At 45.7% G+C, this 65,664-nt stretch overlaps 1 protein-coding gene across 1 annotated transcript; it reads left to right on the forward strand.

Annotated features, from left to right (window-relative positions):
- Nucleotides 1-4,014: 4,014 nt before the first annotated feature.
- Nucleotides 4,015-42,764, forward strand: LOC114782567 (F-box and leucine-rich protein 22-like). Its single transcript, XM_028968395.1, has 2 exons — nucleotides 4,015-4,022; nucleotides 42,176-42,764. The coding sequence occupies exons 1-2, from the start codon at nucleotides 4,015-4,017 to the stop codon at nucleotides 42,522-42,524; spliced, it is 357 nt and encodes a 118-aa protein (XP_028824228.1). The 3' UTR covers nucleotides 42,525-42,764.
- Nucleotides 42,765-65,664: the final 22,900 nt, after the last annotated feature.

The raw sequence follows: 65,664 nt of genomic DNA on the forward strand, positions 1-65,664 counted from the left end.
CTTTGGAAGGACACAGATAGCAGATCAGAGGAGGCAGGACAGGGCATCTCTCTTCTCCAAAGATCCGCAATCTCGTCCTGGTCAGATAATGCTGCTCATTAGAGCCTCTGGTAAAGCGGTCAAACAGGACGAGCTGGTCAACTAGACCTGTGAAGACCAAGTCAACACCTGAAACTGTTCTGGAAGCATCTGTGCAGTGTGGCAGGGGCATTAACCTGCTGCTTCAGACGTGGTTCAGGCAGGTTGTACGAATGGAGAACCCAAGGCCCTCGAATGACGATCCACTGAGGTGCCACTGAGCAAAGCACCGTCCCCACACACCGATCCCCGGGCGCCTGTCATGGCCGCCCACTGCTCACTCAGGGTGATGGTTAAACACAGAGGACACATTTCACTGTGTCAACATGTGCTGTGCTGTGATCACAATCACTTCACTTTCATCTTATACTTTAGAAACACACCACAGTCGCATTGGGTGTCACCCACTAGTTCTGGGAAATGTCCTTCATTCGTTTGTCCCATGTATCGCGTCCCAGTGCTGTCGGCCCGAACGTTTCCACCTGTGTGTGTGTCTCTCTGTTTTCGTGTGTGTCTGTCGCTTTTAGGTTGCCGTAGTGGGAGGAGCTTCCTGCCTACTGGCTCCGCCTGCTGCTGTATGATTGGCTGCCACAGGATTTAAAAGACGACCTGAGAATGTGCTCAGAAAGTCTGCTAGAGATCTCGCCCTGTGGTTTGGTTGTGCAGTTTGAATAGGTTGCTCGGTGTGTTGTTAGTTGTCCCTTTGTTAGTCCTCCATACTGTCTGTGTGTTTATGTCTTGTGATGAATGTCTGCTTGTATATATCTTCACTGTTAATAAATGCACTTTTGTACAGTTTATTCACCTTTTTTTGTCTCTCTACCCCTTCACCAAACCCACAGGCAGGCGAGCAGGATGGAAAAAAACACACTGACAACACACACAAAGACACAGGCGGAGAAATGGACCAAGACAAGCAGAGGGACAGACACAAAGAGACAGGCAGGTCAAACGGACAAAAAAAAAAAAAAAAGAAAAAAGAAAGCGCCAGATGGATAGAGAGAAAGACAGGCGTTTCCATCTCCAGATGCACATAACCTTCCTGCAGCCAAACTGGAGGTATTTTTAACAGCGGTTATGCCTAATTATTTTCAGACACACACACACACACACACACACCCTGCTATTGTCTGCACACCACGCCCTGCTGTATTTTCTGAACACACAGCGAATGCAGTCAGGCTCTCTCGTGTTTCCGTGAGGGTCTCTTTGGTCTGGGAGTTTGGAGAAAGTTGTGAGGACGTCTCTCCTCCCCAGACAAGACGCTCAGACCGAGGGCCACCTCTTCAAATCACACTGCAGCGCCATTTAAAACCACGTGTGACAGTGAAGAACCGAGGTACAACTCCGCAATCGCCAGCAGAACAGCGACTATTAGCATTAGACATTCTATTTATTATAATATTTAATAGCATGTAATAAGATCCTTCCACAGGTCATGTGACCACCTGCTGCCTGAAAATTCACTCTTACTGCAATAAAACATGAAAATGACGTTTTATTAAAATTTTCTATTCTAAAAAAATGAAGAAATGGTGAAGAAAGGGAGCAAAAATGCCAGACAGCTAATTCGGTTATGGGCGGAGTCAGGCCACACCCACGTCTGCCCCTGGCCTTCAGCCCCATTCATCACATTTGGAAGGAAACATGACGGCCCGTCCTGCAGGTAGAACTGGGGACCTCGGTCCAGCGATTAATTATTCATCCGGCACTTCATCCGTATCTTCAGCTGCCATCGTTTCAGCCAACCACAGTCTTATCGTGCTGGGCGTGGCCTGACCCGCCGGTGACCTGAGATGATGAGGTCATCGTTGCATTGCAGCTCTGCTGTTTTATATAAATCTGTCGACGGTGACTCAAGCTCGGGACGGCGCGGCTCTGCGGAATTATCCGAAACAGATGCTGAGAATTTCAGGAGATCCGGTCCGATCTCAAAATGAAGAGGAAGAGAGAGAGAGAGAGAGAGAGAGAGAGAGGGGGGTGAAGTTCTCCACCAAGCAGCAACCTGGCATCCGGAAAAAGGAATGTTCCAGAGCAGCTCTGCCGGAAGGAGGACTTCAGACCTCGGCAGTTAAATAAACACGAGCTGACATCCATTCATTCATCACTCCCACCGGGAAAACCCTCCTTCCCACTCCTTCCATTCTAATCTCCAGATCTCCAACAGAGCAGGAGAACCTCGGAGGTGTTCCACACCCCAGTCAGGAGACACTGTTCCAGGTTTTATACATTTTACATACGATATTAGAGGATTTACAGAATCTTCTGGAGCTACGTGATCTAGACTCTGTTGAAGGAGAGGAACTAACTTCCCACCCGGCCCTCAACTAGTCCTGTTTAGTATATTACTAGTATGTTTCTTTTTAAGGTTTATTCCTGCAAGGTTACAACTTGGAAGCTCAGCCAGATGCCTGGTTGATGGTGATGTGACTCCGGCTAGAGAGGGAATTTCCACCTAATGAAGATATGTTCGTTTGGGGAATAAGGACTTTATGAAGACATGTTGCATCCATCGGACCTGCCCTCCTACAACAGACGTGCCAGAGAGAGTGTCTGCTCTCCCGGTGATTTATCTGCTCAGGAGGAGCCAGCAAGCAAGACCAGAAACGTCACTCCACAGCGCTCAGAAGACTCCAGGCTGTGCAGGTAAGAAGGAGAAGATTGTCCAATGACATCCAGTAGACAATCTGCTGCGTCCTTCCCAGATGGCTGGTGGGCATCCACGAAGCAGGCCAGCAGCCAAGAATTAAAGGCCAATCATCTCCTCGGCTATGATGAATGTGACCTACACGCCTGGATGGTGTCGTTGTGGTCTCAACTGTCACCCCTCTGACATCACAGTGCTGATCATGTGACCTCAGGGTCGGGTTCTGGGTTTCTATGAGGAGCCCAGGCCGCCCCACTTCCTGAAGAGTGAAGGTTTCACACCATCTCAAGACTGATGTGGCGTGTGGAGACTACTGTCAGACTCTCATCTGGTCTCATCAGACCACTCTGGAGCAAGATCTCCTCATGTCCAGGACCTGAAGCCCTCAGACAGACAGGGCAGGTCCACATAATGCTTATTTACAAAATACAGTGTGTGTGTTTGGAGTGATACAACTCCTTAGGGACACGTCCAAAAATAAAAGCAAGTTGACCTTCCATGTGACCGTCACATGACTGGAAGGACCTTCATTCATTCGTTCAGACACAGCGGCGCAGCCAATCACAGCTGAAGAGAGGCGCTCACAACGTCACCAGGCTGGCGGCGTCTCAGTCCCAGAGAGCAGCTCTGTCAGAGCTTATTACGTAATATTCCCTGAGAGAAACTCCCACAATGCACCAGGAACAACACCAACATTACTCTTCCCGAGTTAACGCCGCGGCACGCATTAAACAAACGTAGAACCCCAACATTTTCACAACATCTACACGTACATTTACATTTACAGCATTTACCAGATGTCCTTATCCAGAGTAGTGACAGGGACAGTCCCCCCTGGAGACGCTCAGGAACATGATGGTAGTAAGTGGGGTTTGAACCTGGGTCTTCTGGTTCATAGGCGAGTGTGTTACCCTTTAGGCTACATACACACCTTGGGGCTTTACTCTCCATGTAAAGCAGCTCTGAAACAAATCATTCAAATGCAGATGGAACCAGCGTCTTCCTGACAAATCGGGCAACAATAAAGACGGAAATTTAGATGGCGCTGGAGGTTCCTGCGTTGGAAGGACAGGGTGGTAGTAGCCTATGAACCAGACGACCCGGGTTCAAATCCCACTTACTACCATTGTGTCCCTGAGCAGGACACTTAACCCTGAGTTGCTCCAGGGATGGACTATCCCTGTAACTACTGATTGTAAGGGCATCTGGTAAATGCTGTAAATGTAATGTAAATGTATCTCGGTGATGTAATACAACATACGAATTACGACTCCAGCTGAAATCCGGAGATGGGGAGGTGAGTGGAATGAACGTCCTCACGCCTGAGAGCGATGATCTCACTTTCTCCACCATGCAGTAGAGCTGCTGAAAAAGCATTATGTGCACAATTCTCCTAGAGAACTTCAGGAACAGAAGCAGAAATAACGTCCGCCCTCTAGAACAATTCATTTGTACATTTCTTTCAATGCTAATTACACATTTTCCCACTTGGCAACATCTAATAAACACTCGGCGTCTAAAGTGCTTATCCGCAACAATCAGTTCTGTTCAATATAAAGGTATCATGCTTAGGGGGTGTGGCGGGGGGGCGAGGTCTGGAGCTGGAGACCTTTCACAGGAAGACAATGGGCTGGACAGATGTGGAATGGTGCTCTCACCTCAGAATCATCACACTCGCCAAATCATTCGGATCAATCGTTGCTGTGATCATCATGTGACCCCTCCGTGACCTCCACTACAGACATACAGGGTAGGCGCATCACGTCTCCGCTCCAGACGAGAAGACGCATCAGATGCTTGTAATGAGCGTCTCGCTCCTCCCTCATGACCTGGGACACAGTACCGTCAGGGTTCTGCCATCAGTAACCCTGCAGCCACATGGGGCACTTTTCAGGTGTGGCGGGTTAAAAGGTCACGATTTCTGTGAATACAGTGGGTACGGAAAGTACCAGGTACTCAATAGTGGTCAGGACCTCAGACTGGGCCTTCGAACAAGATGACCCCAAATACACAGCTAAAATAATGAAGGGGCGGCTTCTCAACACCTCCGTGACTGTTCTTGAATGGCCCAGCCAGAGTCCTGACAAACCCAATTGAGCATCTCTAGGGAGACCTAAAAATGGCCGTCCACCAACGTTTACCATCCAGAACTGGAGAGGATCTGCAAGGAGGAATGGCACAGGATCCCCTCTAATCCAGGCTGTATTAGAAAAAAAGGGGCGCTTCTACTAAATACCGAGCAAAGGGTCTGAATACTGAGGACCGTGTGATCTTTCACTTTTTCTTCGTTAACAAATCTGCAAAAATATGTTTTTCTGTCTGTATGGGGTGCTGTGTGTACATTAAAGAGGAGAAAATCTACTTTATTTTAGCAAATGGCTGCAATATAACAAACGGTGAAAACATTAAAGGGGGTCTGAATACTTTCCGTACCCACTGTGTGTATGAGAGAGAGAGAGAGAGCGAGAGAGATTCGTGGATCATGACAGCAGACCACCCAGCTCCACATGTCCCGGACCGCATCAATGCTCCTTCTCTACTTTTTATTTACTTATATATTTATATATATATATATATATGGATTTTTTTATTCATGCATTTGGTTAAACTGCAGCGGGGCCTGCAGAGAGGCTTTAATGGCAGGATAAACAACGGATCCATTTCCATTAACCTGAAACACGAAACGTCCGCCTGCCTCCCTCCCCCCGCAAAAGGGGGGAAGAGAGGGAGGGGCGGGTCCCTGTGCGTGTTTTTAAGACGCCGTCCACGCCACCGCCGTGGATTTTTACTATCTGAATCGACGGGCGCTTATTAAGTCGGAAAAGGGGCGGGCGCAGAGCAACAGGAAGTGGTGGTCGCACCGCGCCGCCAGCGGAATCCGCAGCATCTGATCTCCATTAAGAGGTCCGAGCCGACGTCGGGCGGGGAGGCGCGCCGGGAGCCCGTGACACTAATGAAGCCATCAGGGGTCTAAGCCAAGACACAGAGGGACTAATTCTGCTTAAGCACTTAAAGGCGGGGTCTGTCTGCAGGAGCCACGCCCACTCGCAGACAGACGGCCTGTTTACCAAAATACATCATGTGACTGACACACACACACATCAGGGGAGTGTCTTCATTAGTCCACACGCCTGGCCTTGTCCAGGGACACCTGGGACGGGTCTGACTACCACTGGCTATACAGAACTGGTCTATTAGAACTTCTTCATTTCCCCGTTTCCACGCTCAGTTGGTTGAGCAGGTTACTAATGACCCGTCCTGGTTAATCTGTTAATCCTGCAGAAGTAAACGATGGCGGTAAAAGAGAAGAAGCTCCAGTTCCACCCCATCTCAACCACGACCTCCAATCTGCCATTAGAACAGCTGGAAAAGAAACCAACATGGACTGGGGGGGAGGAGCCCAGTACCCAACTAGCCAATCACAGCGGAGCACGTCAACATATTAATAATTAAACCGAGTGTTTCATTCTCGGGACAAAAGGAGAGATAATAACAACCCACAACCCACAACCACAGCCATCGAAGAATAACGGACACGCGACGCCACAGAAGGAGGAGTGGAGGAGGAAGGTGGCGACGCCCCCAGCGGGGGGTCTCTGCCCGTCCATCTGCTTCTCCGCCGCTCCGCCCGCCCCGCCCGTCTAATTAGCTGTTTACAAGCAGCCTGGAGAGAAACAGAAGCTCGGCGCTGTTCTACGGTCGGAACCACCCAACATGGCCGCCGCCCAGACACACACACACATCACAATCATCAGAATCAGCTGCGAGGCTCAGAAGATGAAGGTGTCCTCGCTACTCTACTTTACCGCAGTGTAACGGACACAATGGCCGAGGTCACGGAGGTCACAGGTCGCGCTGATGCCTAAACAGCCAGACTGTAGAATGCGGGCGAGAAACAGGGTTCTGTTGTGTATCAACCGTCGCCTTCATCAAGGGAATCAGGAGCTCTTCAGGATTCCATGGTGTTTACACAACCTCAGGAGAACCACGGGAGGATTCTGACGCCGCCACGTCCGCTACGAGCAACTCTTCAAACGAAGCGAATTTGGCAGGTTCTAACAAAACCGTCTGCAGAACGGAAGGAACAAGCGAGAGTGGAACACGCCGATGGGGACTTCCAACAGGGGCGGAGCAGACCTGACGTGTAGCCCCGCCCTCCGTGAGGCTACACACACACAGAGGAGAGAATAGTGAAGAGCATGCAGTAGTGAACATCACATGGAGAGGGTGTGATTTGTAGATGTCCCCCCCCGTGTGAAATATGGTTCCAATATCTGGCGCTTTCTACTCAAGGTCCCCGCAGCGTAATGATGTTTTCCAGCACACACACACACACACACACACGTGTGCACGGTGGTAAGAAGCCAGAAGGTGTGCAGGCCAAGAGACCACGCCCAGGGAGACGTGGAGATGTAAACCGTGACCCGAGGACCAGGCAGCGGGACAGAACACAGAACAAATAAACCCAGCGCTGTATAAATGGAGTTGGTGGAGAACCCCGGACCTACAGAGGAGATGAAGGCCTGGTCACCCGCTGTGCAGAATTCCCGGGAACGCGGTCGGTTGGGAAAAGTCAATAACGCGGCGTGGAGAGGGATGGGCGGGTCCCGTCAGTTTTAGGACCAGGAGAGTGGCTCCGTCATGTCGGGGACATGTGACCGAGCGTGTTCCCTTCACGCTCCGCGGGACCGCAGCAGCTGACCCGCCGCGGGCGGTGGAAGGAGCGCTCGTCGCGGCGGCAGTCGGGGGACATTCTCCACATTACAAAACACGGCCACGCCCGTGTGTACAGAGCGAAGGGGGGCGGGGCCCAGGTCAGGCGATACAGTAGGGCTTTGTTACATGTGATTACATCACGGTTTGGAGACTCGGAGATGGTTTTGTGGCCTGCTCGAGGCCTGGCATGCTGAGGGCCAGAGAAGAAGCGGTGAAGGAGGGGATGAACATCCAGGAACATCTGGGGTCCCGCCTGCATCAAAATACAGATGATTTATGCAGGAGCAGATATACACCATGATGCACCATCACATCCTGATCCATCCTCAGATACTACTCCATACTAAAATGTCCTACTGGTTCAGGTATCAACGAGCACCGGCGTAAATCGGGCCACGAGAGACATTTTAAACCTGGCGGCGGCGTCCCCAGCGCACCGACCTCGCTAGAAAACGTAAAAAGCAGGAGCGCGGTGTGGAGGTCCTTCAGGGATCAACCAGAGGAACCCGTTTGCAAGTGGTGCTTCAAAATGTAGCAAAACATCTGGAACAGCGGCACTCCCAATCATACGTGGAGTTCGGAGAGCGGAGTAAAGTTGTTCCAACGTAATACGAATATTCTGATCGTACTGTTAATTATAAGAACAGCCGTGTCCTCGCTTCGCTCTTCACTTCCGCAGCATGAGAAGCGAGGAGCGCCTTTTTAAATATATATATTTATCATTTTATTCATTTATTCGTTTCCTTATGAAGCGTGTGTGGGTGTGTGTGTGTGTGGGTGTGTGTGTGTGTGTGTGTGTGTGGGGGTGGGTGGGTGTTAGGGGTGCACGATATTGGGAAAATATGCAATATTGTTGTTGAATATTGCAATAACAATATTTCTTGCGATATAACATTTCCCTAGAGAAATGCTTTTTAAATGATTATTTGGGCCTGTCAGCATGACAGACCACTTACTATTGTGCTGGGAGCAGCAAAAAAGGACACGTCTTACGTTCAAGGCTGCCACGCAAAAACCGTTAAACGTACAGAAACAACGGAGTGGTCAGGCCGAAGGCCTGACCACTCCGCACAATATGACGTATTGTTTATTTTGGTAGGTCGTACGGCCCGCCCACAAATCGGGTTCAAAGTGTAAAAAGTACCGTTTACTATCGTGCTATGAACAAGTTTTTGGCTCCCTGTGACCAGCCGTAAAAGCTAGAGACAAGGGAGTCGAGGCGAGGCCGAAGGCCTCGCCGAGACACACAATCTGACATATGGGACGAGTCGGTGCCACCAACGGGGGTTTGGAAAACCCGGATAAATCCGGAACACTGGGAAAAAGGCAATAAAAGGACATGTCTCACGTTCAAGGCTGCCACGCAAAAACCGTGAAACGTACAGAAACAACGGAGTGGTCAGGCCGAAGGCCTGACCACTCCGCACAATATGACGTATTGTTTATTTTGGTAAGTCGTACGGCCCGCCCACAAATCGGGTTCAAAGTGTAAAAAGTGTGGTTTACTATTGCACAGAGGAAGAGGTTTTCAGCTCCCTGTGACCAGCCGTAAAAGCTAGAGACACGGGAGTCGAGGCGAGGCCGAAGGCCTCGCCGAGACACACAATCTGACATATTGGATGTGTTGCTACCACCAACAGTGGTCAGGAAAACATGGGAAATAGGGAAGAAGGGCAAAAATGCCATGTCTCGCATTTGTGGCTGCCACGCTAAGGCCGTGAGACGCACAAAAAAAACGGAGAGGTCAGGCCGAAGGCCTGACCTCTCCGCACAAAATGACATATTGATTGCTTGTTTGGGGACTACAGGAGGGCCACAAATTGTGATCAAAACATTAAAAGTGTGAAAAAATTTGGTTTCTTAAGATTTGCGAACAAACCCTTCACAGCACACACACAAGTCTCATATCAGGTCGTGCGGCTTTTCCTTCCGCACGGTTTGACGTATGGCTCGGCTCGGCCGGATTTACGGTCGGCGCGCAATTCGCCAAAAAGCGTTTTCGGAACGCGTTTATTATCCTAGTCCAAAATTGGACTTTTTTGGACTTTGTGTCCAGATGGTTTGACATACAAAAAAGATTTTGATGTTGTGTCGTAGATCTCTTCAAGACCGACGCTTTGACGTATGGTTTCTCTCTGTCTGATTTACGGATCATTGACAAATTTGAAAAAACAAAAAAGTGTCAATGGGCGAAAAAAAGTTTATTTATTTATTTATTTGGGCCTGTCAGCATGACAGACCACTTACTATTGTGCTGGACCAGCAAAAAAGGACACGTCTTACGTTCAAGGCTGCCACGCAAAAACCGTGAAACGTACAGAAACAACGGAGTGGTCAGGCCGAAGGCCTGACCACTCCGCACAATATGACGTATTGTTTATTTTGGTAGGTCGTACGGCCCGCCCACAAATCGGGTTCAAAGTGTAAAAAGTACCGTTTACTATCGTTCTGGGAACAGGTTTTTGGCTCCCTGTGACCAGCCGTAAAAGCTAGAGACACGGGAGTCGAGGCGAGGCCGAAGGCCTCGCCGAGACACACAATCTGACATATTGGATGTGTTGCTACCAGCAACAGTGGTCAGGAAAACATGGGACATAGGGAAGAAGGGCAAAAATGCCATGTCTCGCATTTGTGGCTGCCACGCTAAGGCCGTCAGACGCACAAAAAAAACGGAGAGGTCAGGCCTTCGGCCTGACCTCTCCGCACAAAATGACGTATTGATTGCTTGTTTGGGGACTACAGGAGGGCCACAAATTGTGATCAAAACATTAAAAGTGTGAAAAAATTTGGTTTCTTAAGATTTGCGAACAAACGCTTCACAGCACACACACAAGTCTCATATCAGGTCGTGCGGCTTTTCCTTCCGCACGGTTTGACGTATGGCTCGGCTCGGCCGGATTTACGGTCCGCGCGCAATTCGCCAAAAAGCGTTTTCGGAACGCGTATCTTATCCTAGTCCAAAATTGGACTTTTTTGGACTTTGTGTCCAGATGGTTTGACATAGAAAAAAGTTTTTAATGGTGTCTCGTAGATCTCATCAAGATCTAATTTTTGACGTATGGTTTGTCTCTGTCTGATTTACGGATTATGCACAAATTTGAAAAAACAAAAAAGTGTCAATGGGAAAAACAAAAATTTATTTATTTGGGCCTGTCAGCATGACAGACCACTTACTATTGTGCTGGACCAGCAAAAAAGGACACGTCTTACGTTCAAGGCTGCCACGCAAAAACCGTGAAACGTACAGAAACAACGGAGTGGTCAGGCCGAAGGCCTGACCACTCCGCACAATATGACGTATTGTTTATTTTGGTAGGTCGTACGGCCCGCCCACAAATCGGGTTCAAAGTGTAAAAAGTACCGTTTACTATCGTTCTGGGAACAGGTTTTTGGCTCCCTGTGACCAGCCGTAAAAGCTAGAGACACGGGAGTCGAGGCGAGGCCGAAGGCCTCGCCGAGACACACAATCTGACATATTGGATGTGTTGCTACCAGCAACAGTGGTCAGGAAAACATGGGACATAGGGAAGAAGGGCAAAAATGCCATGTCTCGCATTTGTGGCTGCCACGCTAAGGCCGTCAGACGCACAAAAAAAACGGAGAGGTCAGGCCGAAGGCCTGACCTCTCCGCACAAAATGACGTATTGATTGCTTGTTTGGGGACTACAGGAGGGCCACAAATTGTGATCAAAACATTAAAAGTGTGAAAAAATTTGGTTTCTTAAGATTTGCGAACAAACGCTTCACAGCACACACACAAGTCTCATATCAGGTCGTGCGGCTTTTCCTTCCGCACGGTTTGACGTATGGCTCGGCTCGGCCGGATTTACGGTCCGCGCGCAATTCGCCAAAAAGCGTTTTCGGAACGCGTATCTTATCCTAGTCCAAAATTGGACTTTTTTGGACTTTGTGTCCAGATGGTTTGACATAGAAAAAAGTTTTTAATGGTGTCTCGTAGATCTCATCAAGATCTAATTTTTGACGTATGGTTTGTCTCTGTCTGATTTACGGATTATGCACAAATTTGAAAAAACAAAAAAGTGTCAATGGGAAAAACAAAAATTTATTTATTATTATTATTTCAGCCTTTTTTCGGCACTTAATGCGGGTCGTACCGAAGCACGCACACCGGCGTGCTACATATCAAAAATTAGTTCTTTATTGTGTGAGGTGTGCTATTACTTTTATAAGCGATCGGAGTGGGCGTGGCCGAGCTATTAACGATCAAACACGGTCATTTCCCATTGAAATGTATTGAATGCTAGTTTTAGCACTGGTAGCATTGGTAAAATGGGGCCCCTTTTAAGTGGTACTGCTACTGTGTCATTGCCAGCAAAGGGGGTCCTACAAGGGGTACTGATACAGCAGCAGCGACAGCACTGTAATTCAATGGCAGATTAAACCAGCAGCTTCATTAGGATGACAATCATCCACATTATTAAGACCCCCTGGTCCTTTGGCTGCTTTATTAGGGACATTGTCCAAACATCACCAAATCTAACATGACTCATCTCGGCCACACCCTGTTAGCGGTTTTGATGTTAGCATTAGCATGCTAACATGCTAATTTTTAAACATGCTCCAAACGTCACCAAATTTACAGTGACGCAACTTGGCCACGCCCTGTTACCGTTTTTGATGTTAGCGTTAGCATGCTAACATGCTAATTGTTAAACATGCTCCAAACATCACCAAATTTAACGTCACGCATCTTGGACACGCCCTGTTAGTGTTTCTGATGTTAGCATGCTAGCATTAGCATGCTAACATGCTAATTTTTAAACATGCTCCAAATGTCACCAAATTTACAGTGACGCATCTCGGCCACGCCCTGTTACCGTTTTTGATGTTAGCGTTAGCATGCTAACATGCTAATTGTTAAACATGCTCCAAACATCACCAAATTTAACGTCACGCATCTTGGACACGCCCTGTTAGCGTTTCTGATGTTAGCATGCTAGCATTAGCATGCTAACATGCTAATTTTTAAACATGCTCCAAACGTCACCAAATTTCATGTGAAGCACCTTGGCCAAGCCCTGTTAGCATTTTTGATGTTAGCATGCCCGCGCTCCTACGAAAAACGCCCGGACAGGCCCATCAAAATTTCCCCTGGAATTTTGGCTTCTAGTTTGGGCCTGTCAGCATGACAGACCACTTACTATTGTGCTGGGACCAGCAAAAAAGGACACGTCTTACGTTCAAGGCTGCCACGCAAAAACCGTGAAACGTACAGAAACAACGGAGTGGTCAGGCCGAAGGCCTGACCACTCCGCACAATATGACGTATTGTTTATTTTGGTAGGTCGTACGGCCCGCCCACAAATCGGGTTCAAAGTTTAAAAAGTACCGTTTACTATCGTGCTGGGAACACGTTTTTGGCTCCCAGTGACCAGCCGTAAAAGCTAGAGACACGGGAGTCGAGGCGAGGCCGAAGGCCTCGCCGAGACACACAATCTGACATATTGGATGTGTTGCTACCAGCAACAGTGGTCAGGAAAACATGGGACATAGGGAAGAAGGGCAAAAATGCCATGTCTCGCATTTGTGGCTGCCACGCTAAGGCCGTCAGACGCACAAAAAAAACCGAGAGGTCAGGCCGAAGGCCTGACCTCTCCGCACAAAATGACGTATTGATTGCTTGTTTGGGGACTACAGGAGGGCCACAAATTGTGATCAAAACATTAAAAGTGTGAAAAAATTTGGTTTCTTAAGATTTGCGAACAAACGCTTCACAGCACACACACAAGTCTCATATCAGGTCGTGCGGCTTTTCCTTCCGCACGGTTTGACGTATGGCTCGGCTCGGCCGGATTTACGGTCCGCGCGCAATTCGCCAAAAAGCGTTTTCGGAACGCGTATCTTATCCTAGTCCAAAATTGGACTTTTTTGGACTTTGTGTCCAGATGGTTTGACATAGAAAAAAGTTTTTAATGGTGTCTCGTAGATCTCATCAAGATCTAATTTTTGACGTATGGTTTGTCTCTGTCTGATTTACGGATTATGCACAAATTTGAAAAAACAAAAAAGTGTCAATGGGAAAAAAAAAAATTTATTTATTATTATTATTATTATTATTATTTCAGCCTTTTTTCGGCACTTAATGCGGGTCGTACCGAAGCACGCACACCGGCGTGCTACATATCAAAAATTAGTTCTTTATTGTGTGAGGTGTGCTATTACTTTTATAAGCGATCGGAGTGGGCGTGGCCGAGCTATTAACGATCAAACACGGTCATTTCCCATTGAAATGTATTGAATGCTAGTTTTAGCACTGGTAGCATTGGTAAAATGGGGCCCCTTTTAAGTGGTACTGCTACTGTGTCATTGCCAGCAAAGGGGGTCCTACAAGGGGTACTGATACAGCAGCAGCGACAGCACTGTAATTCAATGGCAGATTAAACCAGCAGCTTCATTAGGATGACAATCATCCACATTATTAAGACCCCCTGGTCCTTTGGCTGCTTTATTAGGGACATTGTCCAAACATCACCAAATCTAACATGACTCATCTCGGCCACACCCTGTTAGCGGTTTTGATGTTAGCATTAGCATGCTAACATGCTAATTTTTAAACATGCTCCAAACGTCACCAAATTTACAGTGACGCAACTTGGCCACGCCCTGTTACCGTTTTTGATGTTAGCGTTAGCATGCTAACATGCTAATTGTTAAACATGCTCCAAACATCACCAAATTTAACGTCACGCATCTTGGACACGCCCTGTTAGCGTTTCTGATGTTAGCATGCTAGCATTAGCATGCTAACATGCTAATTTTTAAACATGCTCCAAATGTCACCAAATTTACAGTGACGCATCTCGGCCACGCCCTGTTACCGTTTTTGATGTTAGCGTTAGCATGCTAACATGCTAATTGTTAAACATGCTCCAAACATCACCAAATTTAACGTCACGCATCTTGGACACGCCCTGTTAGCGTTTCTGATGTTAGCATGCTAGCATTAGCATGCTAACATGCTAATTTTTAAACATGCTCCAAACGTCACCAAATTTCATGTGAAGCACCTTGGCCAAGCCCTGTTAGCATTTTTGATGTTAGCATGCCCGCGCTCCTACGAAAAACGCCCGGACAGGCCCATCAAAATTTCCCCTGGAATTTTGGCTTCTAGTGTTAACGTTACTATTGTGTTTTTCCACATTTCGGCAATTAATGCGGGTCGTACCGAAGCACGCACACTGGCTTGCTGCATATAAAAAATTAGTACTATATTGTGTGAGGTGTGCTATTACTTTTATAAGCGATCGGACTGGGCGTGGCCGAGTTATTAACGCTCAAACATTCAATGCATTTCTAATGGAAAGAATTAAATCCTACAGAATAAGACTATAACTGTCCTTCAACACAATCAAAAAGCTGCCACTTCATTTTGAATCATGCTCTTATGGCAACATCCTTCTTGGCCACGCCCTGTTAGCATTTTTGACGTTAGCATGCTAGCTTTAGAATGTTAAATTGCTAATTTTTCAACATCATTCAAACATCACGACTGCATGGGTGTGCCTGACCCATCGACCATTTTAATAGGACCGCCCGCTCTTAAAGTTGACACCAGTTCAGGAGGCTACACCCGCGGCTGTGACCAATGCCCGGACAGGCCCATCAAAATTTCCCCTGGAATTTTGGCTTCTAGTTATTATTATTATTATTTCAGCCTTTTTTCGGCACTTAATGCGGGTCGTACCGAAGCACGCACACCGGCGTGCTACATATCAAAAATTAGTTCTTTATTGTGTGAGGTGTGCTATTACTTTTATAAGCGATCGGAGTGGGCGTGGCCGAGCTATTAACGATCAAACACGGTCATTTCCCATTGAAATGTATTGAATGCTAGTTTTAGCACTGGTAGCATTGGTAAAATGGGGCCCCTTTTAAGTGGTACTGCTACTGTGTCATTGCCAGCAAAGGGGGTCCTACAAGGGGTACTGATACAGCAGCAGCGACAGCACTGTGATTCAATGGCAGATTAAACCAGCAGCTTCATTAGGATGACAATCATCCACATTATTAAGACCCCCTGGTCCTTTGGCTGCTTTATTAGGGACATTGTCCAAACATCACCAAATCTAACATGACTCATCTCGGCCACACCCTGTTAGCGGTTTTGATGTTAGCATTAGCATGCTAACATGCTAATTTTTAAACATGCTCCAAACGTCACCAAATTTACAGTGACGCAACTTGGCCACGCCCTGTTACCGTTTTTGATGTTAGCGTTAGCATGCTAACATGCTAATTGTTAAACATGCTCCAAACATCACCAAATTTAACGTCACGCATCTTGGACACGCCCTGTTAGCGTTTCTGATGTTAGCATGCTAGCATTAGCATGCTAACATGCTAATTTTTAAACATGCTCCAAATGTCACCAAATTTACAGTGACGCATCGCGGCCACGCCCTGTTACCGTTTTTGATGTTAGCGTTAGCATGCTAACATGCTAATTGTTAAACATGCTCCAAACATCACCAAATTTAACGTCACGCATCTTGGACACGCCCTGTTAGCGTTTCTGATGTTAGCATGCTAGCATTAGCATGCTAACATGCTAATTTTTAAACATGCTCCAAACGTCACCAAATTTCATGTGAAGCACCTTGGCCAAGCCCTGTTAGCATTTTTGATGTTACCATGCCCGCGCTCCTACGAAAAACGCCCGGACAGGCCCATCAAAATTTCCCCTGGAATTTTGGCTTCTAGTTTGGGCCTGTCAGCATGACAGACCACTTACTATTGTGCTGGACCAGCAAAAAAGGACACGTCTTACGTTCAAGGCTGCCACGCAAAAACCGTGAAACGTACAGAAACAACGGAGTGGTCAGGCCGAAGGCCTGACCACTCCGCACAATATGACGTATTGTTTATTTTGGTAGGTCGTACGGCCCGCCCACAAATCGGGTTCAAAGTGTAAAAAGTACCGTTTACTATCGTTCTGGGAACAGGTTTTTGGCTCCCTGTGACCAGCCGTAAAAGCTAGAGACACGGGAGTCGAGGCGAGGCCGAAGGCCTCGCCGAGACACACAATCTGACATATTGGATGTGTTGCTACCAGCAACAGTGGTCAGGAAAACATGGGACATAGGGAAGAAGGGCAAAAATGCCATGTCTCGCATTTGTGGCTGCCACGCTAAGGCCGTAAGACGCACAAAAAAAACGGAGAGGTCAGGCCGAAGGCCTGACCTCTCCGCACAAAATGACGTATTGATTGCTTGTTTGGGGACTACAGGAGGGCCACAAATTGTGATCAAAACATTAAAAGTGTGAAAAAATTTGGTTTCTTAAGATTTGCGAACAAACGCTTCACAGCACACACACAAGTCTCATATCAGGTCGTGCGGCTTTTCCTTCCGCACGGTTTGACGTATGGCTCGGCTCGGCCGGATTTACGGTCCGCGCGCAATTCGCCAAAAAGCGTTTTCGGAACGCGTATCTTATCCTAGTCCAAAATTGGACTTTTTTGGACTTTGTGTCCAGATGGTTTGACATAGAAAAAAGTTTTTAATGGTGTCTCGTAGATCTCATCAAGATCTAATTTTTGACGTATGGTTTGTCTCTGTCTGATTTACGGATTATGCACAAATTTGAAAAAACAAAAAAGTGTCAATGGGAAAAACAAAAATTTATTTATTATTATTATTTCAGCCTTTTTTCGGCACTTAATGCGGGTCGTACCGAAGCACGCACACCGGCGTGCTACATATCAAAAATTAGTTCTTTATTGTGTGAGGTGTGCTATTACTTTTATAAGCGATCGGAGTGGGCGTGGCCGAGCTATTAACGATCAAACACGGTCATTTCCCATTGAAATGTATTGAATGCTAGTTTTAGCACTGGTAGCATTGGTAAAATGGGGCCCCTTTTAAGTGGTACTGCTACTGTGTCATTGCCAGCAAAGGGGGTCCTACAAGGGGTACTGATACAGCAGCAGCGCCAGCACTGTAATTCAATGGCAGATTAAACCAGCAGCTTCATTAGGATGACAATCATCCACATTATTAAGACCCCCTGGTCCTTTGGCTGCTTTATTAGGGACATTGTCCAAACATCACCAAATCTAACATGACTCATCTCGGCCACACCCTGTTAGCGGTTTTGATGTTAGCATTAGCATGCTAACATGCTAATTTTTAAACATGCTCCAAACGTCACCAAATTTACAGTGACGCAACTTGGCCACGCCCTGTTACCGTTTTTGATGTTAGCGTTAGCATGCTAACATGCTAATTGTTAAACATGCTCCAAACATCACCAAATTTAACGTCACGCATCTTGGACACGCCCTGTTAGTGTTTCTGATGTTAGCATGCTAGCATTAGCATGCTAACATGCTAATTTTTAAACATGCTCCAAATGTCACCAAATTTACAGTGACGCATCTCGGCCACGCCCTGTTACCGTTTTTGATGTTAGCGTTAGCATGCTAACATGCTAATTGTTAAACATGCTCCAAACATCACCAAATTTAACGTCACGCATCTTGGACACGCCCTGTTAGCGTTTCTGATGTTAGCATGCTAGCATTAGCATGCTAACATGCTAATTTTTAAACATGCTCCAAACGTCACCAAATTTCATGTGAAGCACCTTGGCCAAGCCCTGTTAGCATTTTTGATGTTAGCATGCCCGCGCTCCTACGAAAAACGCCCGGACAGGCCCATCAAAATTTCCCCTGGAATTTTGGCTTCTAGTTTGGGCCTGTCAGCATGACAGACCACTTACTATTGTGCTGGACCAGCAAAAAAGGACACGTCTTACGTTCAAGGCTGCCACGCAAAAACCGTGAAACGTACAGAAACAACGGAGTGGTCAGGCCGAAGGCCTGACCACTCCGCACAATATGACGTATTGTTTATTTTGGTAGGTCGTACGGCCCGCCCACAAATCGGGTTCAAAGTGTAAAAAGTACCGTTTACTATCGTTCTGGGAACAGGTTTTTGGCTCCCTGTGACCAGCCGTAAAAGCTAGAGACACGGGAGTCGAGGCGAGGCCGAAGGCCTCGCCGAGACACACAATCTGACATATTGGATGTGTTGCTACCAGCAACAGTGGTCAGGAAAACATGGGACATAGGGAAGAAGGGCAAAAATGCCATGTCTCGCATTTGTGGCTGCCACGCTAAGGCCGTCAGACGCACAAAAAAAACGGAGAGGTCAGGCCGAAGGCCTGACCTCTCCGCACAAAATGACGTATTGATTGCTTGTTTGGGGACTACAGGAGGGCCACAAATTGTGATCAAAACATTAAAAGTGTGAAAAAATTTGGTTTCTTAAGATTTGCGAACAAACGCTTCACAGCACACACACAAGTCTCATATCAGGTCGTGCGGCTTTTCCTTCCGCACGGTTTGACGTATGGCTCGGCTCGGCCGGATTTACGGTCCGCGCGCAATTCGCCAAAAAGCGTTTTCGGAACGCGTATCTTATCCTAGTCCAAAATTGGACTTTTTTGGACTTTGTGTCCAGATGGTTTGACATAGAAAAAAGTTTTTAATGGTGTCTCGTAGATCTCATCAAGATCTAATTTTTGACGTATGGTTTGTCTCTGTCTGATTTACGGATTATGCACAAATTTGAAAAAACAAAAAAGTGTCAATGGGAAAAACAAAAATTTATTTATTTGGGCCTGTCAGCATGACAGACCACTTACTATTGTGCTGGACCAGCAAAAAAGGACACGTCTTACGTTCAAGGCTGCCACGCAAAAAACCGTGAAACGTACAGAAACAACGGAGTGGTCAGGCCGAAGGCCTGACCACTCCGCACAATATGACGTATTGTTTATTTTGGTAGGTCGTACGGCCCGCCCACAAATCGGGTTCAAAGTGTAAAAAGTACCGTTTACTATCGTTCTGGGAAGAGGTTTTTGGCTCCCTGTGACCAGCCGTAAAAGCTAGAGACACGGGAGTCGAGGCGAGGCCGAAGGCCTCGCCGAGACACACAATCTGACATATTGGATGTGTTGCTACCAGCAACAGTGGTCAGGAAAACATGGGACATAGGGAAGAAGGGCAAAAATGCCATGTCTCGCATTTGTGGCTGCCACGCTAAGGCCGTCAGACGCACAAAAAAAACGGAGAGGTCAGGCCGAAGGCCTGACCTCTCCGCACAAAATGACGTATTGATTGCTTGTTTGGGGACTACAGGAGGGCCACAAATTGTGATCAAAACATTAAAAGTGTGAAAAAATTTGGTTTCTTAAGATTTGCGAACAAACGCTTCACAGCACACACACAAGTCTCATATCAGGTCGTGCGGCTTTTCCTTCCGCACGGTTTGACGTATGGCTCGGCTCGGCCGGATTTACGGTCCGCGCGCAATTCGCCAAAAAGCGTTTTCGGAACGCGTATCTTATCCTAGTCCAAAATTGGACTTTTTTGGACTTTGTGTCCAGATGGTTTGACATAGAAAAAAGTTTTTAATGGTGTCTCATAGATCTCATCAAGATCTAATTTTTGACGTATGGTTTGTCTCTGTCTGATTTACGGATTATGCACAAATTTGAAAAAACAAAAAAGTGTCAATGGGAAAAAAAAAAATTTATTTATTTGGGCCTGTCAGCATGACAGACCACTTACTATTGTGCTGGACCAGCAAAAAAGGACACGTCTTACGTTCAAGGCTGCCACGCAAAAACCGTGAAACGTACAGAAACAACGGAGTGGTCAGGCCGAAGGCCTGACCACTCCGCACAATATGACGTATTGTTTATTTTGGTAGGTCGTACGGCCCGCCCACAAATCGGGTTCAAAGTGTAAAAAGTACCGTTTACTATCGTGCTATGAACAAGTTTTTGGCTCCCTGTGACCAGCCGTAAAAGCTAGAGACAAGGGAGTCGAGGCGAGGCCGAAGGCCTCGCCGAGACACACAATCTGACATATGGGACGAGTCGGTGCCACCAACGGGGGTTTGGAAAACCCGGATAAATCCGGAACACTGGGAAAAAGGCAATAAAAGGACATGTCTCACGTTCAAGGCTGCCACGCAAAAACCGTGAAACGCACAGAAACAACGGAGTGGTCAGGCCGAAGGCCTGACCACTCCGCACAATATGACGTATTGTTTATTTTGGTAAGTCGTACGGCCCGCCCACAAATCGGGTTCAAAGTGTAAAAAGTGTGGTTTACTAATGCACAGAGGAAGAGGTTTTCAGCTCCCTGTGACCATCCGTAAAAGCTAGAGACACGGGAGTCGAGGCGAGGCCGAAGGCCTCGCCGAGACACACAATCTGACATATTGGATGTGTTGCTACCAGCAACAGTGGTCAGGAAAACATGGGACATAGGGAAGAAGGGCAAAAATGCCATGTCTCGCATTTGTGGCTGCCACGCTAAGGCCGTCAGACGCACAAAAAAAACGGAGAGGTCAGGCCGAAGGCCTGACCTCTCCGCACAAAATGACGTATTGATTGCTTGTTTGGGGACTACAGGAGGGCCACAAATTGTGATCAAAACATTAAAAGTGTGAAAAAATTTGGTTTCTTAAGATTTGCGAACAAACGCTTCACAGCACACACACAAGTCTCATATCAGGTCGTGCGGCTTTTCCTTCCGCACGGTTTGACGTATGGCTCGGCTCGGCCGGATTTACGGTCCGCGCGCAATTCGCCAAAAAGCGTTTTCGGAACGCGTATCTTATCCTAGTCCAAAATTGGACTTTTTTGGACTTTGTGTCCAGATGGTTTGACATAGAAAAAAGTTTTTAATGGTGTCTCGTAGATCTCATCAAGATCTAATTTTTGACGTATGGTTTGTCTCTGTCTGATTTACGGATTATGCACAAATTTGAAAAAACAAAAAAGTGTCAATGGGAAAAAAAAAAATTTATTTATTATTTGGGCCTGTCAGCATGACAGACCACTTACTATTGTGCTGGGACCAGCAAAAAAGGACACGTCTTACGTTCAAGGCTGCCACGCAAAAACCGTGAAACGTACAGAAACAACGGAGTGGTCAGGCCGAAGGCCTGACCACTCCGCACAATATGACGTATTGTTTATTTTGGTAGGTCGTACGGCCCGCCCACAAATCGGGTTCAAAGTTTAAAAAGTACCGTTTACTATCGTGCTGGGAACACGTTTTTGGCTCCCAGTGACCAGCCGTAAAAGCTAGAGACACGGGAGTCGAGGCGAGGCCGAAGGCCTCGCCGAGACACACAATCTGACATATTGGATGTGTTGCTACCAGCAACAGTGGTCAGGAAAACATGGGACATAGGGAAGAAGGGCAAAAATGCCATGTCTCGCATTTGTGGCTGCCACGCTAAGGCCGTCAGACGCACAAAAAAAACCGAGAGGTCAGGCCGAAGGCCTGACCTCTCCGCACAAAATGACGTATTGATTGCTTGTTTGGGGACTACAGGAGGGCCACAAATTGTGATCAAAACATTAAAAGTGTGAAAAAATTTGGTTTCTTAAGATTTGCGAACAAACGCTTCACAGCACACACACAAGTCTCATATCAGGTCGTGCGGCTTTTCCTTCCGCACGGTTTGACGTATGGCTCGGCTCGGCCGGATTTACGGTCCGCGCGCAATTCGCCAAAAAGCGTTTTCGGAACGCGTATCTTATCCTAGTCCAAAATTGGACTTTTTTGGACTTTGTGTCCAGATGGTTTGACATAGAAAAAAGTTTTTAATGGTGTCTCGTAGATCTCATCAAGATCTAATTTTTGACGTATGGTTTGTCTCTGTCTGATTTACGGATTATGCACAAATTTGAAAAAACAAAAAAGTGTCAATGGGAAAAAAAAAAATTTATTTGGGCCTGTCAGCATGACAGACCACTTACTATTGTGCTGGACCAGCAAAAAAGGACACGTCTTACGTTCAAGGCTGCCACGCAAAAACCGTGAAACGTACAGAAACAACGGAGTGGTCAGGCCGAAGGCCTGACCACTCCGCACAATATGACGTATTGTTTATTTTGGTAGGTCGTACGGCCCGCCCACAAATCGGGTTCAAAGTGTAAAAAGTACCGTTTACTATCGTTCTGGGAACAGGTTTTTGGCTCCCTGTGACCAGCCGTAAAAGCTAGAGACACGGGAGTCGAGGCGAGGCCGAAGGCCTCGCCGAGACACACAATCTGACATATTGGATGTGTTGCTACCAGCAACAGTGGTCAGGAAAACATGGGACATAGGGAAGAAGGGCAAAAATGCCATGTCTCGCATTTGTGGCTGCCACGCTAAGGCCGTCAGACGCACAAAAAAAACGGAGAGGTCAGGCCGAAGGCCTGACCTCTCCGCACAAAATGACGTATTGATTGCTTGTTTGGGGACTACAGGAGGGCCACAAATTGTGATCAAAACATTAAAAGTGTGAAAAAATTTGGTTTCTTAAGATTTGCGAACAAACGCTTCACAGCACACACACAAGTCTCATATCAGGTCGTGCGGCTTTTCCTTCCGCACGGTTTGACGTATGGCTCGGCTCGGCCGGATTTACGGTCCGCGCGCAATTCGCCAAAAAGCGTTTTCGGAACGCGTATCTTATCCTAGTCCAAAATTGGACTTTTTTGGACTTTGTGTCCAGATGGTTTGACATAGAAAAAAGTTTTTAATGGTGTCTCGTAGATCTCATCAAGATCTAATTTTTGACGTATGGTTTGTCTCTGTCTGATTTACGGATTATGCACAAATTTGAAAAAACAAAAAAGTGTCAATGGGAAAAACAAAAATTTATTTATTATTATTATTTCAGCCTTTTTTCGGCACTTAATGCGGGTCGTACCGAAGCACGCACACCGGCGTGCTACATATCAAAAATTAGTTCTTTATTGTGTGAGGTGTGCTATTACTTTTATAAGCGATCGGAGTGGGCGTGGCCGAGCTATTAACGATCAAACACGGTCATTTCCCATTGAAATGTATTGAATGCTAGTTTTAGCACTGGTAGCATTGGTAAAATGGGGCCCCTTTTAAGTGGTACTGCTACTGTGTCATTGCCAGCAAAGGGGGTCCTACAAGGGGTACTGATACAGCAGCAGCGCCAGCACTGTAATTCAATGGCAGATTAAACCAGCAGCTTCATTAGGATGACAATCATCCACATTATTAAGACCCCCTGGTCCTTTGGCTGCTTTATTAGGGACATTGTCCAAACATCACCAAATCTAACATGACTCATCTCGGCCACACCCTGTTAGCGGTTTTGATGTTAGCATTAGCATGCTAACATGCTAATTTTTAAACATGCTCCAAACGTCACCAAATTTACAGTGACGCAACTTGGCCACGCCCTGTTACCGTTTTTGATGTTAGCGTTAGCATGCTAACATGCTAATTGTTAAACATGCTCCAAACATCACCAAATTTAACGTCACGCATCTTGGACACGCCCTGTTAGTGTTTCTGATGTTAGCATGCTAGCATTAGCATGCTAACATGCTAATTTTTAAACATGCTCCAAATGTCACCAAATTTACAGTGACGCATCTCGGCCACGCCCTGTTACCGTTTTTGATGTTAGCGTTAGCATGCTAACATGCTAATTGTTAAACATGCTCCAAACATCACCAAATTTAACGTCACGCATCTTGGACACGCCCTGTTAGCGTTTCTGATGTTAGCATGCTAGCATTAGCATGCTAACATGCTAATTTTTAAACATGCTCCAAACGTCACCAAATTTCATGTGAAGCACCTTGGCCAAGCCCTGTTAGCATTTTTGATGTTAGCATGCCCGCGCTCCTACGAAAAACGCCCGGACAGGCCCATCAAAATTTCCCCTGGAATTTGGCTTCTAGTTTATTATTATTATTATTATTATTTCAGCCTTTTTTCGGCACTTAATGCGGGTCGTACCGAAGCACGCACACCGGCGTGCTACATATCAAAAATTAGTTCTTTATTGTGTGAGGTGTGCTATTACTTTTATAAGCGATCGGAGTGGGCGTGGCCGAGCTATTAACGATCAAACACGGTCATTTCCCATTGAAATGTATTGAATGCTAGTTTTAGCACTGGTAGCATTGGTAAAATGGGGCCCCTTTTAAGTGGTACTGCTACTGTGTCATTGCCAGCAAAGGGGGGTCCTACAAGGGGTACTGATACAGCAGCAGCGACAGCACTGTAATTCAATGGCAGATTAAACCAGCAGCTTCATTAGGATGACAATCATCCACATTATTAAGACCCCCTGGTCCTTTGGCTGCTTTATTAGGGACATTGTCCAAACATCACCAAATCTAACATGACTCATCTCGGCCACACCCTGTTAGCGGTTTTGATGTTAGCATTAGCATGCTAACATGCTAATTTTTAAACATGCTCCAAACGTCACCAAATTTACAGTGACGCAACTTGGCCACGCCCTGTTACCGTTTTTGATGTTAGCGTTAGCATGCTAACATGCTAATTGTTAAACATGCTCCAAACATCACCAAATTTAACGTCACGCATCTTGGACACGCCCTGTTAGCGTTTCTGATGTTAGCATGCTAGCATTAGCATGCTAACATGCTAATTTTTAAACATGCTCCAAATGTCACCAAATTTACAGTGACGCATCTCGGCCACGCCCTGTTACCGTTTTTGATGTTAGCGTTAGCATGCTAACATGCTAATTGTTAAACATGCTCCAAACATCACCAAATTTAACGTCACGCATCTTGGACACGCCCTGTTAGCGTTTCTGATGTTAGCATGCTAGCATTAGCATGCTAACATGCTAATTTTTAAACATGCTCCAAACGTCACCAAATTTCATGTGAAGCACCTTGGCCAAGCCCTGTTAGCATTTTTGATGTTAGCATGCCCGCGCTCCTACGAAAAACGCCCGGACAGGCCCATCAAAATTTCCCCTGGAATTTTGGCTTCTAGTGTTAACGTTACTATTGTGTTTTTCCACATTTCGGCAATTAATGCGGGTCGTACCGAAGCACGCACACTGGCTTGCTTCATATAAAAAATTAGTACTATATTGTGTGAGGTGTGCTATTACTTTTATAAGCGATCGGACTGGGCGTGGCCGAGTTATTAACGCTCAAACATTCAATGCATTTCTAATGGAAAGAATTAAATCCTACAGAATAAGACTATAACTGTCCTTCAACACAATCAAAAAGCTGCCACTTCATTTTGAATCATGCTCTTATGGCAACATCCTTCTTGGCCACGCCCTGTTAGCATTTTTGACGTTAGCATGCTAGCTTTAGAATGTTAAATTGCTAATTTTTCAACATCATTCAAACATCACGACTGCATGGGTGTGCCTGACCCATCGACCATTTTAATAGGACCGCCCGCTCTTAAAGTTGACACCAGTTCAGGAGGCTACACCCGCGGCTGTGACCAATGCCCGGACAGGCCCATCAAAATTTCCCCTGGAATTTTGGCTTCTAGTTTGGGCCTGTCAGCATGACAGACCACTTACTATTGTGCTGGGAGCAGCAAAAAAGGACACGTCTTACGTTCAAGGCTGCCACGCAAAAACCGTTAAACGTACAGAAACAACGGAGTGGTCAGGCCGAAGGCCTGACCACTCCGCACAATATGACGTATTGTTTATTTTGGTAGGTCGTACGGCCCGCCCACAAATCGGGTTCAAAGTGTAAAAAGTACCATTTACTATCGTGCTATGAACAAGTTTTTGGCTCCCTGTGACCAGCCGTAAAAGCTAGAGACAAGGGAGTCGAGGCGAGGCCGAAGGCCTCGCCGAGACACACAATCTGACATATGGGACGAGTCGGTGCCATCAACGGGGGTTTGGAAAACCCGGATAAATCCGGAACACTGGGAAAAAGGCAATAAAAGGACATGTCTCACGTTCAAGGCTGCCACGCAAAAACCGTGAAACGTACAGAAACAACGGAGTGGTCAGGCCGAAGGCCTGACCACTCCGCACAATATGACGTATTGTTTATTTTGGTAAGTCGTACGGCCCGCCCACAAATCGGGTTCAAAGTGTAAAAAGTGTGGTTTACTAATGCACAGAGGAAGAGGTTTTTCAGCTCCCTGTGACCAGCCGTAAAAGCTAGAGACACGGGAGTCGAGGCGAGGCCGAAGGCCTCGCCGAGACACACAATCTGACATATTGGATGTGTTGCTACCAGCAACAGTGGTCAGGAAAACATGGGACATAGGGAAGAAGGGCAAAAATGCCATGTCTCGCATTTGTGGCTGCCACGCTAAGGCCGTCAGACGCACAAAAAAAACGGAGAGGTCAGGCCGAAGGCCTGACCTCTCCGCACAAAATGACGTATTGATTGCTTGTTTGGGGACTACAGGAGGGCCACAAATTGTGATCAAAACATTAAAAGTGTGAAAAAATTTGGTTTCTTAAGATTTGCGAACAAACCCTTCACAGCACACACACAAGTCTCATATCAGGTCGTGCGGCTTTTCCTTCCGCACGGTTTGACGTATGGCTCGGCTCGGCCGGATTTACGGTCCGCGCGCAATTCGCCAAAAAGCGTTTTCGGAACGCGTTTATTATCCTAGTCCAAAATTGGACTTTTTTGGACTTTGTGTCCAGATGGTTTGACATAGAAAAAAGATTTTGATGTTGTATCGTAGATCTCTCCAAGACCGACGCTTTGACGTATGGTTTCTCTCTGTCTGATTTACGGATCATTGACAAATTTGAAAAAACAAAAAAGTGTCAATGGGCGAAAAAAAGTTTATTTATTTATTTATTTATTATTATTATTATTTCAGCCTCGCTCTTCGGCAATTAATGCGGGTCGTACCGAACCACGCACACCGGCGTGCTATATATCAAAAATTAGTACTATATTGTGTGAGGTGTGCTATTACTTTTATAAGCGATCGGAGTGGGCGTGGCCGAGCTATTAACGCTCAAACAGGGTCATTTTCCCATTAGAATGCATTGAATGCTAATTTTAGCATTGGTAGCATTGGTAAAATGGGGCCCCTTTTAAGTGGTACTGCTACTGTGTCATTGCCAGCAAAGGGGGTCCTACAAGGGGTACTGATACAGCAGCAGCGACAGCACTGTTTTCAATGGCAGATTAAACCAGCAGCTTCATTAGGATGACAATCATCCACATTATTAAGACCCCCTGGTCCTTTGGCTGCTTTATTAGGGACATTGTCCAAACATCACCAAATCTAACATGACTCATCTCGGCCACACCCTGTTAGCGGTTTTGATGTTAGCATTAGCATGCTAACATGCTAATTTTTAAACATGCTCCAAACGTCACCAAATTTACAGTGACGCATCTTGGCCACGCCCTGTTACCGTTTTTGATGTTAGCATTAGCATGCTAACATGCTAATTGTTAAACATGCTCCAAACATCACCAAATTTAACGTCACGCATCTTGGACACGCCCTGTTAGCGTTTCTGATGTTAGCATGCTAGCATTAGCATGCTAACATGCTAATTTTTAAACATGCTCCAAAGTCACCAAATTTACAGTGACGCATCTCGGACACGCCCTGTTACCGTTTCTGATGTTATGCTAGCTTAGCATGCTAACATGCTAATTGTTAAACATGCTCCAAACATCACCAAATTTAACGTGACGCATCTTGGACACGCCCTGTTAGCGTTTCTGATGTTAGCATGCTAGCATTAGCATGCTAACATGCTAATTTTTAAACATGCTCCAAACGTACACCAAATTTCATGTGAAGCACCTTGGCCAAGCCCTGTTAGCATTTTTGATGTTAGCATGCCCGCGCTCCTACGAAAAACGCCCGGACAGGCCCATCAAAATTTCCCCTGGAATTTTGGCTTCTAGTGTTAACGTTACTATTGTGTTTTTTCCACATTTCGGCAATTAATGCGGGTCGTACCGAAGCACGCACACTGGCTTGCTGCATATAAAAAATTAGTACTATATTGTGTGAGGTGTGCTATTACTTTTATAAGCGATCAGACTGGGCGTGGCCGAGTTATTAACGCTCAAACATTCAATGCATTTCTAATGGAAAGAATTAAATCCTACAGAATAAGACTATAACTGTCCTTCAACACAATCAAAAAGCTGCCACTTCATTTTGAATCATGCTCTTATGGCAACATCCTTCTTGGCCACGCCCTGTTAGCATTTTTGACGTTAGCATGCTAGCTTTAGAATGTTAAAATGCTCATTTTTCAACATCTTTCAAACATCACGACTGCATGGGTGTGCCTGACCCATCGGCCATTTTAATAGGACCGCCCGCTCTTAAAGTTGACACCAGTTCAGGAGGCTACACCCGCGGCTGTGACCAATGCCCGGACAGGCCCATCAAAATTTCTCTTGGAATTTTGGCTTCTAGTTATTATTATTATTATTTCAGCCTTTTTTTCGGCACTTAATGCGGGTCGTACCGAAGCACGCACACCGGCGTGCTACATATCAAAAATTAGTTCTTTATTGTGTGAGGTGTGCTATTACTTTTATAAGCGATCGGAGTGGGCGTGGCCGAGCTATTAACGATCAAACACGGTCATTTCCCATTGAAATGTATTGAATGCTAGTTTTAGCACTGGTAGCATTGGTAAAATGGGGCCCCTTTTAAGTGGTACTGCTACTGTGTCATTGCCAGCAAAGGGGGTCCTACAAGGGGTACTGATACAGCAGCAGCGACAGCACTGTAATTCAATGGCAGATTAAACCAGCAGCTTCATTAGGATGACAATCATCCACATTATTAAGACCCCCTGGTCCTTTGGCTGCTTTATTAGGGACATTGTCCAAACATCACCAAATCTAACATGACTCATCTCGGCCACACCCTGTTAGCGGTTTTGATGTTAGCATTAGCATGCTAACATGCTAATTTTTAAACATGCTCCAAACGTCACCAAATTTACAGTGACGCATACTTCGGCCACGCCCTGTTCCAGTTTTTGATGTTAGCGTTAGCATGCTAACATGCTAATTGTTAAACATGCTCCAAACATCACCAAATTTAACGTCACGCATCTTGGACACGCCCTGTTAGCGTTTCTGATGTTAGCATGCTAGCATTAGCATGCTAACATGCTAATTTTTAAACATGCTCCAAATGTCACCAAATTTACAGTGACGCATCTCGGCCACGCCCTGTTACCGTTTTTGATGTTAGCGTTAGCATGCTAACATGCTAATTGTTAAACATGCTCCAAACATCACCAAATTTAACGTCACGCATCTTGGACACGCCCTGTTAGCGTTTCTGATGTTAGCATGCTAGCATTAGCATGCTAACATGCTAATTTTTAAACATGCTCCAAACGTCACCAAATTTCATGTGAAGCACCTTGGCCAAGCCCTGTTAGCATTTTTGATGTTAGCATGCCCGCGCTCCTACGAAAAAACGCCCGGACAGGCCCATCAAAATTTCCCCTGGAATTTTGGCTTCTAGTTTGGGCCTGTCAGCATGACAGACCACTTACTATTGTGCTGGGAGCAGCAAAAAAGGACACGTCTTACGTTCAAGGCTGCCACGCAAAAACCGTTAAACGTACAGAAACAACGGAGTGGTCAGGCCGAAGGCCTGACCACTCCGCACAATATGACGTATTGTTTATTTTGGTAGGTCGTACGGCCCGCCCACAAATCGGGTTCAAAGTGTAAAAAGTACCGTTTACTATCGTGCTATGAACAAGTTTTTGGCTCCCTGTGACCAGCCGTAAAAGCTAGAGACAAGGGAGTCGAGGCGAGGCCGAAGGCCTCGCCGAGACACACAATCTGACATATGGGACGAGTCGGTGCCACCAACGGGGGTTTGGAAAACCCGGATAAATCCGGAACACTGGGAAAAAGGCAATAAAAGGACATGTCTCACGTTCAAGGCTGCCACGCAAAAACCGTGAAACGTACAGAAACAACGGAGTGGTCAGGCCGAAGGCCTGACCACTCCGCACAATATGACGTATTGTTTATTTTGGTAAGTCGTACGGCCCGCCCACAAATCGGGTTCAAAGTGTAAAAAGTGTGGTTTACTAATGCACAGAGGAAGAGGTTTTCAGCTCCCTGTGACCAGCCGTAAAAGCTAGAGACACGGGAGTCGAGGCGAGGCCGAAGGCCTCGCCGAGACACACAATCTGACATATTGGATGTGTTGCTACCAGCAACAGTGGTCAGGAAAACATGGGACATAGGGAAGAAGGGCAAAAATGCCATGTCTCGCATTTGTGGCTGCCACGCTAAGGCCGTCAGACGCACAAAAAAAACGGAGAGGTCAGGCCGAAGGCCTGACCTCTCCGCACAAAATGACGTATTGATTGCTTGTTTGGGGACTACAGGAGGGCCACAAATTGTGATCAAAACATTAAAAGTGTGAAAAAATTTGGTTTCTTAAGATTTGCGAACAAACGCTTCACAGCACACACACAAGTCTCATATCAGGTCGTGCGGCTTTTCCTTCCGCACGGTTTGACGTATGGCTCGGCTCGGCCGGATTTACGGTCCGCGCGCAATTCGCCAAAAAGCGTTTTCGGAACGCGTATCTTATCCTAGTCCAAAATTGGACTTTTTTGGACTTTGTGTCCAGATGGTTTGACATAGAAAAAAGTTTTTAATGGTGTCTCGTAGATCTCATCAAGATCTAATTTTTTGACGTATGGTTTGTCTCTGTCTGATTTACGGATTATGCACAAATTTGAAAAAACAAAAAAGTGTCAATGGGAAAAAAAAAATTTATTTATTATTTGGGCCTGTCAGCATGACAGACCACTTACTATTGTGCTGGACCAGCAAAAAAGGACACGTCTTACGTTCAAGGCTGCCACGCAAAAACCGTGAAACGTACAGAAACAACGGAGTGGTCAGGCCGAAGGCCTGACCACTCCGCACAATATGACGTATTGTTTATTTTGGTAGGTCGTACGGCCCGCCCACAAATCGGGTTCAAAGTGTAAAAAGTACCGTTTACTATCGTGCTGGGAACACGTTTTTGGCTCCCAGTGACCAGCCGTAAAAGCTAGAGACACGGGAGTCGAGGCGAGGCCGAAGGCCTCGCCGAGACACACAATCTGACATATGGGACGAGTCGGTGCCACCAACGCGGGTTTGGAAAACCCGGAAAAACCCGGAACACTGGGAAAAAGGCAATAAAAGGACATGTCTTACGTTCAAGGCTGCCACGCAAAAACCGTGAAACGTACAGAAACAACGGAGTGGTCAGGCCGAAGGCCTGACCACTCCGCACAATATGACGTATTGTTTATTTTGGTAAGTCGTACGGCCCGCCCACAAATCGGGTTCAAAGTGTAAAAAGTGTGGTTTACTAATGCACAGAGGAAGAGGTTTTCAGCTCCCTGTGACCAGCCGTAAAAGCTAGAGACACGGGAGTCGAGGCGAGGCCGAAGGCCTCGCCGAGACACACAATCTGACATATTGGATGTGTTGCTACCAGCAACAGTGGTCAGGAAAACATGGGACATAGGGAAGAAGGCCAAAAAGGCCATGTCTCGCATTTGTGGCTGCCACGCTAAGGCCGTCAGACGCACAAAAAAAACGGAGAGGTCAGACCGAAGGCCTGACCTCTCCGCACAAAATGACGTATTGATTGCTTGTTTGGGGACTACAGGAGGGCCACAAATTGTGATCAAAACATTAAAAGTGTGAAAAAATTTGGTTTCTTAAGATTTGCGAACAAACGCTTCACAGCACACACACAAGTCTCATATCAGGTCGTGCGGCTTTTCCTTCCGCACGGTTTGACGTATGGCTCGGCTCGGCCGGATTTACGGTCCGCGCGCAATTCGCCAAAAAGCGTTTTCGGAACGCGTATCTTATCCTAGTCCAAAATTGGACTTTTTTGGACTTTGTGTCCAGATGGTTTGACATAGAAAAAAGTTTTTAATGGTGTCTCGTAGATCTCATCAAGATCTAATTTTTGACGTATGGTTTGTCTCTGTCTGATTTACGGATTATGCACAAATTTGAAAAAACAAAAAGTGTCAATGGGAAAAAAAAAATTTATTTATTATTATTATTATTATTATTATTTCAGCCTTTTTTCGGCACTTAATGCGGGTCGTACCGAAGCACGCACACCGGCGTGCTACATATCAAAAATTAGTTCTTTATTGTGTGAGGTGTGCTATTACTTTTATAAGCGATCGGAGTGGGCGTGGCCGAGCTATTAACGATCAAACACGGTCATTTCCCATTGAAATGTATTGAATGCTAGTTTTAGCACTGGTAGCATTGGTAAAATGGGGCCCCTTTTAAGTGGTACTGCTACTGTGTCATTGCCAGCAAAGGGGGTCCTACAAGGGGTACTGATACAGCAGCAGCGACAGCACTGTAATTCAATGGCAGATTAAACCAGCAGCTTCATTAGGATGACAATCATCCACATTATTAAGACCCCCTGGTCCTTTGGCTGCTTTATTAGGGACATTGTCCAAACATCACCAAATCTAACATGACTCATCTCGGCCACACCCTGTTAGCGGTTTTGATGTTAGCATTAGCATGCTAACATGCTAATTTTTAAACATGCTCCAAACGTCACCAAATTTACAGTGACGCAACTCGGCCACGCCCTGTTACCGTTTTTGATGTTAGCGTTAGCATGCTAACATGCTAATTGTTAAACATGCTCCAAACATCACCAAATTTAACGTCACGCATCTTGGACACGCCCTGTTAGCGTTTCTGATGTTAGCATGCTAGCATTAGCATGCTAACATGCTAATTTTTAAACATGCTCCAAATGTCACCAAATTTACAGTGACGCATCTCGGCCACGCCCTGTTACCGTTTTTGATGTTAGCGTTAGCATGCTAACATGCTAATTGTTAAACATGCTCCAAACATCACCAAATTTAACGTCACGCATCTTGGACACGCCCTGTTAGCGTTTCTGATGTTAGCATGCTAGCATTAGCATGCTAACATGCTAATTTTTAAACATGCTCCAAACGTCACCAAATTTCATGTGAAGCACCTTGGCCAAGCCCTGTTAGCATTTTTGATGTTACCATGCCCGCGCTCCTACGAAAAACGCCCGGACAGGCCCATCAAAATTTCCCCTGGAATTTTGGCTTCTAGTTATTATTATTATTATTATTTCAGCCTTTTTTCGGCACTTAATGCGGGTCGTACCGAAGCACGCACACCGGCGTGCTACATATCAAAAATTAGTTCTTTATTGTGTGAGGTGTGCTATTACTTTTATAAGCGATCGGAGTGGGCGTGGCCGAGCTATTAACGATCAAACACGGTCATTTCCCATTGAAATGTATTGAATGCTAGTTTTAGCACTGGTAGCATTGGTAAAATGGGGCCCCTTTTAAGTGGTACTGCTACTGTGTCATTGCCAGCAAAGGGGGTCCTACAAGGGGTACTGATACAGCAGCAGCGACAGCACTGTAATTCAATGGCAGATTAAACCAGCAGCTTCATTAGGATGACAATCATCCACATTATTAAGACCCCCTGGTCCTTTGGCTGCTTTATTAGGGACATTGTCCAAACATCACCAAATCTAACATGACTCATCTCGGCCACACCCTGTTAGCGGTTTTGATGTTAGCATTAGCATGCTAACATGCTAATTTTTAAACATGCTCCAAACGTCACCAAATTTACAGTGACGCAACTTGGCCACGCCCTGTTACCGTTTTTGATGTTAGCGTTAGCATGCTAACATGCTAATTGTTAAACATGCTCCAAACATCACCAAATTTAACGTCACGCATCTTGGACACGCCCTGTTAGCGTTTCTGATGTTAGCATGCTAGCATTAGCATGCTAACATGCTAATTTTTAAACATGCTCCAAACGTCACCAAATTTACAGTGACGCATCTCGGCCACGCCCTGTTACCGTTTTTGATGTTAGCGTTAGCATGCTAACATGCTAATTGTTAAACATGCTCCAAACATCACCAAATTTAACGTCACGCATCTTGGACACGCCCTGTTAGCGTTTCTGATGTTAGCATGCTAGCATTAGCATGCTAACATGCTAATTTTTAAACATGCTCCAAACGTCACCAAATTTCATGTGAAGCACCTTGGCCAAGCCCTGTTAGCATTTTTGATGTTACCATGCCCGCGCTCCTACGAAAAACGCCCGGACAGGCCCATCAAAATTTCCCCTGGAATTTTGGCTTCTAGTTTGGGCCTGTCAGCATGACAGACCACTTACTATTGTGCTGGACCAGCAAAAAAGGACACGTCTTACGTTCAAGGCTGCCACGCAAAAACCGTGAAACGTACAGAAACAACGGAGTGGTCAGGCCGAAGGCCTGACCACTCCGCACAATATGACGTATTGTTTATTTTGGTAGGTCGTACGGCCCGCCCACAAATCGGGTTCAAAGTGTAAAAAGTACCGTTTACTATCGTGCTATGAACACGTTTTTGGCTCCCTGTGACCAGCCGTAAAAGCTAGAGACAAGGGAGTCGAGGCGAGGCCGAAGGCCTCGCCGAGACACACAATCTGACATATGGGACGAGTCGGTGCCACCAACGGGGGTTTGGAAAACCCGGATAAATCCGGAACACTGGGAAAAAGGCAATAAAAGGACATGTCTCACGTTCAAGGCTGCCACGCAAAAACCGTGAAACGTACAGAAACAACGGAGTGGTCAGGCCGAAGGCCTGACCACTCCGCACAATATGACGTATTGTTTATTTTGGTAAGTCGTACGGCCCGCCCACAAATCGGGTTCAAAGTGTAAAAAGTGTGGTTTACTAATGCACAGAGGAAGAGGTTTTCAGCTCCCTGCTAACATGCTAATTTTTAAACATGCTCCAAACGTCACCAAATTTCATGTGAAGCACCTTGGCCAAGCCCTGTTAGCATTTTTGATGTTAGCATGCCCGCGCTCCTACGAAAAACGCCCGGACAGGCCCATCAAAATTTCCCCTGGAATTTTGGCTTCTAGTTTATTATTATTATTATTATTATTATTTCAGCCTTTTTTCGGCACTTAATGCGGGTCGTACCGAAGCACGCACACCGGCGTGCTACATATCAAAAATTAGTTCTTTATTGTGTGAGGTGTGCTATTACTTTTATAAGCGATCGGAGTGGGCGTGGCCGAGCTATTAACGATCAAACACGGTCATTTCCCATTGAAATGTATTGAATGCTAGTTTTAGCACTGGTAGCATTGGTAAAATGGGGCCCCTTTTTAAGTGGTACTGCTACTGTGTCATTGCCAGCAAAGGGGGTCCTACAAGGGGTACTGATACAGCAGCAGCGACAGCACTGTAATTCAATGGCAGATTAAACCAGCAGCTTCATTAGGATGACAATCATCCACATTATTAAGACCCCCTGGTCCTTTGGCTGCTTTATTAGGGACATTGTCCAAACATCACCAAATCTAACATGACTCATCTCGGCCACACCCTGTTAGCGGTTTTGATGTTAGCATTAGCATGCTAACATGCTAATTTTTAAACATGCTCCAAACGTCACCAAATTTACAGTGACGCAACTTGGCCACGCCCTGTTACCGTTTTTTGATGTTAGCGTTAGCATGCTAACATGCTAATTGTTAAACATGCTCCAAACATCACCAAATTTAACGTCACGCATCTTGGACACGCCCTGTTAGCGTTTCTGATGTTAGCATGCTAGCATTAGCATGCTAACATGCTAATTTTTAAACATGCTCCAAACGTCACCAAATTTACAGTGACGCATCTCGGCCACGCCCTGTTAACATTTTTGATGTTAGCATTAGCATGCTAACATGCTAATTGTTAAACATGCTCCAAACATCACCAAATTTAACGTCACGCATCTTGGACACGCCCTGTTAGCGTTTCTGATGTTGGCATGCTAGCATTAGCATGCTAACATGCTAATTTTTTTAACATGCTCCAAACGTGACCAAATTTACAGTGACGCATCTTGGCCACACCCGGTTAGCGTTTTCGATGTTAGCATGCTAGCTTTAGCATGTTAACATGCTAATTTTTAAACATGCTCCAAACAACACCAAATTTCATGTCAAGCACCTTGGCCAAGCCCTGTTAGCTTTTTTGATGTTAGCATGCCCGCGCTCCTACGAAAAACGCCCGGACAGGCCCATCAAAATTTCCCCTGGAATTTTGGCTTCTAGTTTGGGCCTGTCAGCATGACAGACCACTTACTATTGTGCTGGACCAGCAAAAAAGGACACGTCTTACGTTCAAGGCTGCCACGCAAAAACCGTGAAACGTACAGAAACAACGGAGTGGTCAGGCCGAAGGCCTGACCACTCCGCACAATATGACGTATTGTTTATTTTGGTAGGTCGTACGGCCCGCCCACAAATCGGGTTCAAAGTGTAAAAAGTACCGTTTACTATCGTTCTGGGAACAGGTTTTTGGCTCCCTGCGACCAGCCGTAAAAGCTAGAGACACGGGAGTCGAGGCGAGGCCGAAGGCCTCGCCGAGACACACAATCTGACATATTGGATGTGTTGCTACCAGCAACAGTGGTCAGGAAAACATGGGACATAGGGAAGAAGGGCAAAAATGCCATGTCTCGCATTTGTGGCTGCCACGCTAAGGCCGTCAGACGCACAAAAAAAACGGAGAGGTCAGGCCGAAGGCCTGACCTCTCCGCACAAAATGACGTATTGATTGCTTGTTTGGGGACTACAGGAGGGCCACAAATTGTGATCAAAACATTAAAAGTGTGAAAAAATTTGGTTTCTTAAGATTTGCGAACAAACGCTTCACAGCACACACACAAGTCTCATATCAGGTCGTGCGGCTTTTCCTTCCGCACGGTTTGACGTATGGCTCGGCTCGGCCGGATTTACGGTCCGCGCGCAATTCGCCAAAAAGCGTTTTCGGAACGCGTATCTTATCCTAGTCCAAAATTGGACTTTTTTGGACTTTGTGTCCAGATGGTTTGACATAGAAAAAAGTTTTTAATGGTGTCTCGTAGATCTCATCAAGATCTAATTTTTGACGTATGGTTTGTCTCTGTCTGATTTACGGATTATGCACAAATTTGAAAAAACAAAAAAGTGTCAATGGGAAAAACAAAAATTTATTTATTATTATTATTATTATTTCAGCCTTTTTTCGGCACTTAATGCGGGTCGTACCGAAGCACGCACACCGGCGTGCTACATATCAAAAATTAGTTCTTTATTGTGTGAGGTGTGCTATTACTTTTATAAGCGATCGGAGTGGGCGTGGCCGAGCTATTAACGATCAAACACGGTCATTTCCCATTGAAATGTATTGAATGCTAGTTTTAGCACTGGTAGCATTGGTAAAATGGGGCCCCTTTTAAGTGGTACTGCTACTGTGTCATTGCCAGCAAAGGGGGTCCTACAAGGGGTACTGATACAGCAGCAGCGACAGCACTGTAATTCAATGGCAGATTAAACCAGCAGCTTCATTAGGATGACAATCATCCACATTATTAAGACCCCCTGGTCCTTTGGCTGCTTTATTAGGGACATTGTCCAAACATCACCAAATCTAACATGACTCATCTCGGCCACACCCTGTTAGCGGTTTTGATGTTAGCATTAGCATGCTAACATGCTAATTTTTAAACATGCTCCAAACGTCACCAAATTTACAGTGACGCATCTTGGCCACGCCCTGTTACCGTTTTTGATGTTAGCATTAGCATGCTAACATGCTAATTTTTAAACATGCTCCAAACGTCACCAAATTTACAGTGACGCATCTTGGCCACGCCCTGTTACCGTTTTTGATGTTAGCGTTAGCATGCTAACATGCTAATTGTTAAACATGCTCCAAACATCACCAAATTTAACGTCACGCATCTTGGACACGCCCTGTTAGCGTTTCTGATGTTAGCATGCTAGCATTAGCATGCTAACATGCTAATTTTTAAACATGCTCCAAACGTCACCAAATTTACAGTGACGCATCTTGGCCACGCCCTGTTACCGTTTTTGATGTTAGCGTTAGCATGCTAACATGCTAATTGTTAAACATGCTCCAAACATCACCAAATTTAACGTCACGCATCTTGGACACGCCCTGTTAGCGTTTCTGATGTTAGCATGCTAGCATTAGCATGCTAACATGCTAATTTTTAAACATGCTCCAAACGTCACCAAATTTCATGTGAAGCACCTTGGCCAAGCCCTGTTAGCATTTTTGATGTTAGCATGCCCGCGTTCCTACGAAAAACGCCCGGACAGGCCCATCAAAATTTCCCCTGGAATTTTGGCTTCTAGTGTTAACGTTACTATTGTGTTTTTCCACATTTCGGCAATTAATGCGGGTCGTACCGAAGCACGCACACTGGCTTGCTGCATATAAAAAATTAGTACTATATTGTGTGAGGTGTGCTATTACTTTTATAAGCGATCGGACTGGGCGTGGCCGAGTTATTAACGCTCAAACATTCAATGCATTTCTAATGGAAAGAATTAAATCCTACAGAATAAGACTATAACTGTCCTTCAACACAATCAAAAAGCTGCCACTTCATTTTGAATCATGCTCTTATGGCAACATCCTTCTTGGCCACGCCCTGTTAGCATTTTTGACGTTAGCATGCTAGCTTTAGAATGTTAAATTGCTAATTTTTCAACATCATTCAAACATCATGACTGCATGGGTGTGCCTGACCCATCGACCATTCTAATAGGACCGCCCGCTCTTAAAGTTGACACCAGTTCAGGAGGCTACACCCGCGGCTGTGACCAATGCCCGGACAGGCCCATCAAAATTTCCCCTGGAATTTTGGCTTCTAGTGTTAACGTTACTATTGTGTTTTTCCACATTTCGGCAATTAATGCGGGTCGTACCGAAGCACGCACACTGGCTTGCTGCATATAAAAAATTAGTACTATATTGTGTGAGGTGTGCTATTACTTTTATAAGCGATCGGACTGGGCGTGGCCGAGTTATTAACGCTCAAACATTCAATGCATTTCTAATGGAAAGAATTAAATCCTACAGAATAAGACTATAACTGTCCTTCAACACAATCAAAAAGCTGCCACTTCATTTTGAATCATGCTCTTATGGCAACATCCTTCTTGGCCACGCCCTGTTAGCATTTTTGACGTTAGCATGCTAGCTTTAGAATGTTAATTGCTAATTTTTCAACATCATTCAAACATCATGACTGCATGGGTGTGCCTGACCCATCGACCATTCTAATAGGACCGCCCGCTCTTAAAGTTGACACCAGTTCAGGAGGCTACACCCGCGGCTGTGACCAATGCCCGGACAGGCCCATCAAAATTTCCCCTGGAATTTTGGCTTCTAGTTATATTTCTTCTTAGGAAATATTTACAAAAATCTTAGACAACCTTTGAGACACTATATAAAAACACATTAAATATAGTAGAAATGTACACCTTTTAACTGAATATAAATAATTATTCAGATACCATTATAAAAACAAATAGTTTTGGCATATCCCTAACATCATACAATCATAACATGCAGAATATGATACAGGTTTTATCAGTATATGAATCATCTTAGATTAGCTACAGAAGGAAATTTTCTTTTCAGACTTAATAGTATATTCTGTGTAATGATTACACAGCTAGAACATACACCCACTTCACACTAAACAGTTCAAGTCGTTGCCACATTGAGTGTTTGTAATTCAGTCATTTTAAAAATTTCTGTTGATTCTCACAGTGGCTGTACTGGAAAAGCAGAGGTGAAATTATCTTAAAAAGATTACTCTGCAAACAACTCATCATAGTGTATGACATCACAGTGGGCAAAACAACGACCCCTCATAAATGCACATGACTTCAGTTCTGTGCTTGTGGTTTTTTGGTGTGACTATTACTTGAATCCCACCAAACACACCAGGCCAGTCAGTGTGCAGACAAGTTGAATGACACAAGCAGTAATCAATCATGACAGCATTTCAAACACAAAAGAGGCAAGTGTGTGCAGCCACAGTCCAGTGCTCTGCTGGGTTTTATGATGCCATGAGTGGAACTGGCATGAGACCATTCCCTCAGACAGTTTGGGGTCATTTAGACGTGTCCTTGTTTTTGATTGTTTTGATCAATAACTAATCAAAAATTCTATCCAGACATTGTCAATGTTGTACATAACTATGGTAAGATTAGTGTTGTGTGAATTTTATTAACTTTGTCAGTGTTTCTTATAATTTTTTTTAGATTTTCTATAAGGCTCATGTTTTTAAAGCTCAAGTAAATTTGAAATGACTTGACTTTTGAATAGTAGTTAAACATAATTTTCTTGTTCTTGCGAAATGAATGCTGTAGCAGCTGGAAGTCACTCTCTCTCTCTGTGTCTCATTGCTGCAGTCAAACGAAGACTGGTGGTGTAGCAGAGAAAATATATGTCCCTTTACATTTACATTTACAGCATTTGGCAGACGCCCTTATCCAAAGTTATCATCGATGCAGAGATCAATTCCGGTTGACTAGGACCCCCAACTATGAATACAATCTTTTTATTCACTCTGTTGTAGATTCTGTACACAAGTTCGATAATAAGAAAGTTACAAGTTAATCTAAATATTCTTTAAAAAAGAAGGTCTTGAGCTGTCGTTTGAAAATACTCAGTGACTGAGCTGTTCTGACCTCGAGGGGAAGTTCATTCCACCACCGAGGGGCCAAGACGGAGAAGAGTCTAGATGAATGTCTTCCTTTCACTTTTAGCGATGGAGGGACCAGGCGAGCAGTACTGGAGGTTCTGAGAATACGAGATGCATTTACTAAAACACAGACATCTGCACAAAGGAAGGGAGGTGCCAGAAAAGAGGACAGCACTGTTATGTAACGGGGGAGGGTAAGGCTTGTATATCCTGATTACACTCATCAGCCTAAGGGAAGAGAAAACGTTCTTAACACAATCCGTCCAATTTGACGACTTTAGATCCCTGCCTGCCCTATATCTTCCTGTGTCTACACTTATCCTTTTATCAACACAGAGTGTCATCTCAGCCCCACAACAGCCACGTGGACGTTGTCCCTCCTCCTACCCCCGATCAGGGGTTATTGGGACAGCACCCACAGCATCAGTAAGCAACTGGAATGTGTTTTTGCCTCACTTGTGGTTTAAAACGGCAAGATTATGTAAGTCTTTATGTAATCTGCATCGGCGAATGTGGATGACAACCCCAGAGCGGCTGCCATCAGCTGTGCACGTGCGTGTGTCCGTGTGTGTACGTGTGTGTTTGTGTGTGAGCCTCAATGCCTGGAGCGAGTCCACCAGCAGGCTGCAGCACTTCCTCAGCATTAAGGACATGGGTCACAGCTCAGAAGACTGAACACTTCTTTTTTTCTGATGATGACATTCAAAATGCAGCTCATAAACACATTCAGCTTTTCTCTGAAAAAAAGCATCAGCATAACAATCAGCTAGATTTGATTTAAAACCCCCTCATCACCCCAAGTTATTGATTATACCACCACAAAATTTTTTTGCATGCTGAGCAATTTCCAGCTGGATGTGTGTGTGTGATAAGTATCAGTTACCCACTAAGCCACACTACAGCCCGAGATCAGATCACATTGCTGTTTCGCCATAAGTGTCATTTACCACCTATTGACACATGACTCTGCGTGGGCCTTGATCCATGTAACTGTTTGTTATCTGATTCCATGCCTGAAGCACTCAGCACACTCGTGCCGGAAACCCAACATTTTTTTTCTTTTCTTGAGACTGTTATCTTAAGAGAGACAGCCTCTCTTCCAAACATGCTAATCCCCTATCTTTCAGGTTAGTTAAAGCACAACACCAGCGGCCAGCTGTGCTCAAGTTGTTTTGAGAATGAAAGTCCTGGCTTCAGTCAGTTTAGACTCTAAACACATCATGCGTGAACGTGATCCTCCCTGTAACCCTCCCTTTTTCCCATTATCTCGGTCTCTCTGAACAGGTGCCCAAACCTGCTGTCCCTGACCCTGTCAGGCTGTGGCCACGTCACAGACCACGACATTGTCAGCCTCCTGCAGAGATGCGGGCGCCTTCGCAGGCTGTGCCTGGAGAACTGCTCGCGGCTCACCGACTCCACCCTACAGGCCGTGGTGACCCATGGGCATGGCCTGGCTGAGGTGAGACTGGACTTCTGTCGCAACGTGAGCCAAGCGGGGCTGCAGGTGGCGCGGGAGCGTAGGCCGGAGCTGCGGCTGAGCGCCGATCGCAGCGCTGGGATGATCCCTGACAGCCTGCCGGATGAGAAAGTGCCTATCAGAAGAGCTATGCAGAAGGTCCTGCTATTCTCATGAGGGCTGTCAATTCCTACATTTTCCAGTTATTTCCTTTTTTTAAGGTGGACTCATTCCATGGCACCAAATTCCCAATTATTAACTATAAAGACAATAAAGACCATGTGACTGTTGCACTACAGGCACAATTTAAAGGTGACCTGTGACCTAGTTACCAAAACTGTAAATTTTTCTAATAACTGTACTGATAATATTTGTTCTACATTGTAGTACATTAAATAAAAGAAACATAAAATTTTGGTATTGAACTATTTTTGTCAGTTCACTGTTACTGATGAAAAAGACTTAAAACAGCAGCTGGCTGGCGCAGGTCACAGCCTCACATTTCTGGAGTTCATGGCCAGCGGTCATGTGACCGCCCGTCACGCTGATGCCGCGCTACAGCTCAACCTGCGACTGCGGCGATTGACAGCGTCGCTCGTTCGCTGGACGCCGCGTTTCGGTTGCGTAATCGCGGGTTACGCGAACGCTCCCGGACTCGGACACGCTGGCCGCTTACGCAAGTTTGCTACGGTTCTGCGCCGCTTTACGGTAAAGTACTGACCTCACAGCGGCAGGCGAGGTGCTGCGAGGACGCGCTGGCAGCCGGCCAAGTATTATGTAAGCGAGTTTGATACGTATTGAAGTAGGTTGGCCGGCGCGGTGTCTGCGCGCTCCACGTGACCACGCAATTTTTGTTGTGTACGTTATGTCCGCGCAGTTTTCAGGCCATAAAACGCCGGAATGCTGCTAATGTACTTAAAATCTTTGCTGTCATAGACTTGTAATAACATTATGACCACGCGTTATGTAAATAAGTGAAGGAAGCAAACGAACATTTAGTCTTAGTGTTGGTAGCAGAAAAAATTGTCAGCACACAGTGACACAACGAAATTGACAATTCCAATATCAGCTACAGCAAATGAATAACCACCATGTTCACAGACACACATTACTTTGTGAAAGTGGAGATTTTTTTATGAGGAAGGTCTGTGAATGTTGCTGGGGTAGTGGTGGCCTAGTGGTTAAGGAAGTGGCCGCGTAATCAGAAGGTTTCCGGTTTGAATCCCAATCCGTCAAGGTGCCACTGAGGTGCAAAAGGAGCAAAGTACCGTCCCCACACACTGCTCCCTGTCATGGCTGCCCACTGCTCACTATGAGTGATGGGTTAAAAGCAGAGGACACAATCCATTGTCACTTTACTGAGGTGTACTTGAAGGGTTCAAAAATCCTTCAGGAACGGTTTAAGTAACAGTGGGTTGAAGGTGTTGAATTGCCCTACATATTTTACAGATCTTAATCCAACCCAGTATGTGTGGGATGTACCTGGAAAAATGAGTCTGATTCATAAAATCACCACCTCGCAACTTACAGGACCTTCTACTGACGGCTTGATGCCAGATACCACAGTGAACCTAGTGGAGTCATTGACTGTTTTGGACACAAAATGGAGACCTAGTCAATCGGTTTATGATTAGGAAACATTAATCACCCCCTTCTTTTAAAAAAATTATTTTGTTTTTTTTCTGAAAAAGCATCTTAGGGCATTAAGTTAAAATTTTTTTGAGGCCTGTTGCTTAGATGGCAGTGGAGAAGTTTAAAACATATGCTTTAATGTGTCATGACTGACTCGATCTGTAGGCAGGTAATTATTTTCTTTGCGAGTGCCAGTCCACTCCCCAGAGTTATGCAATATTGCTGAACCTTGCAGGCTTTTTAGATGGGCTGATAGAGTCAGAGAAACAGTGGGGGAGGTAGTCTGTAGTTTCATATCTAGTCTTCCTTGATAAAATAAAACCAGACGCCATGTCTTTAAGTGCTGGAAAGAAGGGCTAATGGCAGTAGCTTGCAAGAAGCATGCACGGTGTTGCTGATAATGTACTGACTCTGAAATCTTCCATGTTCAGCCAGAGAACCAGACACAGCTGGCCAGTGTTAAGGGGACAGTTCTTGTCCTTGGCCAGGAACTGGGGCAGAAAGGGAGCACATTTTTGGTCTGTTCAAGGTGAAAGGGCTTTTAGTTGCCAGGGGTAACAGTCAGCAAACACCTGAAACCTGTTGCACAGTACACACATTCGGCTTCTGGGAAGCACCAGACCCATGTGTCCAAACTGTAGCACAAGGCTGCATTTTTAATTGTTATTGCCGCTTTTTTTTTATAATCTAGATATAATGTTTATATACTTTTTGCATGCAAGGACTTCAAAAAGAGTTGAAATCAAATAATGATCCCACTTACTATCCATTACCAACAAATGACAAAATTCCATGTTGTGATAATGTGTTTTTATCAAACAAAGCCATTTAAACCTTTCGCCTGACACTTTTTCATTTGCCTGCTTGAATCACTGGGATGCACTCAGTGCTCAGGTACACCCGGACGGCCAGAGGCAGACAAGAGTTACTTGCATAAGAATGGCTTTTTATATGCTTTTGGCAATATGGGAGATTTCTTTTCATGTCCACTGTGAAACAGGAAGGACCAGTTGCCATAAAAAGCTCAGTTTCCATGTTCCAAATACAGTACACAACAAACACACACAATTACCAGACAATACCTGAACATGTCAGGTACAACAGACAGTGGATGCTTACTGTGCTAAGGGATCCCATTCCTTAGCACAGTAAAAATACAGAGCTGAGAGAAAATATATGTAAGCGAGATATATTTTTTGCTTCTCTGCACATGCAGAGTAGAAGAATGTAAGAATGCAGACCAGGCCACAAGGCTTTTTGGTAAACACATGGATTGATGTCATGTTGAGGCTGATTTTACGGCCTGAGCAGAGACGCTGGGGTTTATATTTTTATGATATGTCATCCAGGAATTGGAGGAGGATTCACAGCCCCTCCACATTCATTGTTATTCCTGTCACATGTGTGTGTTGCGCTAAGGGAAAAAATACACACTTCTCCGATGAATATGACCTTTAAGCCTAAAATTATGTGACACGCAGAGCTTGAGCATTCCCCTTCAGACCTCTTGTAATTGAGAGATCTGGGAGGGTGTTGGGATCTAGGAGGGGTTGCATATTACAATACACAGGAGAATATGTGTCCTTGCCTCCATCTTATGGCAAACAAAGACCTCTCGCGATGGTGGGACTTGCTGAAGATTGTGTCATGAAGGGGTGTGATTGTGGCTAGAGTCAGTTTGTTGTTTAAGTGTACCCTTTATTTTTTTTGAGCATTGTATATATAGGGTGGTAGTAGCCTAGTGGGTAACACACTTGCCTATGAACCAGAAGACCCGGGTTCGAATCCCACTTACTACCATTGTGTCCCTGAGCAAGACACTTAACCCTGAGTTGCTCTAGGGGAACTGTCCCTGTAACTACTGACTGTAAGTCGCTCTGGATAAGGGCGTCTGATAAATGCTGTAAATGTAAATGTAAATTTATTCAATCAAGCAAGGGTTATGTCATGCAAGTCTTAATCAAATACAGTATAGAGTATGCTGGAGAGATGAAAATGAAATAAAAGAGTCTTATTACTTGCAGCACAGCACGCAAACATGTTGATATAACTGATAACTCTGGGGATCGGACCACCAAAGCTTAAGCCTGGTGGTCGGGCTTTTTTGGTGTTTCATTATTGGACTTCTGTGCAAGCCGCAAGTTTGGCCATAACGAACATTATGTTCGAACATAAGGATGCCCCTGGTACACTTGGTTCCAGGGCAGCCTAGGTCGCAGGTCGATGATTGACTTTGTTGTCGTATCGTCTGACCTGTGACCATATGATTTGGATACTCTGGTGAAGAGAGGAGCGGAGCTGTCAACTTATCACCACCTGGTGGTGAGTTGGATCAGATGGCAGGGGAAGATGCCATGTAGGCCTGGCAGACCCGAACGTATAGTAAGGTTCTGCTAGGAATGTCTGGCAGAAGAACCTGTCAAGATCGTCTTCAATTCCCTCCTCTGGCAGAGCTTTGACCGCGTCCCGTGAGCAGTGGGGAACATTGAGTCCGAATGGACCTTGTTCCACTCTGCAATTGTTGAGGCAGCTGTTGCTAGCTGTGGTCGCAAGGTGGCTGGTGCCAGTTGGGGCAGTAACCCCCGTACCCGCTGGTGGACACCAGAGATTAGGGGAGCAGTCAGGCTGAAGAAGGAGGCCTACAGGGCATGGCTGGTCTCTGGGTCTCCAGAAGCAGCAGACAGGTACCAGACGGCCAAGCAGGGTGCAGCAGTGGCAGTCGCCGAGGCAAAATCTCAGGCATGGGAGGAGTTCGGTGAGGCCATGGAGAAAGACTACTGATTGGACCCAAAGAGGTTCTGGCAAACCATCCGACACCTCAGGAGAGGAAGGCAGCAACTCGCACAGTTTACAGTGGGGATGGGGAGCTGCTGACTTCGACTGGGGCTATAGTCGGGCGGTGGAAGGAATTGAGGAGCTCCTCAATCCCACCAATGCGCATTCCAAGGAGGAACCAGAGCTGGTATGGACTGTCTAATCTCAGGGGCAGAAGTTGCTGAGGTAGTGAAACAGCTATACAGCAGCGGAGCCCGGGGGGTGGATGAGAGCCATCCTGGGTATCTCATAGCTATGGATGTTGTTATAGGGATGTCGTGGTTGACACATCTCTGCAACATTGCGTGGACACCAGGGGCAGTTCCGGTGGATTGGCAGACCGGGGTGGTGGTCCCCATTTTTAAGAAGGGGACCAGAGGGTGTGTTCCAACTATAGGGGCATCACACTCCTCAGCCTCCCTGGAAAGGTCTACTCCAAGGTACTGGAGAGGAGGGTCTGATCGATAGTTGAATCTCAGATTGAGGAGGAGTAATGTGGTTTTCGTCTTGGCCGTGGAACTGTGGACCAGCTCTTTACCCTAGCTGGGGTGATGTAGTGGGCATGGGAGTTTGCCCAACCAATCCAAATGTGTTTTGTGGAGTTGGGGAAGGCTTATGACCGTGTCCCCAGGGGCACCCTATGGAAGGCGCTCCAGTAGTATGCAGTGGATGGCCTTTTGTTAAGGGCCATTCAGTCCCTGTACCAGAGGAGTGTGAGCTTGGGCCGCATAAGTTGGACCTGTTCCCGGTGAGGGTTGGACTCTGCCAGGGCTGCCCTTTGTTACCGGTTCTGTTCATAACCTATATGGACAGAATTCCTATGCACAGCTGGGGTGTGGAGGGTGTTGAGTTTTGTGACAGGATAATCTTGTCTCTGCTTTTTGCAGATGGTCCTCCTAGCTTCATCAGGCTCTGAACTTCAGCTCTTGATGGGTAGGTTCGCAGCCAAGTGTGAGGCGGCTGGGATGAGGATTAACACCTCCAAATCTGAGACCACGGTTCTCGACCGGAAAAGGGTGGCTTGCCAACTCCTGGTTGGGAGAGAGATCCTGCCCCAAGTGGATGAGTTTTAAGTATCTCAGGGTCTTGTTCACAAGTGAGGGAAGAAGGGAGCAGGAGATCGACAGGCAGATTGGGACACCACCGATCTGTCCTGGTGAAGAGGGAGCTGAGCCAGAAATCAAGGCTGGTGTCCCTCAAGACTCAGTGCAAGGTCCTCTCCTTTTCTCCCTCTACGCGAGTTCACTTGGTGAAGTCATTTCCTCACATGGATTATCCTACCACTGCTATGCTGACAACACACAACTCCTCTTCTCCTTCAAGCAGCATCCTTGTCACCCACGTCCAGTTCTTGGTGTGATGCCTTTCGGTTGTAATATGCTTTCTGGCCTTCTGCACCCTTTTGGAGTCGTTGTTGGGCAAAAAGTAAATGTGGTTCTCAAATGCCAGTGCAGTTCATCGCGGTACTGGTGAGTGGTGTAGGCGGTGACAAGGTTGGTGTCTCCTGGCTGGTATAGCAGGTGTAATGGCAATGTCATTTGCCGGCCTGTCATCAGTTCGGAGGGAGACACACCCGTTGCTTCATTTGGAGTTTCTCTGATGGCCATGAGCACCAGTGGAAGTTTCACATCCCAGTCCTTTTGGTTGTGGGACATAAACCTTTCGTAGCATGCTGACTACGTGTCACGACTACGGACTTACGGGGGAAGGAAGCGCAGAGGTGTGACATGTTGGGAACATAAACTCAAGAACATAAAAACATAAACACCTTCACGAATGGAGGTCAAGTTCATGAGCAAGTTCACAAAAATGCCGTCCCTCCCGAAGGGGCGGAAAAGTCCGGCCTTTATGCGGCGTCAGGATTGGCCACCGGTGATAAGCACAGCTGCAGTCAATCCTGACAGAGCCCCCCCTCCAAGGGCTATGGCCTGGCTCCCCGGCGTGGTCCCGCATGGCGGCTCCGGACCCTCGGCCTGGCTCCCCGGCGTGGTCCCGCATGGCTGCCCCGGACCCTCGGCCTGGCTCCCCGGCGTGGTCCCGCATGGCTGCCCCGGACCCTCGTACCTGCACACAATAATCAGGGCCGATCCATCTGGCTACGTGTGGGCCCTGTCTCCACACGTTCCCTCTGAGACGTCTTGTGTCACCCCCTGCACTGGGCAGGGAGATTGTCCCGGAGCCTCCAGCGACTGTTCCAGACACCCCAGGCTGATGCCTTCTTGGCACGTGCAGCCCCTCTCACTGCACGCCCCTGGTGCCAAGGGGGGGGCATTGCCAGACCATCCGGCTAGCCCCTTCTGCGGCCTGCCTGTCCCAGCTGGGTCCTCATGCCTACCAGGGGGCTCTATGGCGCTCCACCCCTCATGCCTGGCCCGCCCTCCTCACCGGCTACCCCCAGCTCAATCACTTCCCCACCTACCCTCCCCTCAGGAGGAGCCCCCAACCCAAACTGCACCCCTCCAAAAAATTATTTGGGGGAGCGCACACACCCCCCCCCCCCCTTGTCCACCTCGTCTTGGACCCAGTGCAGTCAGGTTAGGAGCTCCTAACCTCCCTCCCCGGGGTTCGGCTCCGCTGCCGGGTCGCCATCTGGTGGACATAAAGAGGGGAAGTGGGGGCGACATACGGACACAATTGCCACGCACACACATACAGACAGAGACAAACAGAAGAGAGGGTTGTCTGGTTCCCTCTCTGGGCTCTCCGGGACCTCCTCAGGGGGCCCAGCCAAAATCTCGGGAGGAGCGACCTTCTCGTCGCCCACCAATGCTGGGTCTTCTGGCCCCGGATCCTGACTGCCGCTGGATGTGGTGGAGGGGCAGAGTTTGATCCCTGGCTCAGGCTCTGGCCGATCAAACTCCGCCTTCAGTTTCGGCAGGAAGTCCCGAATACTCCTTCTGTCTGTCTCTCCCTGCTGCCAGAGGGCTGCGCCCCAGCCCCATGCTGACCCAGACAGACAGGATGGTGGTGATCTCATCCGTGTCTGCTGCCCCACTGAAGGATCCCGGGATCATTGGGCTGTCCCACACGGGGCTGGGCACGTCGCTGGAGATGGTGTTGGGTGTGTGGCGTGAAGGCGGGTGGACGTCTTCTCCAGGAGGCGTGGGCGCTAGTGCTGCGCTGCCATTCTGCTGGGGAACGTCCGGAAAATGGCATACAACTGTGAGAAAATACTTGTTGCCTCTGGTTGACCTAGGCAGGGGTCCAACCCAGTCAATTTGAAGGTCTGACCAAGGAGATGTGACTCCTCTGCGCTGCAGTGGGGCTCTGTGGTTTGGGTTTGTTGGTTGGAATTTGCACATACTCTTGCTGCATGCCGGGCCAGTATGCCACTTGTTTTAGTGTCTCATAAGTTGCTCTTGTGCCGTGGTGTCCTGCACTTGGTGTGTTGTGAGCACACATTAGCATGTCAGCAATGTCCTTAGTGGTGATTTGAGGAGCCAGCGTAAGTTCCTCAGAGTCAGGTCGGCTCCCGTGTCCACCAGGGCCTCTAGCCTCACCTCATATTCCAATGTGATGGCCAGGTAGAGTTTCTTGGCCACCCCCCTTTCAATTAGGTTCCCCAACAGTCTTGGCATTGGGGCTTGTGTGGTGATCGGCAAGCAGCCAGGACCGGTCTCACGTGACTCTTCCGGAAGACAGACCACCAAGACAGCACTCCCAGGTACATCAAGGTCCTGGCTTGAGGTGTGATGCTGGAAATTGGCTGGCTCTGGTAGTTCTGTAGTCATCTGCGGTGGTTGCGTGATGTCATCACTTGGTGGTGGGGCCTCTCGTTCTGTGGTCAACAGAGGATTAGTATTGAGTTGGTTGGGAGGATCATGTTGAGGGGACTCTGATTAGGTGTTAGGGTCAGACTGCAGGCTTAGTCATGCCTGATCTGACTCATCCTTTTTGTCTCCCCTGTGGTGCCTTTTCTGGAGGAGTTCCTTCAAAACTCTCATAATCTCTGCTGATTCAGATGTGGCTGCCCAGTTTGGTTCTGCTGATGATTTAAATCTGGACTGGTCCAGACAGTGTTGAGAGGGGTTCGGCTGCTGGCAATCTGAGCTTGACGCTTGTGTTGTTGAAAATCGGCACCTTCTGGGTTGTCTCTTTGCTTCCCATGTGGCTTCACCCCATGGGTTGGGAGGTGGTTGTGACCTGTCCCAGAATGTTCTGGGGTGACCAGTTGGGTGCTTGGGCACTACCATGTCCACGCTGCCCCCTGTTGGCTGGAAAGGTTTGTGACCTTCTGTTGTCATTGTGGCTTTGCTCAGTGCTCTCTAGAGTGACTCTGATTGGAGACAGGATAGATGGTGGGGGTTTTCACTGTCAGGAACAGTTCTTTGTTTGGCATTGGCCTTGTGGGCCAAGTCTCTCAGCTGTTGGGTGGACATAGTCCGTGGGCATGCCAGAACCCCCAGATAGTGACTTACTGTGGGGTGCAGGTTCCGGAGGAACAGGGATCTAAAATTGAAGTCGTCCTCTGTTCCTGGCTCATTGCGTGCTCCAAAGTAGGCCTGTCGGAGTCTGTTGTAATAAGCTTGCGTGGTTTCCAGTCTGCCCTGTTTAAGGTCCATGGCAGTGATCAGTCCATGCTCTGACACTGAGTCAGAGAACTCCCTGATTAGAGCTTGCTGCAGTTGCTGATAATCCATTTTGACTCTCTCTGGCTGTCGGCCCAGAAAACTGCGCACCTCACGGCTAGCAGTGATTCTGAGCAGATAAAGTCTGTCTCGTGTGGTAATGTTAGCCACACTTTACAAGTGGAAGTCCACATCGTCGAGGTATGAATGGACATCATGGCCTCCTGCAGGGTTGGGAGTGAAAGTAGTATGTTCCTCGCCATCAAATCCAATTTGTTTCTGCCATGGGAATGTCGGCTTGTACGATCCTACAGACTGGGAAGAAGACTCAAAAACATTCTGGATGAACTCGTCAGCGCTGCTGGCAGCCTTAGCTAACGTGGTCACCTTAGGTTTGCTCAGATAGGTGGCCACAGCGGTGGGAAGGGTATTTTTAAATTCTTCCAGCAGAACTTACGTAATTGAATCCGGAACCGCTGAGTGGTACTGCAGGTTGTGGGTCGACCCCAGTACGGACAGCCAGTTCCAGCTCCAACTTTCTTAAGGCGTTCCTCCTGATCACTCAAACACGTTCATTTTCCAGAGCGTCCTGCTTTAACTTTTTTCAAATCCAGCTCCCACTGTATTTCCAATTTTTTTAGCTGAATTTCCTTCTCCATTTCCTTTTCCATAAACGCACGAATGTCCAGCTCCGAACATAGTTTCACTGCTTCGAATTGAAGTACGTGTTCCTGTAAGGAGTACTCACAGATTTTAAGCTCGATCTTGGTGTCACTTGCGGCCGAGGCCAAAGTGGGCCGTGGAGACTGGATCATCTGTTTTCACTGCATGAAACAAGGTCTCTTTCATTTTTCTATCGTCGCTGGACAAAACAATGGAGAAATAAGCGGCTATCTGAAGTAACTGTTCCTTAGTACAGCGTGACTCCGAAGGACTCCTCCAGCATAGAGAGTATACCTTCCATATTGGAGTGCAGCACTCACTCACCTAGTTGTATAAAATGTCCTTGTTTTTGTGGTATGTTTCTGTTCTGTGTTTGTGTTGTGTTTGCAGGATGCCTGGGGATTGCAAATTAAGCCCACCTGTTCCTGCCGTGGACCGCCAACAACAACAACAACATTTATTTCTTATATAGCCCAAAATCACATACAGTATGTCTTAATGTGCTTTGACAGGCCCTACAGTTGAACACCGCCCCACACTTGACCCTTTTGCGCACAAGGAAAAACTCCACACAAAAAAACTCTGGGAGAGAGAAAAAAGAAAGGAAGAAACCTTGGGAAGGAAACCCAGGGAAACCCTGCAAGTGGTGTCAGTGCAGGGTTTGTGATTGTCCAATAAGAGAAAATAAGTGTCCATTATGATGCTACTAGTGCATTTTAAAATCCCTGAAGCTTTAGTTGTTATGGTGGTGGTGGCTGTGGTTACTTTCTGGTTTGTTTCATGCTAAGTCCTCGTTTAGCAGTTGTCAGGAACCAGAATTTATCTGCTGGTCTCTTCACTGGAGTCTGTATCTCAGAGAAACTCAGTATCTCATAGAAAACAAACTGAAACAGACGGTGGCATTGTATGACTGATACTGAAATATGTGTTTATAGTGGTATATTGGTGCTACAGTGGCCCGGTAACCTAACTAGGACAGCCTAACTAAGGTGAATTTAACAATGTCTGTCTGTGTGTAAGTGAACTTAATAATCGGCACTGTGTCTGGGACTTTAACAAAAGGCCAGAGAAAACAGATGTGTTTTCAGTTTAGATTTAAACACTGAGACTGTGTCTGAGTCCCGAACACTGATCGGCAAGCCATTCCACAACTGTGGAGCTCTTTAAGAGAAGTATCTGCTCCCAGCTGTGACCTTCTGTACTTTGGGTACCAGTAGTGACCCCACATCCATTGATCGCAGGGGACGTGGCAGTTTTAAATAACTAAAGTTCGCTCAGGTACTGCGGGGCAAGACCATTTAGAGATTTATAGGTCAAAAGTAGGATTTTGTAGTCAATGCTAAATTTGATGGGTAGCCAGTGCAGTGATTGTAAGACTGGGGTTATATGGTCAAATTTCCTAGTTCTAGTTAGAAATTCTGAACTAGCTGGACTCATGAGCCTATTAGAGCTTCCAGACAGTAGTGCGTTGCAGTAATCTAGCCTTGATGTAATAAAGGCATGAACCAACTTTTCTGCATCATGCATTGAGATGATGTTTCTTATTTTTGCTAAATTTCTAAAGTGAAATAATGCTATCCTAGTGAGACACCTACATCAATGAGGACACCTAGATCTTTTACTTCAGTACTTGGTGAGATAGAAAGGCTTTCCAGAGTTACAATGTAGTCAGTACGAGAGCTTCTGTCTTATCCGTTTTTAACAGAAGAAAGTTGGTAAGCATCCACTGTCTAACGTCCTTCAGACAATTCTCTATTCTGTTTAGCTATTGCCTCTCCTCTGGCATTGCTGATGGACTCAACTGTGTGTCGTCAGCGTAGCAATGAAAGCCAATACCATGTCTGCGAATGACATCACCTAAAGGTTACATGTATAAGGAAAATAGTAACGGACCTAGGAAAAAACCTTGTGCAACACCAAACTCTAGTTTACTATATGAAGACGAATCACCATTGATAAACTGATAAACCGATACCGATTGGTCAGATATGATCTGAACCATACAAGGGCTGTTCCGTTAATCCCAACAACATTCTCTAATCTGACAAGGAGAATAGCGTGATCAGTATTGTCAAACGCTGCACTCAGATCAAGCAGGACAAACAGCGAGATGCGTCCCTGATCAGAGGCAAACAGCAGGTCATTAACCACTTTAACCAGCACTGTCTCAGTGCTATGATGAGGTCTGTATCCCAACTGATATATTCCATGGATATTGTTGCTGTCTAGGTATGCGCTCAGCTACTGGGCTATGACTATTTCTACATTTTTTTAAATAAACGGAAGGTTGGATATTGGTCTATAATTTGAAAGCTGACTGCTACCTTGAACAAAACCTTGAATAAAAGGGGCCTCAACCCCGCCCGCCTCACTAGCATTTCCCGATTGCGTCACTTCTGGTTTACCCTGCGCTTCCCCTAGGACATGACGCAACTTGTTGTGTCTGCCAGCTTTGGTGTGTGTTTGTTTTTCTCCTTTTTCCTGTTTTGTTTGTCATTATTCGTTGTAATAATAATTCATTTCGTATGTATTTCTTCTTTTTTGTTTGTTTTTTGTTAATAAAATACTGGTTAAATTTCTCTGTTTTGTCTTAGTAGGTTTTTGTCTTGTCTTTTCTTTTGTCATGGGCTGGACCTCCTAGACTGGCTCATAACAAAATACAAACCCCCAAATGTCAGAACGGTTCTCACCCTAAAGTTCCAGTCCCTACTTAACTAACCAATCCTCTAACTCTCCTAGTCCTCGAAGCTTACCAACTTCTAAGCAGGTGACTTTAAATGTGCAACGTCAGCCCTGCGTACTTCAGACTAAAACACGCACAACACAGAGCTCCCCAAACCATTCTACGACCCAAAGGACGTTACAGATTCTCTACTTGGGATGCTGCCCCCACGACCCGGATAAGCGGAGGAGGACGAGAACAGTCAAGATGTCATTGTTTATTACAAACAAGTTGTTAATTTGTTGTAACATTAATACAGACGATAACGTGAAAAGATAATGGAAGCGCCTATGGATGGGGAAAACAACCTTTTTGGAAGATTTTGGGATGTGCAGGGTCGATCCTAAATATCAATACTATTGGTATCAGTATTGGATCGATACAGGTATCAGTAATGGTATTGATATTTTTTATACTGCTCCACACATGTAAACGTGAGTCAGTGACCCCTGACAGCACCAACTTCGCTCAAGACAAGTACCCACCAAACCCCACTCTTAGAGAATCTCATGGTGTAACAGGGCACAGTTTTTAGTGTGACTTCCATTTAGTTTTTGTATACAGTATCAGCATCATATCTGTCGCCGATACAAACCTGAATTTTACTTTTTGAATTTTACTGAAAAGGAAATCTGTGTTATCGCACATCCCTAGTTACAAGTAGCAGAACAATATTACTATTACTAAGTCTAATTGTCATGCTATCTGTTTTGGATATAGATGCTTTATGCCCAATTACCAGACAATACCTAAAGTTGTCAGGTACAACAGACAGGGGATGCTTACTGTGCTAAGGAATCCCATTCCTTAGCACAGTAAAACACAGAGCTGAGAGAAAAAATAAGTATGCGAGTGTGGGGTTGATGTGACAGTGAGGCTGAATTTACTGCCTGAGCAGAGACGCTGGGGGTTCATATTTTGTGATTTATGTCATCCAGGAATTGGAGGAGGATTCACAGCCCCTCCATGTTCATTATTATTCCTGTCACATGCGTGTGTTGCGCTGAGAGAAAAAAATACACATTCCTCCGATGAATACACCCTTTAAGCCTAAATTATGTGACACGCAGAGCTTGAGTGTTCCCCTTCAGACCTCTTGAAGTTGAGAGATAGTCTGGAGGGTATTAGGGGCTAGGAGGGGTTCCATATTACAATCCCCCATTTTAGGCAGATGACAGAGATAATCATTCATCCTTCATTTTGAGGATAGCAGCGATAACCTACACTGTTTGTGTATCAGTCAGCAGGATCTCAGGCCTACAAAACACTCACATGCATTGTTCACAGTATTCCAAGCCACCTCAATATAACCTCATAATTACAAAGGCTGTTTTGTGATGCAAGGTCTGACACATTTATGGCTTTGACTTTGTGCTTGCTCACTTGTGTATAACCATGTGTATGTGTGTGTGTGCTTCGCTCTGTGAGAGAGGAGGGCCAGGCTTATCTCTCTGAAAGAGCACGCCTCTCCTTCCCTGGAACATAAAGTGATAAAGGACAGGAAGCTGTGGAGTGTCAGGTGGGGGAATTGGTGGGTAAAATGGCCTGAGTGTTCTGACAGCTGTCTGCACCATCTAACACAGGTGGTAGTGGGGGTTGGGGTGTTCACCTTTTCTTTCGGTAATATCTCAAGCCAGTAATAACAAATGTAAATGAGAGAGTAAGGAAAGCCCTGCACTGATTCTTGGTTGTTCTTAATGCAAAGCCCTCTAATTGGGTCATCTGTGTTTTCGACCTCCCTTCTACTGTGTACGGAAGTGGCCCCGTAATCAGAAGGTTGCCGGTTCGAATCCCGATCCGCCACGGTGCCACTGAGGTGCCACTGAGCAAAGCACCGTCCCCACACACTGCTCCCCGGGCGGCTGTCATGGCTGCCCACTGTTCACTCAGGGTGATGGGTTAAATGCAGAGGACAAATTTCACTGTGTGCACCGTGTTCTGTGCTGGTGTGAATCACATGTGACAATCACTTCACTTTACTTTACACTTTACTTATGTGATATGTGTGTGAGTCAGTGTGTGGTGTGTGTGTGTGTGTGTGTGTACAGATGCACTTAGCTGCTTTGAAGCGTGCTGTTGTTCCAGGTGTTAAATATTCCATGCCTCCCTCCAAAGCGTCTTTCCCGTCGCCAGAGGCCATCTTACCTTGTATGCTATCAGACTCAGCCTGCCAGGCACTCTCTCTCCTCTGTGTGTGTAGTGCAGCCAAATTCTGCTAAAGCACAGAGGCCAGCTCTGGGTGTTAAATTAGCATGTCACAAGTCATGCATGTTTTTGATACAAAGCAGGACCAGATATTGCAAGGTGATTCTTCCAGGTTACTTTTTTTACTCCATTTTTTTATTTAAGATTAATTTAAACAGTGTTCACTGTTTTCAATGTTGTTTTAGGATGTTTCCGTGGTTACCTAGTTAACTTGGCCTCCTTTCATGAATTTAGCTTACACTTTGCATCACATTCTTGTGCTAAATGCACTAAAAGCAAAAATGCACCTCAGTCTTATTAATAATGCATTTTGTAACTTGAAGCTCAGCCTGCACATTATTAATGGTAAGCCGTGTGTAGGGAACATCGTAAAGAGAATGGCTCAGGATCGATGGCTGTTTATTTTTTAATCAGTAACCCGAAACACGGCTCTTGTACACCACGCATCACCTTGATGATCTGGGTGTAATCCGGGGGCTGTTCTCGTGTCATGGGCCTGCGGTGGGAAGGTCGAGGCATCTCAAGGATGGGCTGGACCGTGTTGTCTACCCAGAAAGATCTGCGTCTGTCATAACACGCCAGCCTGAAAAAAACGGGTGCAGGAGGAGTTGACTCATGTTCACTCGCTTACTATCTTTCACTCACACTCTCTCAGCCTGATTGATGCACACAGCATTATGAGCATTAATAAACTCATCAAGATCTAGCCTGCAACAGCAGGGGAAATCAGCAGTAAAAATGAACAGCTCCACAGAAACATTTTCTCAACAGGTGGTGTTGTGTCTGTGGAAAATAGAACATGTTCTGAACGTCCTTCTATAAACTCCTACTCGCATTTGAATTCCAGTAAATGTTAAGAATGAATCCAGCAGGTTTATACCCATATTTGAATGCTTCAACAGTCAAACCTGGATGAGATAGGAGGATTGTGTCCATGATTGGTGACATTTGGTTGTCAGCAACTCATCATATTGACAGAGGTGTGTTGGTATGACACAGAAACAGAAAGGTCTCTTTTTACTTCCTGGAGGTTTATATTGGATTCCTATAGTCCTGTCTTGTCCTCTGTTCCCCTTTTCAAATGGGGTTCAAGGAGTCATGGATGCCCATGGGTTTCCATGGACCAAGGGCTTCAGGTGACACGGCGGTGACTGATAAGCCCTTAAGTCTCCTGCTTCGCATTGTGACGTGACCCAAGACAGTAACCTGATCTCATAACTCCCTGCAGTGACCAAGCCTGGTGGCTCCTTTCATCCTATTATTGTCAACACAGGAATGCATCAGCTGAGTAAACCTACCTTATTTTCTCATGCCAGTTATTTACTGTATGCTGCCATTGGTAGAAAATGATCTGATCCCTTTTATTCAAAATGAAACTGCCCTCGAGTTACTGAGGGCATTTCCTGGATGAAAATGTGCCATATATCGCTCACTGGTTGTCATATGGGTGGTAGTAGCCTAGTGGGTAACATTCTCGCCTATGAACCAGAAGGCCCAGGATCAAATCCCACTTACTACCATTGTGTCCCTGAGCCAGACACTTAACCCTAAGTTTCTCCAGGGGGTCTGTCCCTGTAACTACTGATTGTAAGTCGCTCTGGATAAGGACGTCTGATAAATGCTGTAAATGTTGTCATATCTTAGATCTCTGAATGAATCTTCAGGAGATGCAGAAAACATTTGACCTGATAAGTGGAGGAGTCATGGATGGAATCGAATTCCCCCCGTGTTAAACAACATATATTTATGTCTGTATGTCGCTTCTCCCGCTTCGCTATATGGGAGTTAATCATTTCTAATTTTAATTTCCCAGTGGTTCCTTCCACTTACTTCTTTTGGCCCAGGGCACATTAGAAATTAGAGGCAAGCATGAACAGAAGTGGGGCTATCACTCCCCCGTGGCTTGGAGGAAGGGTCTATTTGTGGAGCTGTTTCTGTATCTGTCTGTTATAACATCCATCACATAGAACTGGGCTTCGGCAGTAAATGGAACACATAAAAAATGGAGGGAAAAAACATGTAAATCAGACAATTAATAAAAAATTAAAAGGTGACAGACTTTCCGATGATGAAGCAGTTAAGCCTAGGATCATACAATAATCTGTCAGGTCAAGGCAAAACCAGCTTCATATTCTAGGATTTCACACCCTTGGCCTCTCTTCGTCCTCTTACGTTTAAGAATGGGGATGGTTTCCAACATTAGTGGAAGATTCCTGTGCTGAACACTTGTTGGCTCCTTTTCCTTTACTCATCTTAATGATCGTCTAATGAAACAGGTTGCTAGGTGGTTCTCAAGGTAATAAGTGGGGAATCAGATAACTATGTTGGAATTGTACAGGAATTGTGGCATGGCGGGTAAAAAAAAAGGACGCAATCGCGTCGTAGACTACAGTTTACTACGAAATAAATGTGGTACAGTGACACACATAACAGGGGGGACACAGAATAAGAGACATGCAGGATACATTTATACAAAAGAATCAGGTAATCAGGTAAAAACATGAAATCCCGGTCAGGAGTAGCGGGAAATGTCTGGATCGTGACACTGTTACATTCTTCAAAGTGGAGTGGGTGCCATTTATTCCTTTTTAGAAATACGGTCAGGGTGAAGGTTACATGAGGGTCCCTCTGTCATGCCCTGGCACTTTTTTTCTCAGTCCAGCTTGGGTGGCTGCCTGTTCGATGATGATGTTATCAGGGTGGAGAGAACAGATGCTCTGTGAAAGCTTGTGTGGGGCAATGAAGAGAGGACCACACACACACACACACAAAAACACTCCTGCCGTTCCTTAACCCTCTTGTCCGTTTCTGAAATAATGTATACAACTTACATGGTGATAAGTTGATAATTATTTAATGGGATTGTTTGTTGAAAATCTCTACATAAATGTTTAGACAGACAGTGAAGGAGTTTTACGGATAATCCTTTGTGTGCCCATTTACTTTTTTATTTCAAACTGAGACACAGCTGCTGAAGTGTTGTGTCCACAATGTGCCACATCTGGACATGTTTGTTTCTCAGGTGCAACCAGACAATTTTAAACATAGAAAGTAGTGTGTGATCAGCAGTTCACAGCATTATGTTACAATTTTTAAATTGATTTAATTGATCTATTTCTTGAGAAGATTTAAAAGTGAATTACCATCTGGAAAAATAAAGCCCACATTTACACCTCTGTGTTAATCATGGGAGTCAGGTTGTGTGGGCAGAGTTGTGACAGAGGCAGCCTCTCAGTGAGAAACAGTGGTTCACTGTGAGGGGTCGACTCTGACCAGATGGTCAGGTGCGAGAAGCACATCCTCCCAAATCAGTTCCCACCTCTCCCTCTCTTGCTTTGACTCAGCAGGCTGAGGCTGAACCCATCGCTCTCCCCTGTGGAGATGCGCACCATGGAGGAGTGTGTGAAAGGTCGCTGGCTGTTTACGTAACCCTCCAAGCCGGGCGACCTGCTGGGAGTGCCAGGAAGCTTCGGTTGGCTTGCTGGTATGAGGAAATGGATCTTCATGAACCACCTCTTAAGCCTTTTGTTAAACTTTTGTTGGCGATGTAGTGGCAAAAACATCTGTCTGTGACCACATACTTTTTGTGTGGCAGCACCAAGAACCTTTGACACCCTCATTAATTTTGTAGAAAAGAATGTGCTGAAAAAAAGGAAAAAACATTTAAGAGCTTGAACCTCAGATTTCAAGTTGGTTCTTGTTCCAGTTTACAGTGTCAGCAGCTGATCTTTCTTGTTTTATTTAGGATGCCTTTGGCTTTACACTAGTGAACAGGCCCCACGTTAAGTGGGTAGTATAAAAGTATGTTATATCGCTGGCATAAAATATTCTTTGAAAGCAGTCAATTACATTCAAGCATAAACTACTCTATGCGAGCCACCCAGCAATTAGCAGAACAACCACAGGAATACTTCCAGTGAAACCAACATGCCCAATTGAATTTGTGCATGCCCATCTGAGTTGAATATTTAAAAACTAGGGTGATACAGCTTAATTAGACATGAATATATGAATTCAAAGTCATTCTCACTCAGATGCTTGACAGAGAAAAAAACCTGTTGGTTTTAACGCGTATGACTCACCAGTTACACCAAAGAGATTGTCTCCATCACGGACTTATTGAGATAGAACTGTGAACAGCCTACTTGTTTAGATGTCTCACACAGAAGCGGCCAAGAGGTCTGAGAGCTTTGTTTTAAACAAAGGAAGCAGTTTGATGTGTGGGAACAAGCAACATCCTATAGTTTTGGTGGAACAGCCCTCTAAATGCAACGACAGCTCAATGGTAATATGAAACATGCACACACACAAATACAAAAAAACAAGCACTTATGAGCAAAGCATATTACCACTGCTACATTCACAACGTAAAGGTTTTACAAGTATAATAAGACATGCACTGTATTAATCCATTAGATGTACAGAATCACTGACATTTTCTCAGCCAAGGGTTGTCAATTTTTTGTCATTCATCACAAAAAACCCTTGCACCATACACCTAATGAAAAATTGTAGTTCATCAATACTGACCTTATGATGGCATTAGGCTGTTAATGTCACAACCATGGTGGCATGACGAGGCAGGTGAACAGAGAGGACAACGAAACTGGACGAGGAATAAGGACGCAATCGCACAACGTCACGAAACCGGGGATTAATGGGTGAATAACAGGACAGGGGAGACATCCGGCAACATGGTGAACATGTAACATAATAAAGACCCGATGGCGAACAGAAACGAACAGGGCAGCTTTATACTGCCCTGGACCGGATCATGACAGTACCCCCCCCTCCCGCCAAAGCAGTCCACGAAGGAGGGAAGGAAGTCCATACACAGAGTCCTTATGAATAGAGTGGAAGATGAGACGAATCGAGATGAGACGAGATAAGAAGAGAACAGCTGAGATGAATGGTAAATGAATGAATTACTGGTCCGGTATTCATGATGGACAAGTGCTGTGCAGATGGACAAGGCTGGCCAGGGACAAGGAGGCTGGCGGCATCCTCCCGGTGAGTTGCGGCTTCTTTGATCTCAGTGTGGCTCCATTCCATTTGCGAACAACAGCTAAAGTAGCCTGCTGAGTGACTCCACAGTCGGAAAGACAGCATTCTTCATGACTGACACCTTTCCATTAACCCCTATTATCCAATTAACTTTTACATTTCTGTACTTTAATAGTACCCTACCAAAAGCATTGTTGTTTTCCCCCTTATATTATATGTACCATTATATTATATGTACCAATTTCATTGTATTTTTCTTGAACATTTTTTCAATGCAACCCAACATCATGCAATTCTCTTTTCCAGTAGGTAAAACAAACAAAAGCCCCACACATGTATGTTTTCGGTGGATGTGAGTCACATGTTTTGCGATTTAGGTTAGATCAACAATCATTGGGGTTTCCTTGGGTTTGGGTTTGTTTCATAAAATTCCACAGGGTCTGGGTAAAAAAAAGTTAAACAAAGACTTTATGCCTGAGGACATGTTAAACACCCAGGAAGGCTGGAATATACATATATACACATAGACAGCCACTCATACATACAAAAATACACACACTCACATACAGTCTGTCATTTATGCACACACATAAACTTGGCACGCACCCAATGACCTCAAACCTGCCTCCCGACCTCCACTGCTTTCTGCTGAGTGATGTGGGCTTCTCAGCTCCATATGTGGCTTTTAGTGCTTCTGTGAACTTACTGACCTGCCAGGGAGAGGCTCACTATTTAGGTCACAAGTATCTTTAAGGCATTCAGCAGTGTATAGGTTGACAAGCACTGAAGCCAGTTATTTATCACCTTCTCACACATTCAGAGTGTTCAGGTTGGTCAATATGTGTGAACTTTTTGGTTATAGGAGCGGAGGCAGCATTTGTTGCCCTTAATCCTGAAAGTGTGCATCCACTTTACAGCAAATGCAATAAATTCTAGTCAAACTCATTTCAAGTTTCAAGTTGGAAACAAAACGTTTCAGACTTTCAATGTAGTGAATTCGACAAAACAATTTTTTTATGTACTAAATGTACATATTAAACAAACAGATGAGGAGGAGCTGAAGAACTGCTTTACCTGTTTTTAAAAAACGATGTATTTGCTGAGAAAATAAATCTTAGTCGCCAAACTGTTGATTAGATGGAGGGCAGAAAGAGCGAATGTTTGTCTTTCCTGCTGATAAAATTTCTGAGATGAAACCACAGACATGCAGAGCCAATTGCAGCAGCTTTTAAAGTTATTCACGTTTTACCAATGAAGCCCTACCCCACATTCCAGAGAGGGTCTAAACCTGACATACATCTGTGTGCAACCATCTCCTCTCAGAACCTAAAGGTACACTGGGCACACTTAAGTGCAGCACCATACAAGGGGGCTTTGTAAAGGAAAGCAAACTGCTTCATTAATTTTACAGTGAGTTGCAAAATACCACACCTTCTTCTCCGACTTAACTCTCTAGATGTGGGCATTTCAAATGTTCAATCACATGCCTTTCAAGCCTCATTGGACCAAGGTGGAATGTAGACCTACTTGGGAAAGTTAAGCAGAGTGGGGGGAAGGGCGGATACAAAATTAGGAAAGTGAGCTCCATCCTGACCTTGGAATTTCATAGGCAAATTCCAACTAGTTTCCACCTCCGCACCCCCCTGCGCCTCCTGGAGACAGGCTTGACCTAGTTAGTGTTTAGGGAAAGGTTGAATGGTGCACATGGTAACCACTTGTAAAAAGACAAACTGGAATTTTCCACAGAGCAGCGGTACCATGGTTGCCAGGGTTTGAAGGGACTCTTCATGGTAGGTAAAAAAGGCCAAAAATTCTTAATGTTTGGATGATACATAAAACTTTTTCATTTTATATGAGACTGCATGGAATGGAATTTTGACAAAAGTAAAACACCGCCAGTGACGTGTTCTACACGTGTTGAATGAACTGACTTTGTAAGCACAAGCTTCAAGGCCCTATGAGTTTAGGGAGGCATGTACTTTGAATGTATGAATGTGGGTGTTGTGTGGGTGTTGGTGATGGTTATTGTGGTGGAGGGCGGGGGCATCTGTGTGCCAACAGAAAGGCCAGAAAAAAACAATAACAGCAACTTAATGAGGCAAGGGCTGATTGAGGGAGTGAAGGAAAGAGAGAAATCAAGAAAGAAACAAAGTGAGACAGAGTCACATGTATTCCAGAAAAAGCACATAGGGCTGTACTCTCAGCAGGGCTTTACTCTCTGGACACAGCAGCAGCTCTCGCCCCTCACGTTTATAAGGTCACTTCAGGCTCACGCTCCTCTGTCTGCTGTTTCATTCTGTTCCATTCATTCCATTGCTGGTGGTGTTACCACAGTAAATCTTTCAAATCATGCAATGTGATCTCTGTCTACTTATACTATCATCACATTCCATGTCTCTTCTGCACACAAGCTTCACTGGCAGCAGTTGTGTAGAAGAATACGGTTTTTACTTTTTTTTATTTAACCTAGTTACACCAGCATTCCAAAAACGTAGTATACTATTAACACAAACATTTCTGACCCAGCATTAAGTATGTTATATATATTATTGATGTATGATATTCATTTAATTCAGTAAATTTATGTTCAACTACCTTCAGTATATTAAACATGCACAAGCAGCTTGAAAACGTGTAAAATTAATGTAAAATTAAACAGTATACTATTTCTTTGCACAAGTGCAGTACAAGGATGAAATTCCAGGTGTTTCTTCACAGCAACAGATCTTCACAGTAAAATGTATACAGGGCGCTGGTGAGGTGAGGAATTTATGTAAAATTCCTGTCTTCCTATACCCCAAGTCTCCAAAAGCTGGAGTGAGGCCAGGTGCTTCTCAACTACTGAATTTTGGGAGGAGCTCCAAAACAAAAAGATCTAAGACAGTGATGTGGGCCTCTCAATGTTATGTAAGCGCAGGGGTGTAACACCGTTGATTCCCTCCTGTCCTTCCAAAAAAGGAGACACACATGAGAGTGATATAATGGCCATGTGTAACATGCCACTTTACGGCATGTAAAGGGGTCTAGACTTTACGGCGCAAAACTTAAATATCGATCATAAATATCGATACAGTATTGGATCGATGGTATCAATATTTTTGCTCTTCTATTTCTGTACCCTGGTCCAAATGAAACTAAATGTGCCAGTAGAAGTACTGCTCCTCACACATCAACGTGACTCACTGACATCACAGAAATAAGCTGACCAAGTCTGTTTGGTGTCCTGGGTAAGCACCAACCCCCCCAGCAGCTCAGTACCCAAGACAAACACCCACCCAAACTCTCAGTGCTGCAGGACACACACTTTTAGTTAGAATTTCCAATAATACTTAGTTTTTCTATCAGTATCAGTAGCGGATCATTATCGCAGATACTGAATTTAATTTGCTATCAGATCGAAAAAAGATGCCATGATACGAACAGATTTTTGAAAACTGATAATGTTTGGTTTGGTGGTGAAAACTCCCCAAAAATAATTAAATAATATAATCTAAAAATAAATGCACGTTTTCATCAGTACAAAAACACCTGTGGCAACACCAGACATGTTTCAGTGCTGCCGTGCACCGACTAACGTGGGATTGGCCTTAATTATCTGGGAATGTAGCTGGGTCAAAACAAAATGAATTTGTAGCATTTAACAAGTCTAGCCCTCCTGGATACAGCTATGTACAACAACCTCGCTTAACTGGAAGATCCTCTACACCAA

Source organism: Denticeps clupeoides, unplaced genomic scaffold, assembly GCF_900700375.1.
Source record: "Denticeps clupeoides unplaced genomic scaffold, fDenClu1.1, whole genome shotgun sequence".
Lineage (NCBI taxonomy): Eukaryota > Metazoa > Chordata > Actinopteri > Clupeiformes > Denticipitidae > Denticeps > Denticeps clupeoides.